The following is a 71,750-nucleotide window of genomic DNA, read 5'->3' as shown; positions in this document are numbered from 1 at the left end:
CAACCACTGTGAATGCCTCTGATGGGTCTTCTTTATCCTGTGCTCAACCAACGTTGAACACAGTGTTTGGCACATGATAGGAGTGTGAATGAATATTTGTTGAAGAATAAATGGGTGGGAAAATAAGCCCTTTTAAGAAACTCATTAAGAAAACACAATATACACAAATTCTAACAGATAAATTGAAGAACGACCATCACGTTAACAAGAATTCTACATTTCCTATTCTTTCCTCCCTCCCCACCTACCACCATTTTCCTTTACATACTGGTTTCTCTGGTAAATTGAAAATCTGGTTCATTTTCAAATGAGAAACATTGTCCTGTTACATAAAAGGAGAAAAGGGAATCATGAAGACATTACATGACTACACATGAGTCATAAACTGAGAGGATGCCCAGCGGAGGAGCAGACAGAAAAGGGAATTATTCACTGCCACCAGATTCTCCTTCACAAGCATCAAAAAAGCTATACCTCGGGCTTCCCTGGTGGCGCAGTGGTTGAGAGTCCGCCTGCCGATGCAGGGGACACGGGTTCGTGCCCCGGTCCGGGAAGATCCCACATGCCGCGGAGCGGCTGGGCCCGTGAGCCATGGCCGCTGAGCCTGCGCGTCCGGAGCCTGTGCTCCGCAACGGGAGAGGCCACGGTGGTGAGAGGCCCGCGTACCACAAAAAAACCCCCAAAACTATACCTCATTTAAAAGGGCAGAAAGATGAGTGATAACACTTTTTCAACTTGGAATATATCCCACAGAAATATTTAACCCAGACCCACAGAAGCTGAAATATTCCAAACCAACCACAATTCAGAAGTTGGGATCTCCCTGATGCGATCACTATACGAGAAACAGCATGCTTATTGTCTCATAAGAGACATGTCACCTAACAATTCATAAGAGGGGGTCTGAGGGAAATAACTCACCCATTGTGAAGTCAATGTTCAAATCAATATGCCTTGGGGAGAAAAACATTGCTCATTGATGAAGATTGATTTTTCTTTTCCTTAAGAAATTCTCGAGGGGTAAACAACATTTTTTTTCATAGTGAATGTAAATAAACATGCCACTGTCAAGGTCTACATTTTCCCATCATCATTAGTATGATACTCAAAAATTATTAGTGTAATTATGAGTGCCTTTCGACCTACTGAAAAATAGATGTCGGTTCCATTTTTTTTAAATCTCCTTTTAATATCCAAGCAACAGGACCACCACACAGACAACTTGATGTATGTCTTCTGCTTTACTTAACAGCATTCTTATCAGTGAGATGATTTTGATGTTTCAAAATAATCAAAAATTAGCATAAAAACTAAGAAAACTGGATCCTAGATTTGTTTACCTACAAATTGAATAATGACTACTTTTTTTAAAACTTCTCACTGTGTCTCTCTTACATTTCCTACTCCCGATCCCCCAAATGATTACAACAACATTGCGTCTAGCCATTTACCAGCTGCCTTCCGAAAGAGAAGTTTTAATGGGCAAAGGAAAAGAAGGCTGAATTTAATTGTTTTATATTTAACGTGTTGTTTCAGGCCGGTGAATCTTTCAGATTTCTTTACAAGGCTACGGTAGATTATATTGCCTAATTCATAGATTGTCTTCTTAGGTGAAATGTGTGCCAGAAAGAAAGCTTGCCTTCTACTCTTTTGAAACTCAAAGGTTGCCTAAGAAAGGACAGATGGATGATTTGGGGGGAAAAAGAATTGTCACTCAATTAATATTTGTGGAAAAGGGTGTCACGGATCACTGGCGGAATTTCTACCCATTGGCAACTCCCCCGAGCAGCCCAAGATTAACTGAGTACCCAGGCTACCAAGTTCTATGAGGAGAGGAGAGTAATTGTGCAGACGATTTCAGAGGCCAGGCCAGGGAGGCAATAGAAGTGTAGCTCAATGAACCATCTTCTGTATGCAGGAATAACCACTGACACCCTGGGAGGCAAACAGGCCATTTTTATTGTTTTTCTCCTGTGATGGAGATACATTCATTTCAAGCCACACTCCCACACCCTATTCCTCCCATGTCTAAAAGAACACATTTTTCAAGTGGCTTGAACAGATTAAATTAGGAACCAAGTTCATTGATTGACACACAATCATGACTTACAACTTAACTTTAGGAAAAATTCACACTACACTTAATACACTGATTTTTCTCATCTAATAGATTGACTACAAGCTTATGGTAGCACACTGAATGCTGTACAGAAGAACAACAAAGTAAAGCAAAAACAAAAAATAAAACAATTTCCATTAAAAGAAAATGTAAGACCTAAACTCACCCTTCCTAAAACTTGGCTTCTGTAAGAAATAAAAAGACCTGGATCCACCAGAAGTACCAAAATCAAATCCGTGTTAGTCTTTTAAAGTCCTGCTTCTTTAAAATTCAAGAATTATCTGCATGCTTTGGTAGGGATGTGTAGTTGCTTATTACAACATGTTTCTGCTTTGATTGCAAATTGAGGAGGAGCTAACATTGAGAAACAAGGAACAGAAATATCTATAGACACTGAGAATAAACTACAGACTTAGATGAGCAAGGCTGGGGAGAGAAAATACGATCCTCTAGGAAGAATAACAACAATAACAATCAGAACACAGCTGGGATTTGATTCAAACTGACCTGGAACTGAATGGACCCCCAAGCTGTTCTGTACACAACACAACACACACACACACACATATTGAGATTTCTAAAAGTGAAATTTCAGAAAGTTATCCAAAGGAGTTAAACTAAGAAAAGGTTTCACTGGCAGACACAGGAATAACTTTCCCCCTTGTATGGTGACCTGTGAGTGGAGTGAACAGTGGGCTAAACAGATCTTTCTATCAAAAGGTCCCACCTAACCCTGCCGCTCCAGCAGGGTTCTGAAGGTGTCAGCAGGCTTTGGTTGACTGGACCATTAATGGAGCTTCGGTTAATTATTGACTGATTAGAGATTTGCCTTATCTTCCCATCAGGAGCTGGTTCAAGACTTAACGGTAAGCAATTTAGAGCCAGGGTGAACCTACCCACATGCCTTTTTCTTCTTTTCCTTTGGGTCACTTTAGCTTGTCCTTCCCCTTAATTCACGTTCGGGTCAGAATGGCCAGTCCTTCCCGTGCTTGGGAGTCCTCAAAAGGACCGCAGATGAGAGGGGCCAGGTTCACGGTGAGGCATGTCCAGAGACAGAGGCCTAGAACAGCACTGCCTTTTGCGAAACTTTGCTTATTGGCCTGGGGTCTCCCATTAAGTTCCTGGGAGAAAATCGATGTCTTTGTGTTTCTAAAAATGCTGGTGATGCCTGTGGGTAAGAATCAGCCCCCCGCCCCCAAAAAGCAGGCAGCCTCTGCTGAAGGCCTCTTGGCAAAGCTGGGGAATCAGCACAGGCAGCTTGGGCCCAGCTGCCCCAGATAAGAGGTGGCCCGTGTTAATGTACAGGCTTCCTCTGCACCTCAGCAGGGCCTTCCTTTTCTAAACAGTCTCCCTTTAATGTTGGCGAATGTTGTTTTTCCATTGACTCAACATCTCGCCTCTGGTGGTGAGCCAGTGGGGAAAGTTGGAGCGGGGGAGGGAGGAGGAAAGTGGGAGAGAGTGATGCCAAGGCAGAGGAGAGAGGGGCAGTGAGCCACGCTTCCAAACAAGCTGGACACCTGCTTTGGAAAGACAGTGACCAAGCCTAAAATTCTTTCTTCCTCACGATTTAGATCAGCTCTTTGTTCCCTGCATGTCTGTGATCTGCCCTGGCCCCTTCCCCACAATGTTGCCTCCTTCCCTTCGCCAGGAACTAATCCAGCATGGTAACTACCATGAGGGATTCCTACCTTTTCCCTGCCAATTTAACTGTCTTATCTGAAGGAAAGAAAGAATAAGAGAGTTATTGGAGTGTATTAAAGAGGAAAAAGAAATTCTAGGCAAAAAAAATGAAACCATTGATGGGAGGAAAGCAAGAGAGAAAATGAAATTAGAGAGGAAAGCAGGGAAGAGGAGAAAGGGGTAAGTGAGGAAAAAAAAGGATGGAAATGAAAGGCAAAAAGGAGAGAATAAAAGGATAAAGCAAAAAAGAAAGAAAGAGAAGAAAAGAAGGAGTGCAGAAAAATGAAATCGGAAATGAGAGGTTTTCCCCAGAAGCTTGGTTTTTTAAGCCACAAGACAGACCCCAGGTTGAGGATGGAGAGCAGTCAGTCCCCTTTGGGGCTTCTCTGGGCAAGACAAGGTCAAGGGGCATCTTCAAAACTAAATCTTGATTAGAGCCAGCTAAATGTTTTGACTTGAAGGAGACATGCAGGATTAAAAAGCAAAATAGAGCAGCATGGGTAAGAAAGAAACAGGAAAAGAAAGAAAATTGAAAAAAGAAACAAAACTCACAGGAGACACAAAAGGAATGATAGAAAACACTTCTGAATCAGCTAGTCATCTACTAACAAGCTGCAAAGATTTCCAATGACAAGTTGTCACATTAGTTTAGTGAAACTGAAGCAGTACTTATCCCCTTTCCTGTGCTTAATCTCTCCCTGCGTGCCACAGAAACATGCTACCACGTTTAATAGGATTAGTTTCATTCACTTTCTCCCTCCACCCCTTTTATTTTTTACAATTCTATTTTCAGCAATACAGGGATCCTTGAATTCGACTTCCTGCGGTGCACAGCAAAACCTGGCATGCATGGGTTTTACCCTTTAAAGACTTTATTTGAATCTGAAAAATGTAATTTGACTATTTTGTACCCCCTCCCCCAAATGCATTACTTTGTCCTCCTGGAAATCTCCATAACGTGGAGGGTGGGGGAGGGAGTGTTGATGGTAAAAGGGTCAAGAGAGAACCTGGGCTATGAAGAAGCTGACAAAGCCCCATCCCTGCGGAGGCCGTGTGCCCTGGGAGGAACCGTTCCGGCTCTGAAGGCAGGCAAACCTGGGTTCCGATTCTGACGGCTACTTACCGGCTTTGTGGCCTTAAGCAGGTGGTGAAACCTTCCCTGTCCCCGTTTACTCATGCATACAGTACAGCAGGGATAACTCTCATCAGGGCTGTTGGGAGAACTACACCTAATGTACTTATTTCTTCACTGCTCAGGTTCACTTTTTCTCATATTTTATTATGTTCCTGCAATCAATATGTCCTACAATCGATTGTGCATTTAAGGTCATTATGTTTCCCTTTTCTCCCAAAGGGCACATTTAAATGGATGGTGTGTCTTAGAGTCTATGGCATTTTAGAAGAAAATGGAAGTGCTGGACATAAAGCATCTGGCGCAGTTCTGAGGTAGGAAGTGCTCCGAAGATGCTAGAATTGTCTATCACTGCTCATCACTGTGCCTATGCCCCTCCCTCCCATATTCTCGCAGAAAGACCACTTTGAAACATGGAGAGAAGGAGGTGTTGACACTTTTGTCCCTCACCCAGATTCCTCTAGACTCCTGCTCCGAATCGAGGTTTCAGAAACCTGGCTAAATCGAACACATCATAACTGTCCCTCCGTGTTGGATAAGAACCAAAATCGTCCAGTCCACTCGCTCTCTCAACAGGGTCACCAACTGCCACGCTCAGCAGTGTCTTGCAAACAGTAATTATCTGCTGAATGATTCTATCTTCTTTGAGCCCACTTTGGGTTCCGCAGCCCCTCCTGCCCTCTCTCCCCAGGCACCAGCCCCGAAGATTAGCATTGAGACCACCGAAGATTAGATGAACTCCGCCTGCCCCGGGAGGGAAAAGCATGGGGCTTCGGGGACCTGGGGGAGTGAGGGAGCCACCCTGGGGCCTAGGATGGGGATGAGGGGAGGTGGAGCTGGGAGGAAGGAGGAAGCTGGCTGCCCGGAGCCCGTGCGGGGGCGCTGGGGGGACCCACCCCCCGTCGGAGCCGGGGCGCGGGAAGCCGCGGGTGGGGGACGCACGGCGACACCCCTCCGGATCGGGAACGCGCACCAACAGCGCCGCGCACGGGGGGAGCCCGGGCTGCCCGCCCCCGAGAGGCAGCTGCCGGGAGGGGGGGCTGCCCGAGGCCTTCCGCCAACCGGGACCAGCGGGTGACCCAGAGCATTCCAGAGCCTCGCCAGACTGGCAGGAGGCGCCCTTCCCGCGAGCCGGAGCAAGGGTCCGATTTAGCCTCCAGCCTCGCCTTCGCTCCCGCCTCCCACTCCGTCCCTCAAACCACACTTCACACCCCTTCCGGCACCCCACCCCTCAGCCTCCTCGCCCACCCCCGACCTCCTGCACCCCCCATCCCCTCCAGTTATCCGCTTTGGCCCTCGCACTCCCAGCCCCACCTCTCCCCTGAACTCCACTCCCTCAGCCCCACTGCCAGCTACCCACCCCGCCCCTTACCTTGTGCAGGACACCTAGTCCACCCACCTCCACCTATAATCTCCCCTCACCCCTACCCGGCACCCTCCCACACGCTCCCTTCCCACCCCCCTTCTCCCACCCCCCCACCCCCCCCTGCTCCTCCAGATCTTCCTCTCAGCCTCTGTCCCTGCCCTCCTCCCCTACAAGAATAGGCAAAAGTACTCCTTCCACCACGACCACCACCAGGAGGGGGCTTGGGGGTAAGGAACCAGAAGCTGATACCTGTCTCCCTACAGCCTGGCTCCGGATGTGTGTTTCTCTATGGTTGTTGAGGGCCTTTGTTTTGTCCCCTAGAGTCACAGACATATCCCTCTCTCACCCCCAGTAGTCACAGAGCAGGAATCTTCCACACTGGCCCAAAGATATACACAAACGCTGGAAGGACGGGCATCTAGGGATCAAGCTTGGGCTTTCCCTCATGCAGAGAGTAAAGGGTGCCCACTCCCAGCCCCTGGGCTCATTCAGCCTAGGGGCTGGGCCCTCGGATGCCCCAAGCTGGAAATCTCTTCCTTAACCCAGGAATAGGCAGTGATTACTAATCTCAAGCCTTCTGAGGATACCAGCAAAACACCTTCCTTGGGATGTTTCATTAGCCACTCACGGCCATCTCCAGTTCTAAAACTGTCAGCCTTCTTGATCTGTTCTCTGCTGGCTATGCCTATTCCATTCCTCTGGCTTTCTTCCCCTCACCCTGCTGCAGAGTCACAGCCAGCGATGGCCCCTTCCCGCCTATCTTTCTTTCCCTTCTATCTTTCTTTCCCTTCTCACAGCTGTCTTTGGCTGGGCTCTCCCTTAATGACCTTGGGGTGTGTTCCTACTCATTGGATTGAACATAATTTTAAGAAGGGTTGTATTTTACATGACATAGATTCGGGGGAGTTGTTCATTCACACATGTAAAAACATATGGTAGATGATATACATTTTAGTTTTACCTAGGAATGTTGCCCTTTTTTGCCTTCTTGTTGTTCCCTCCTTGAATAGAACTTTTCGTCCTGTGGCTTTGTTGGTGAGACAGGCAGCTTCTGTAGGAAAGGTTTGCCATCTATAAAGCAGAGAGGGAGGGAGGAAGGAAGAAAGAAAGAAAGAAGGAAAGGAAGGAGGAAAGGAAGGAGGAAAGGAAGGAAGGAAGGAAAAGAGAGGGAGGGAGGGAGGAAGGAAGAAAGAAAGAAGGAAAGGAAGAAAGAAAGGAAGGAGGAAAGGAAGGAAGGAAGGAAAAGAGAGGGAGGGAGGAAGGAAGGAAGGAAGGAAGAAAGAACAAAAGAGAGAGAGAGAAAGAAAAAGAAAGAAAGATTGATTTCACATCGGTAAATGCCTCCTGTCTGCCAGTGGGACTGATGGACAGTTCTAAGTCCAAGAGCACAGGGCCTAACTTCCAAACATACACCAATGCTATTTTTTATGGCTTAAAAGGTGAGAGGTGAGCATATAAAGTGTCCAAAGTAGCCAGTATGCATAAGCTAAAATGTGCATATACACATCAAATGACAGTCCACTTAGCTTCGCCAAAATATTGGATGGGAGAGGGCTCTGTGCAGGAGGAGCACAGGTCAGCGCAAGTGTGAAGAACACACATTTGTAGACCAAATAGTTTCCATTTTTATTGAACACCAGTCATGTGCTGAACGATATTACTTACGTAAAACTCTCTACAATTAGGAGTTGGATACTACTACCATTTAACAGATAAAAAGAACTGAGGCTCAGATAAAGTGACACACCCACGGTCACAGAGGCAGCGACTGGCTGAGCAGTAACTGGAAACACAGCATGACCCCCAGATTCCCACGTCCTCCTGCTGATTGCCTAGCTGGTGTGGGCCCAGAAATCCTTATTTTTGAAAATCTTCCTTGTTGATTCCTGTTGACTAGCCCCGTCTTGGGGACCCCTGCTCCACCTCAAACCAGCCCGCTATATCCCTGTCACCAGCCTTGCCTCTGAGCAGCCTTCTCCGCGTTGGATAAAGCACTTAAAACATATTTAAATAGCAATTTTGAAAAACTATGCAGCATATGGATTTTCCTTTTGATCTCAAAATGATGACAAACAGACACTTAGATACTTCATAAAAGAAATATTACCAGAAAAATTATAGAAATCTGGCTTTCAACTTTGTCTTGCTCTAATTTAAACAAAATGCAACTTTCCAGAGTCACTCTCTCTCCCCCCAAATAAATCCAAACTGGGAGCTTCCTTCTCTTTTTCCTTGCGTGCGCCTGGCCTACACCTATTTATTTCTAACTCACTGGCGTCCTGAATAAAAGCCTTGTAAGATGGGCAGTAGGGATTACTTAAATCCTACCATCAAAGCCCCTGAAAAGAGCATCTCCTCCGAATTCACACCCTTGACTTAAAAGACCGAAGAAAGGGAAGCTGGGAGTAACGGCCAAATATCCTTAGACCGAAGAAATAAAGGGGGTGAGCAGAAGGGGAGGTCTCCAGCCCTCCAAAGGTCCCCGCCCCTCTCTGGGTCCCCGGCGGTGGCCCCAACCTCGCAGGTTAAGCGCGTCCACCGTCTCGCCGCCGCCTCGGCCCCGCAGCAACAGGCTGGCGGCGGGGGCAGGGGCGGCCGCGGCGCCGCGCGGGCCCGGAGGCGTCGGACTTTCCCCGCTCCGCGGCGCGCTGGGAGCAGGTAGCTGCTCTCTGCGTCCGGCGTGTGCCCAGCTCGGGTCAGCGGGGCCGTGCGGAGGCCCCCGGGAAAGGCCCGGGCCGCGGGTTTGGCGCGGGGCGACCCACACTCCAAGGGGCACGCGGGAGGGAGGGGCGCGCCCTCCGCCCTCAGCGCGGCGCCACGGCCGCCTCTTCTCGAGCGCGACGTCTCCGGGCCAGAGAGGCCGCGACACCTAGCGCGGGGCCGAGGCTAGGAAGGAAGGGCCGGGCGGGAGGAGGAGACCGGGAGGAAGCTGCAGGCGAGGAAGCCCCATTGCCGCCTTGGGGCCGGAGAGGAGACTCCCAGCGTTCCCTCCCGACCCGAAACTTTTCCAACACACGCAGGCGTGTGCCGCGCGAGTTTCGGCGGCCCCGAGTCGCCAGAGGGAAGGAGGCTCGTCAAACAAACCTGTCCCCGGGCACGCACGCGGAGGTACACAGGCACACGGGGAGGGCCTGGGCCTCCGGGGAAGCGCTGAGGGCGTGCAGGCAGCGGGCGCCACCCGGCCCGAAAGGGGCTCCCCACGCGTGGGAACCAGTGCTTAAAATCCTGCCGAAGCTCGGAAATGTAGCGGTGCCCAGAGGCTCTGCGAAACTTTGCCCACTGCGCCCCCGCGTGCAGAGGCGTCCCCTCACACTCACACCCTCTCCCCACCCCATGCCCCCCGGCTGCAGCTCGAGACTGCCCTTGTATTTCAGGGACAGGGAAAGAGATGCTGATCCGCGCCAAAGAGGGAGGGGTGTAAATGGCGCGAATCCCACTCCCTAGCACCCCCAGATTCGGAGGGAGAGCGCCCCGTTCTCCCCGAAAGCGTCCCCTTCCCTCCCCTGTGCCCTTGGCTTCTTCACTACTGTGGACTGAAGAGGATAAAGCACAAGCAGATCGATGTGTATTTTTTTCTGAAATCACGACCTCTCCAAATCCTAGCCCTCCAAGAGCAGGGTAGGGTTGGAGAAAGTCAACTTATTTCGGGGCGGGGGGCGGGCAACGGCACCCCTCGGAAGGCGCGCGCTCGGCCTGGCGGGCGCCTCGCCGGGCTCAGCGCGGCCAGGCGGAGTGGCTGGATTATGTAAGTAACAGCCCTCCATGTGCTCACCACCATCTGTTAATATCTTGATATTGGAAAGTTCGGTGCCTGAGGCAGAGCCAGGGTTGGCGACGCAGAGCTCCCAGCCTACTACTCCTTTCTACTCCGGGGCAGGGAACGTACCTCTCTTTGATTGTTTTCGCCTTCTTCCATAAAATCAAGGAGTAGTGTGCCCCTTCAGTCACTGACAACCAACCCCCTCTAACCGCGGGAGTGTGTTTGTGGGAGAAGAGGGATTTTCTTCGAGGCCACTTTATTGTAAGGAATCCTTTCAATGAATTTTTATGACAATTCTAGGCTCCTTTAGGCGTCGTGATGGGCCCTGATTTGGGGGTGGGGGTTTTATTAATTAAAAAATTACTTTTTTCTGCCAACCCCCCTTACCCCAAATTCTTGTAAGGGTTATATTTCAGCTTCTTTGGAGTGATTCGCTTCTGTTTACTTTGAAAGCTGTTGGTTAAACAAACATCACTCGGGAGGCTTCTAAGCAGTGGGGTTCCCAGGAGAGAAACCGTGCAGCTGCTACTTGCTACTGATCTCGTGGCATTTCACTTTCCCCCCCATTCAGAACAAATCCAGGTTGGGCTTGGCGTCACACTGGGCATAGGGATTGAGAGAGAGAGAGAGGGAGAATACGGCAGGCAGTCAGTCTGACTCTAGACAGCCTGAAGAAGGCCGGCCTGCACCCTAGAGCTGTTTTTTATTTCTTTCTCTTCCTCTTTTCAGGGTGGTGGTGGTGGTGAGTGGTGGATGGTGTTGTGTGTGTGTCCACGGCTGGATCTCCAGCATCCTTCTCCTGAAATAAACATCCACGTTTGTCTCTCAACTGGTCTAGTTGAAATTCCCAGAATTGGTTTGTTTAAGATCTGCTGACGGTTGTTTGTAAGGTTTTAAATTACTTATATGCAGTCTTCTCTCCTACCCCCACCTACTGGCTTTAAGAAAGAACCGGAGGGGTAAAATACACCGAGAAAATGTCAAGGCGAAGTGTGTTTAACCCAGAACCAGAGGCATAAGTGATAAGTGCAAGAGTTTGACTAAGAACGCACAGATCACCCTTCAGATAAATAAGTAAATGTAGCTTGCAGGGATAGGGTTTGTTGGAAGACCAGTCAGAACTTGTGTTAACTTTTAAGTTATTGGGGTTGTGTTGGCATTGGGGCGGAGAAAGGGACTGACCCTAGGCTTGGCCGCTGGTTTCAGAGATGGAGCTAATATCTAGGCGACTTCTTGTCTCCGGGGCTGACTGATCGCTTCTCGCCTATCAGAAAACAAACCGGGAGTAGCCCGAGATAGAGGGCTCGGGCCTCACGCCTTGCTCCAGGGCGGTGCGAGACCCGGGAGAGCGCCGCAGCTCTGGCAAGAGGGGTTGCCAGGAGCCTGGCCTGTACGTCGCCTAGACATTAGGGGACAGGACCGGGCTCCGCGTACGCAGCTCGTGGAGCTGGGCTGTGGACCGAGCTCGCGCGTCCAGCGTCGCGCGCGCTATTTCAAAAAGCCGCTCTTGTGCCCAAATGCGGGCTGCGAACCTCCGCGGCAGAGCTGGCAAGCCGCGAGCCTCCGTCGCCGAGGCTGGGGGTGGGGGAGCTTTCCTGTTTGCCAAGCGGGTTACCCCGACTAAGACTGGGGCCTGCCTTCCCCCGGGAGTGATAAAGGACTTACTGGGGCTCGCAGGGAACTTTTCCCGCCGCCACTTCCCGGGCGTAGTGTGTGCTAAACTGCACCCGAGCGCTAGGTGCAAGTGACATAAACTTGTGGGCTAAAGTTCAAGCCGTTTCCTTCCAGGGTCTGAACCTTTTCTCCCTCCCAGCTTCCTTTCTTCCCCCTTCTCCCCCTCCTCCTTCCCTGCCCTCCTCCCTTTTAAATGTCAAACTGAGCAGATGGTTTTAAGGTGTGGAGGGCATGTATCCTTTACTCCTGCCAGTTTATTTGTGGGCTGGCGCTCACATGTACATACTGGGATACTTAAGGAAAATAATAGGGCGAAAAAGAAGAAAGGAAGTAGCCTTGATTCATTCACAGAACCCACATTTCCCCGCTCAGTACACCCGCTTCCCTCGAAAGGACCCAACCAACAGAAGCATTATTCCGTCCTGTATGTAATGGGCACGTTGATAGATTCTGTCCCCAGCCTAAATTGTCCCTTCTCAGTTAGAACACTTAATACAGTAGCCGATCATTGGAAGTGTGAGTAGTGTGTTTGTGAGGGTCTGTGTTGTTTCCGTAATGGGGTGGGGGGGGAGTGTCAGGAGGCGGCAAAAGGGGAGAAATGAAGGCTGGAGATGCTCAAGCAAGTCTTTTTTTCTTATTCCCAACACCTAACCGGGCCGGCCTGATTTTTTTTTCTTCTTCTTTGCAATGTTTGAGTCCCGTGCCAAAAGTTTCCTACAGGGTATGGACTCGAACATAGTACCATCACTATTCTTATTCAAAGATTTGACTTCACAGTTTGATGAATTTGAGGCTGAGATTGTAAGTGTCCTAGGAAAAGTGTGTGCGTGCGTGTGTTGCAGAAGATGGTGGTAATGATCGGCCAGTACACTTGTAACACACTTCACAAACACTCTGTTGTCACGACGCAACACGATTCAACCTTTGATCTGATTAAATTCGAGGGACACACGAAAAATACTTGTCCCCATCCTACAAAAAATGAGTGTCTTATCGACTAGGTATGAATGTTTCTGCTTCGCAGCCCTTGCAATTCCTAGCTTTTATAGGATCTTTAAGTCATAAGCGCATTTGCTTTATTAAAAGCCGTTTACTGTGCCCGGTGAAAGAGACATTCTAGCTGCGGCTGGGCTCTTGCGCTTTAGCATTAGCAACTTTCAAATCCCAAGAAGCCCTTTAAGAGCCACGTTATCTAAAGAAGTCTTGCTGGTTATTTTTCGTCCAAGAAATGTCAAACCAAAGTGAATTTTCTATGGCTTGACTTAGAAGCCCGAAATTTAAGCGTTTGAAATTTCTTGCCGAGTATACTTTAAAGTTTGTTACCCAGGGCTCAAAACTGTGTAAATCCTATTTGAAACCTCTCTCTTTAATCATTCTGGGGTGAGTGAGTTACTGAGCGTAATCGCGTGGTACTGTTTGTAACATTTTTTTTCCCCGTAAAGGTTGCTGTACCTACCATCCAAATAAAGTTGTTAGAGGTAACCAAGGACAAATATTCTTCCTAACAATTTTGACGGGAGATTGACTGGGATTCAGCCAATACTAGTCTTCTTATATCAGATGCAGCGGAGCCGGTGTGAAACCTCTGACACCTACTATTTTAATCCCAAACCTACCTGTATTTTATTGTCCGCCTCTCCTTTAAAAGGAAGCAAGGGTGACATGTATTCCTGATACTAGCTATGATCATTTAAAAAGTGGAATGTTTTGAGGATTCTCACTCCCTCCTCTTAGACCACCCCACCCCTAAAACCTCCACTTTTTCTCCAGTATACTTTTCTGTGCCTTCCTCCACCCCTGTCCGAGGAGCGCTCACTCGCTCTGTCGCTCAGCGAACTCGATCAGCTGTATCTGGGAAATGAAGGGGAAAAAAAAAAAAAAAAAAAAGAGACCTGCGTCCTGGAAGAGCGAGTGTGAGCTGAGCGGCGCTCGCGCGGTCGCCGGCTTTGCACAGCGCCCGCAGATGGCTCGCTCCGGCCCGGGCGCGGCGATCCGGTCGCCCCCAAGCAGTGGCTGCGCGCGGGTGAGGGGGGGGTGGGGGCGGGGATGGAGGCGGGGGAGGGGAGCGCGGGGCCCCTCTCCCCTCCTCTCCTCCCAGCCCCTCACCCCCACCCCTTTTATATTTTTTTTCCTCCCAAGTTCTCTTGCCTCGCTATCCCCCCTTGAATCCGAAGGCGCCTCGCGATTGGGTGCTGGGGCCGGGTACGTCAGTCAGACTGTGACGTGCAGTCTTCCTGTTTCCTTCAGCTGTGTCTTAAAGTAAATCTTGTTGTGGAGCGGAGCCCTCAGCTGAGGGAGCGCTCTGAAATAATACACCATTGCAGCCGGGGAAAGCAGAGCGGCGCAAAAGAGCTCTCGCCGGGTCCGCCTGCTCCCTCTCCGCTTCGCTCCTCTTCTCTCCTCTCCTCTCTCCCCTCTTCTACTCTCTTCTCTTCTCTTCTCTCTTCTCCTAGTCTCCTCTCTCCTCCTCTCGCGTCTTCTCTTCCTCTCTCTCCTCTCTTCTTGTCTTCCCTCCTCTCCTCTCCCTGCCCACCCTCTCCTCTCTCTCCCCTCATTCTCCCCGTCGGCCCGCTCGCGCGCTCCCGCACGGACTCACCGTCCCTTGTCCAATTATCATATTCATCACCCGCAAGATCTCACCGTGCGTGTGCGCGCGCGTGTTTTCCTCTCTCCGCCTGCAAAAAAGGCTCGGTCCCACTGCTCTCTGCACCGAGTAAGTATCTTCTCCCCCTCGCGAGTCCCCTCCCCTTTTCCAGAATCACTTGTACCGGCTTGTTCTTGAATGAGAAGAAAAGAAAAGAGACTCCCATTACTCATACTCGTGTAAACATCTTTCCACCCTCCCCAGGAGAAAATGGTGTTCTTTAAATGAATCATAATAAAATAGTGTCTAAACAGTTTCTAAGCAGAAGCCTCAGTGGAACTCAGCGCTCCGCCTCTCCCAGTTCCTACGAGTAAGTGATCCGCTTGGCTTTTCTTTCTTTCTCTTTCCTGCTGGTGGCTGGGGGGTGGTGTTGGCGAGAGGGGGGAGGCTGATAGTGCTGGACTTGTCGCTGATCTTGTCACCTTTTGTGTACTGTTTCTGGAGGGGGAGGAGGCTTTTCCTTCCTTTCCTTCTTTCTCTTGCCCTCTCTTCCCAGGAGAGAGGACCGCGAGGGGGACCGGGTCGCTTTTTGTTCGTCTGGATCCCCGCTCTCCTCCCAGCCTCATCCTTCCCATCTCCCCCGGTGAAAACTCCTGGGCTAGTCCCCACGTCCTTGCTCTTTGTCTTGTTTATTATAGCTGCCTTTCTTCCAGGAGCTTCCAATTTGCTTGGCATTTGCATACCTTTCACTTCTCCTTTTTAACCCCAGCAGAGGGCCAGGGAGTAGGGAGGAAGGGAGAGGGAGGTGTGTGTGGGGGGGGGGGGGGGCGCTCTGTTACTTTCCTCTCAAAACGCTGTCGAAGCCGAAATGTTGAAATCAGGGTTGGAGCAATGGAGAGATGGTCCTGGGAAACGAGCGCGGCGCCCCTCCCCTGTGCTCCCAGGACCCAGGGCTAGGTCAAGTTGAGTAGGGTAAGGTGGCACCAGGAGCCTCAGGGGTCCTGTGGTGGGAGGACTGGGGCTCAAGCGCGGCGGGAGGATGGAAGGATCGAGGTCCGGGTGGGGGTAGAGGATGTTCTCGGGCAGCGGATGTGCTCGCAGTCACCGCTGGCAGTCGACGTGGTTGGGCTGCTTCGATCTGATCTTGGTTCGTCTGGGTGGTACCTGCAATTTTGCCCCACTCCGGAGGACTGGAGAGGGAGGAGTGAAGAGGTGAGAGTGATTGTTACTGGGAAGAATAGTGAGGGGGCGAGAAGAGCTGCTATCTTGCCTGAACCTGCAAGGAGGGGGACGACGGGGGCAAGCTGGGGGGAGACATTACCCAAAGCCCAGGTTAGCAAATTGTTGGTTCTTCTGCTGTGCCAGCCACTTACTCCTCCTGCTAAAACTGAACGTAGGTGGAGGGTATGGATTGGAGGGGCGAGGTGAGGGGGGCGGGGGGCGGGAGGGAGGCAAAGGGGGAGTAGCTTTGGAGAGAGACTCACAGGTCTCCCGCCACTTCTCAGCTTTTTTTCGGAAGTTGAGAGTCCTCCAGGCTGGCCGACAGAAGACCTGGGAGGAGGGGTTGAGCGACAGTCTTAAATAGCCCAAGGAGGCAGGCTGGAGTGTGAAACTTCTGTTCTTGGCAATCCAGAACCCACTCCGCCTGGGGGAAGGCTGGGAACTCACCTGCTTGTTTTTATTTTTCCCAGAAGGTCTGTGTTGTCTCCTTGAGCTTATAATAACAGTGCAAGCACAGGGTGGCCTGCTCTCAAAGTCAAGGCTACAAGTCTCTTCTCTTGTTCTCCCCCCCACCCCTTCTCTCCCATCTATAACCTCCTTTACAAAAAAAAAAAAATTATAATAATGTCCTTTCCTGGATTAGGTAGACAAAGGTCTGTTAGCCGAGAGCTGCGCCATGGGCAGGGCCTGACAGGTGTGTTATGTCAAGGAAGACAGGTGCAAATTTCCTCTGTGTCTGTGTGTGTCTGTACAGTTCCAGACCTCAGGGTGTGCTCCAGGGTTGCGGAGGTTTATGGGTTTATGGTTGCCTTGGTTAATAGGATTGTCCGGGCTCATGGGAACTGCGCTGTTGTTATGTTTTGAGCCCTGCCATGTGAGTTCTTTGGTTGGGGGTGGAGGACAAGTTGGTATGTGTTTGTTTATTTTTCTTAAGGATGTTGGCAGGCTGCTGCTGAGGCTGTGTCTCGGGCTCCTGTCTGCCAGGCAGCTGAAAGTACCCCCACTTCAGGCAGCAGGTGGAGGGAGATTGACTTTCCCTTCGCTTCCCTCTGGTTTACGCCTATTTCCCAGGTCTTTGGGGGCATTGGGGGGGGGGGGAAGTAGTGAGAGCGTCTTGTGTGTGTGTGTGTGTGTGCTTTGGACATCCATGGATGGTGTGTGTACCTGCCAAGAATACCAAAGTCAGTTTGAAAGTGTTACTGTTTTTAAAGCTTATGTTCTTTAGCGCGCTTTCTCCCTGCCCAGAAGGAATAGGTATGTGCATAAACTCTTGCAGGTCGTATGTTAAATACTCTCATAAAGTAGAATGAGCCTGTCATTGTACCAGACATGTGCCAGATGTCCTAGTTATTACTTTGATGGAGAAGGAAAATCTCAAGTATGTGAGAGGTAACTGTGCTTTTCTATTTGATGCAAGATGTAGGCAGTCAGTCCTCTGAAGTTTCTTGCAAGAACTTCTGAGCATTATCAAAATGAAATGGGCTGTGGGTGGTGAAGAAGAAAAAGGGGAGTAATTTGGTTAACCTGTCCATGTGCTACAACATGGACCTGTTTCTGCAATAGTAAAATAGATGAAAGTAAGGACTGTGGCTTCATGTGTGAGGGAAGCGATTGAGAATTCAGGGTAAGCACAGTATATGGATTCTCAAAATCGGACCTTTTAATTTTTTTTCTTTAAACAGGCTACTTCTTGAGTTGCATAGAAATAGATCAGATGGTGAATGGTTTTTGTTGGTTGGTTTGGTGGCTTGGGTGATCATCCTTGTTTCATGAAAATTAGATAGTATGTGTCATTTTATTCTTTTGACTTAAACATCCAAGTTCCTCCTAATACTTTCTTTGGATGCTTTTGAAGTTCTTTCATCACTAAAATGTCATCTGTGGATATGTCATTTGCTTTATTTTTAATAAGGGTTATCTGTGCTTGGCACTTATTGATATTTTTATATGTCCATTGTGCAGAATTCTATTTAGGTTAATCACCAAGACCTTGTGGGGAAAAAGTCATGCATACCTAACCTAACATGCATCTTTGTTCTCACTTTATTCATTCCCTCGCATCTTTCCTCTATAAGTAGCACTTACAATCTTAAAACATAACCTAGCTGCCAGGCGTACTCTTTATTTGTTCAAAATGAAATAGGCCTTTTTTCATGAATTTCTTAGAGGCATTGTTTTGCATTTGCAACTGTAAATATAAGGAATATTTAGGTTCAAGGTTAACAAAAGATTATAAAATGTTACTGATTTTATAATATGAAGATGGATTGTGCCTGATATATTATTACTGGGTTCTAATTAAGTATCTGTATAAACTGGAAAGGACATATACATAAGGAATTTCTAAAACCTTATTGCCTGGTGTATTCGAAAGCTTCAAAGGACATTTAGAGTATTTCAATTCTCTTCAGAAAAAAAATAAATGTAAGTGTTTCTTCTTGAAGTTATTTCTCACTCTCTTTTATTTACTAATTTGGTGACTTATTACTTTTTAATATTTTAGGCATGTCTCAGAAAATACTCTGTGTTCATCTTGCAGGTGAAAAATGTATGAAATTTTTGATAGAATGGAGGAATTTAAGATAAAATGGTTCTGATTTGAGATCTCTGTTATCATAGGAAAATTTAAACCTGATATAAGATTTTGACAATACAATGTTAGTTAATTTAAGTATTAACTAATGTCAAGTGGGTTCCTCACAATAAACATCAAAGACTTTCTTAGCCTGATAGTGAGCAGAAACATCTCCAAAGGAAAAGTTGCTAATTAGCAGAAATGAACTCTTAAATACAGTGAAGGGGACAGCTTGGTAAAGGGCAGGGGTGGGGGAGTACCTAAATCAATTCATCTGATTGCCCCCCTTGAATTACTGATTTCCAGATGGATTTACAAGGTTCTTTGTTAGTGTTCTTCCACTTGCAGTTTCATAAGCGGCTTGACCCAAGTAGATCAGAGGCCCACTCAAAGGTTGTTTTCTAAAAGAAGTAAAGTGTAGGCTTGAACAATTTCTTCAAATCATTTTATCAACAAAGACAGATAGTCTAAATCATCCAAGCAGGAAACCATGCCAACCTTACCCTTCCCCTTCTCATGAAAGATTTGACTGAACTATCTGAGTAATAATCATAGTGATCACTTCTTTGTCTAGAATCTGGACTCCAGATCGAGGCATAAAAGTTGCATCCCCTTCCCCAAATAACTTCTTTATTAAAGCAGAACACTTCAGCACTTTCTACTTCACACTGCAGTGTTCCTTTGAAATGCTTCCCTGAAAATTCTTTTCTACTAACGTTGTCATCAGCTTCCTTAGGATTCTCCATGTTAAATTATCTGACGTTCTCCAGATAATTCAGATTTTAATGAAGAATCTTTTGGAGTAGTTAAAATCTGACTTGATCATAGTTGAACGTTCTTACCTTTTTCTGGGAGGAATCTGCTAATGTTAAGATACCCTTCATATAGGAATTATTAAAGTGTTTATGTAGTTAGATGCCAAGTGGTACGACACAATATTTAATAATAAAAATATTCTATGTAGATTTTCATATTAATTACAGAGGAGTTTACAGGAATAGAATATGTGTATCCAATCGATAATACATTTGGGTTCAAATGCTACGTCAGTATTTTTCTGCATACTTGCTGATACTGATGTTCACCAGTGCTGATCAAAAGGTTCATATCGCTGGGTTAAACTCAAAATTAATATAAAAATTAAAACATAATAAGAATCAGTAATAATTGTAGTTGAAACATATGGCTTAGTACATATATTGAGAAATAAAGGAATTTTTAAAAATCTTAATGGACAGGATGATATGAGTGATAAATTAATTGCATAGCATTCTCTAAATTCTGAATTGGGAAATCATGGAAGCACCTTTGAAAGTGTTTTCAAGTGATTTAATTTACATTATAGTCGTTTAACAATGCATTTTCTTATGTGGTAAAATATTCATATATATATATATATATATATATATATGTTTGTGAAACATGATGCTAATAAAGTACTACAGTCCACCAGTTATAATTATTTAATCTTGCCTATAGCCTTCATGGGTTATAATCCCAATGTGTATGACTACTATACCTTTATTTCTGAGTTTAGGTCAAAGCTATACATAGAGATCTATTTATTCACGCCTACTAATATAATGCCTTGTCTTGCTGGATTATATAATTTTTCCTAGTTTTCTCATTTGTTTTGTCCTGATTGTTATGTCTCAGCTGTACATTTTACAATAAGGCCCCCAAATATTTAAATTTTCTTAGCCCCAAACAGAAACAAATCATTATTTAATCCAAGAATGCTGACCAGTTGAGAGAAAATTGCAAAAATCAGTTTCGTTCAGTGAATTTGAAGGAAGTTACAGGATATTTTCTTCTTAAAAGACCCAACAAGCACGTTTAATTAACATGTATTCTCCACTGAAGATGAGAATGTGATTTCTTTCCACCTTAGGAAGAGCACAGCCTTCCCCTTGGCTCAGGCATGAGGTAGGGATGCAGCTGTTGATACCTAGGCTAGATGAGAGGAAGTGCAGTTGACGCAGAGGTAAATGGCAGCTGGGAAGGGAAGGATGGCTGGAGATGACCTTGTGCTCATCTCTTACACCAGCGTGTTGTTTCTGAGCCTCTGTTGCGGAGATGCTCTTCCTGTAGCAAGGATGGGTAGGGGGAAAACCCAGATTGGATGTTAAGAGGAACAGGGGAAGAAAATACTGCAGAAAGTTTGTTCAACATTTTGATTGGTGATCTATGTGCTTTTCAGGTGATATTAAAGAGAAAATGATTTGCACCCAAAAAGACAAGAGGTAAAATTTTTAAAGAATGGCAATAAACTCTATTTTTGAAAAGCTGATCTACACACACAAAGTCCTCCTCGCAAAGACATCCCACCTCAATATGCAAGTCTTTCTGAGCTTTAAAATAATTCATCTTTTCTCTTGTTTGTCTCCGTCTCCCCTTTTTTCTTTCTCTCACCTGACAGCTGCACCTGATTTATCAGATCTAACATGTTAGTGAAATATTTGCCATTGCATTTTTGTATTCCTGAAACCAATTTCATTTATTAATGTGTGAGGGGTCACAATCATCTTGAATTCAGTTTTGAACCCTATACATTGAAGTTATCAAGATCTGTTTCCATTCCAAGTTCAGGAAATTTTATCCTGAGGCACACAAAAAAGTATTTTACCCTCAAGCATCCAAAAAAACATACAAAAAAGCATCATGTTGCTTTCTTGACACTCTGATACAGCCTTTATTTAAATGTATTATCTTCATATAAAAACTGAGAACAAGGGCTACATGATGAAATCTTTGTCGCTTAAAAAAATACACATTGCCATCTAAGCATTGAGCATTTTCTTGATTTTTACAGGTTATTTCATGCTGAAATTATGCCTATTTGCATGGATAGTCATTCTTTAAAACTAGCCACAGATGCAGTCCTAGGGAGCACGTAGATGTTTTTACAGGTGAACCGAAAGAGATGGGAGCTGTTCCAAACACTCTGCACGCTGCCTTTGGCAATAGACCCTGTTATTGTGAAGATGTGCTCTGTTAAGCAAACGTGAAGTTTAATATTAGATAAACCCTGTGTGAAAAAAATTTTTCATTTTCTTCATAAAACGTTCATTGTAAGCAAAAAGATGCGACATCTTAACATTTATACAAAATTTGGGGTTAGCATCGCTGGTTAACGTCACAAAAAATGTCATGCAAGTGCCTTTTTATATTGTGTTCCCAAGAAACAATGGAAGTTCATATACAGAGACGGTATTTCCCTTTCTCACATATTTAATTGATGTTATTTTCTTTCTTCTTTATATATCTTCCTTCAGTCTTTTTCTTCCGCCTGTGTTTTTCTCATCCTTTAATTTGGCACAAGAAATAAGATTCACAAATGGTGTATGTTAAAGAGCTTCTTTAGGCGTTTGAAGTATTATTTTGGCAGATTATAGAAAAAAAAACTAGCACTGAAGATGTATTTATCCTTGCCTAACTCAATTTATTGTTCCACAGATTGATTTCTAAAATGTGACAATGTCCTTCTTCTGCACTGAGTCCAACTTTATAATAATTGAAGTCATCAAAAACGACATCATGAAAATTTTTAAATATTCTCATACTTACATTAAAATCCAGCAACAGATACCGTCTTCAAATGTGATTTTAGTAATAAAAAGCACATATCTGTGCTAAATAAGCAGACTTGTAGAATGAGTATTTGTGCACTTATTTCCATGCTAAATTGGCCATTTATGTTGGAAAGATGCTGGTGGGAGTGTTCTCCTCCCCATTTCACATATGACAAAAATGTTTTAAAATTCAGTAATAAAGGGTGTGTGTGAAATATTTGCATTTTTAGAGTCATTTTTTCCCCTTAATCGCGTTAAAGCCACAATAATTTTATCGCAGAAATGGAATTTTTCATCCAAATTTCACGCATCCTCAAAATGTAACCTTATTTCTTAAGTATAGACCACTTTTATCTTCTTTTGTAATATGAATCTCAGTGCCCAAAATTTAATCAATTGGTTGTCAGAGGCTGTGTTCTTATAATCTACTGTTTCTTCTGAAGATAAACAGTATCATTTTAGGCATTTGTGAAAGAGAATCATATTACTGGTGCTTAAGCAGTTTTTGCTTTTTTTTTTTTTTTTAATCTTAATCCATCTTAAACCAGTGGAGCAGAAATATTTAAAAATGTTTCATTTCAAGCAGAGTGCATAATAAATTGCAATAATTGTAATGTGCCATAAATCCCAGAGCCTATGCATTTTGCATTTGATTCAGGATTGAGGTCAGGAAATTTGGAGAAATTTAAAGAAAATGATTCATCAGTCCTTTTGTTCTGTTGGCCAGGGTCCCAGGATTCTTGAGCTGTGCCCAGCTGACGAGCTTTTCAAGATGGCACAATAACTGTCCAGTGATGCCTGACCATGACAGCACAGCCCTCTTAAGCCGGCAAACCAAGAGGAGAAGAGTTGACATTGGAGTGAAAAGGACGGTAGGGACAGCATCTGCATTTTTTGCTAAGGCAAGAGCGACGTTTTTTAGTGCCATGAATCCCCAAGGTTCCGAGCAGGATGTTGAGTATTCAGTGGTGCAGCATGCAGATGGGGAAAAGTCAAATGTACTCCGCAAGCTGCTGAAGAGGGCGAACTCATATGAAGATGCCATGATGCCTTTTCCAGGAGCAACCATAATTTCCCAGCTGTTGAAAAATAACATGAACAAAAATGGTGGCACGGAGCCCAGTTTCCAAGCCAGCGGTCTCTCTAGTACAGGCTCCGAAGTACATCAGGAGGATATATGCAGCAACTCTTCAAGAGACAGCCCCCCAGAGTGTCTTTCCCCTTTTGGCAGGCCTACTATGAGCCAGTTTGATATGGATCGCTTATGTGACGAGCACCTGAGAGCAAAGCGCGCCCGGGTTGAGAATATAATCCGGGGTATGAGCCATTCCCCCAGTGTGGCATTACGGGGCAATGAAAATGAAAGAGATATGGCCCCGCAGTCTGTGAGTCCCCGAGAAAGTTACCGAGAAAACAAACGCAAGCAGAAGCTGCCCCAGCAGCAGCAACAGAGTTTCCAGCAGCTGGTTTCAGCCCGCAAAGAACAGAAGCGAGAGGAGCGCCGACAGCTGAAACAGCAGCTGGAGGACATGCAGAAACAGCTGCGCCAGCTGCAGGAAAAGTTCTACCAGATCTATGACAGCACTGATTCTGAAAATGATGAAGATGGTAACCTGTCTGAAGACAGCATGCGCTCGGAGATCCTGGATGCCAGGGCCCAGGACTCCGTGGGGAGGTCAGACAATGAGATGTGCGAGCTGGACCCGGGGCAGTTCATCGACCGAGCCCGGGCCCTGATCCGGGAGCAGGAAATGGCCGAAAACAAGCCGAAGCGAGAAGGCAACAACAAAGAAAGAGACCACGGGCCAAACTCCTTACAACCCGAAGGCAAACATTTGGCCGAGACCTTGAAACAAGAACTGAACACTGCCATGTCGCAAGTTGTGGACACTGTGGTCAAAGTCTTCTCCGCCAAACCCTCTCGCCAGGTTCCTCAGGTCTTTCCGCCGCTCCAGATCCCCCAGGCCAGATTTGCAGTCAACGGGGAGAACCACAATTTCCACACCGCCAACCAGCGCCTGCAGTGCTTTGGCGATGTCATCATTCCGAACCCCCTGGACACCTTTGGCAATGTGCAGATGCCCAGTTCCACAGACCAGACAGAAGCACTGCCCCTGGTGGTCCGCAAAAACTCATCTGACCAGTCTGCCTCCGGCCCCCCTGCCGGCGGTCACCACCAGCCCCTGCACCAGTCGCCTCTGTCGGCCACCGCAGGCTTTACCACGTCCACCTTCCGCCACCCCTTTCCCCTCCCCTTGATGGCCTACCCGTTTCAGAGTCCATTAGGTGCTCCCTCCGGCTCCTTCTCGGGAAAAGACAGAGCCTCTCCTGAATCCTTAGACTTAACTAGGGAGACCACGAGTCTGAGGACCAAGATGTCATCCCACCACCTGAGCCACCATCCTTGTTCACCAGCACATCCACCCAGCACCGCAGAAGGGCTCTCCTTGTCTCTCATCAAATCCGAGTGTGGCGATCTTCAAGACATGTCCGAAATCTCACCTTATTCGGGAAGTGCAATATCCTTTCATTTGCCCCCCAAGGAAAACAAGCCCAAACCAAAAAGGCTTCCCAGAAGGTCAGGTTTACACATTGTTTAGAATGATGTAGATGACTATCTTCTTAAGAATGCAGCCTTTCCTCTTCTTCCCAGTAATAGGCTTTTATCAGCAGGCGTGAGGCACTTCTGGTTGCACAAAAGCTTCACAGGAAACCAGCATTTTTGTAACTTTCACAAGTTGTTAATTGCCCTAAAGTGGTAGTATTTAATTTGTGCTTTTGCAGCAGGGTTTTTTCTGCTGTTTCTTCCGGTATTATCTTCTAATCCTTTTTTTTTTTTTTTTCCCAAGAGTAGATTTAGAGGTGGAAAAAAAAAAATCTCATTGTAATATTGAATTCTATCAGGTTTTATTTTAATCTAAGTTTCATAGCAGAATAAAGAGAGAAAAATCAGTTTTCAGATCCCTAAGACTCCATAAGAAGAATTCTCCCCTTAGTTAATCTATAAGGCTCCTGGTCTGTTTAAAGAAGGCCTGATTAAATCTTATGAGGAACAGTCTACTGATGGGAGGCTGCAGTGGGAGAAAGATGGTTGTGGATAGGGAGTTAGAGTCTCTCCTTATTCTTCAAGTGAGGTGTGTTCTTTTGTTTGTTTGTTTGTTTTAAAGGAAATATACAGGTACTGATTTATTCAGACGGTATCCATCTCTCTCCCGTTCACCCAAGGTCTGTTCTTTGGGTCTGGTGCAGCTGCCTCTATGCATGATTAACCTCTGTTCAGCCATACACAGAAATCTTTTGTCCTAACATACACAAAGCAAATTATTTTGGAAAGCGAGAGAGCACAATTAAATATAAAACTCAGCCGTATTCGACTTTAAAAATGCCTCTTTTATGTCTCTTTTATATTTTGAACCTGACTTTTATGTAGAGATGCCAGTTATATTTTTTTATTAGACCTGTCCTGAACTCTAGCTATTTTTAACTCACGATTTTTTTCTCTGTAAATTGGTCCTTTCAGTAAATTTTTTAAAATCTTGTGGTTGTTGATGTTTTGGGGGAGTAGAATAGTAGCATTGGGGGGCAACTAGAGACATTTCTTTTCTATAAATTGCCAGATGGATATGAAATTTAGCAATTAAGTTGGCTGTTGCTAAATTAAGGGTTTTGAGCAATCGTCTTGATGACCAGAGATTGACATTTTCATATCTAACCCTACTCCAGAGGCTGCCGTGTAAGTGCAAAGTCCCAGCTATGGTGGAAATGTGTTTTCCTTGATATGAAGTTCATCTCCTTCCAGCCAGCTCAGGATAACAGTGAAGATTTCTGATAAGGTGAATGGGAGCCACAAGTATGAGACACACTTGGGTAGTTAAGCACATTGTCTCTTTCCATAGAGAGGAAGAAGAGAATGACGTCTTGAGAGAAAGATTTGAGGACTTAAGATGTACATAGAAATCGAGTCTTGGTTTGGTTGCTGATTTAACTTCTAACTTTCAGAGATCTAAAGTTTAATCCACCAGTCATGAATCAAAGCTGCGCCAGGCACCATGCCTTACACATCATAAGCAGGCAATAAACATTGGTCCAATTGGACTATAGCTGTTGGTGATGAGAAAGGCAAAGTACATAGACACAGACCTTGAACGTTTTTTTTTTTTTTGCCCTCTGCAGGAGAGCACCTTCTGGGGTTCATACCAGGCTCATGTCCAGGGCTAGACCCCATTGCTCCTCAGAGGTCCCTTACTTCATTTTGAAGCCAGTGGTAGTGATGGTGGGTTGTTTCTCTCTCTCTCACTTGTGCGCGTGTGTGCGCACACACACAGGAAAGGGACGTGCCCATTTGGATGAATATGTGAAGCCAGGTTTCAAAGTCTTATAAGGCCATACTAAACTCTTTAACTCAAGATTCCAGTTTCTGGTTTTGTTTTGTTTTTTTTTTAGACTTGTCACCGTATCCAGATAATTATGCCTGTGCTTTTTTTTTTTTAATAAGTTGGGTCTTCTAAGAAAAAACCTTTAGATCGCTCTAAGTGTTGACTATGCTCACTGTCTCACCCTCTCTAAATCCCCTGAGGAATTTTGAGGATTTGAATAGAAAGAACTTCCTTTTCTTTCTATACATATCAAAGACTTTAAAGAGAATTTAGTTGCTGCTTCTTCAGAGGAATAACTTCACCTCTGTCTTACCATAGAAGATTCTGCTCAACAGCAACGGTTTGGAAACACCTGTATTCATAGGAAAAGTTAGTTGCTTACACCTGGAGTTGTTTATTTTGTGTAGCTAAATAATTTTGGCCTCTTGCTGCAATGAATGATTACATTTCCCATATGCCGGCCTTCCAGCCTCTGTTTCTTTCTCTTTTCCCTTCTATGATCTCGCCCTTTTAGCCGTTTATCTCTTTGCTGTATTATTTCTCAGGAAGAAGATAGGCAATCATCCTTTTCTAGAGTTCACACAGGTCTGAAGCCAGTGAGGATCTGAGTGTTTGCTGAGAGGTTGGGTCTGCTTTTCTCCTGTCTCCATCCTTGTATGGCGATGAGTTCTCCCCTTGACTTACCTGATGGTGTCTGGGCAAAATTCTCAAGCTTTTAGTTTAAAGAAATCTCTGGGAACCAGAGATTCTGGTTATCTTACTGAAGTAAGATAACAGCAAGTCATCTTACTTCAGTTTAGGTAGACAAGGCCATATGTGAACCTGTTATGCAGTTACTCTTAGAAAAGATCAATAGAAATGAGGAGAAATGGGATGAAATGGTACCTTCATGATTGTCATTATTGTTTTTATTTTTAGTCCATGGCTTTCCAAACTGTAATGAATAATTGAGTTCTTAAGGAACAATTCTTTCCCACCGCAAAAGACATCATCTGTTTCCCTGAACAAAGTAGCCAAGATAAGAACTATTAAGAACACCAGCTTATCGGATAAATCCATTCTGAGTTCAGCACATTAGGCATATATGTTGTACGTAATAGAGCACACTACCTTGTTACCCCTTCTAATAGAAAGGAACTAGTGAATGTGTGTGCATGGTAAACTGAATGTCAGTGAACCTGCACCAGAAGGCAGGTGCATCTTGGATATAAAAACTGTGTTCAGTATCTTTGCAAATGAATCTGTTTAATCAAATATTGAATTTTATTCAAATTCCAAAAGAAACAGCCAGCCAGTTGTTTTTCCTCCTGATGTTCCTTGTCATTCATGCTCTTTGCATCCCAAGAAAAATAGCCTTGTTCGGGCCTCAAACATTTGCATGCACCCAATTAGAGCACAAGAGCGGTGTTCTAAGCACTTCAGACATGCAAGGGAAGAAACTGAACCTCTTCTCCGTGACAGTCAGCTTTCCCTGTTCGACTTTTAGGGAGAAGGTTAAAAAACATGTGAAGTTCAAAAAGGAAAATGATTTAATAATTTGAAACTAAAATCCATCTAGAAAACCTGAGTTAAAAATGAATTTCTAAAATGGGAATTAATCCATAGAAGTTGATGTTTTACATCTTTGGAAGTGGTGCGGGGCCATAGGAATTCTGTTAGGTGTATTAGCTGTAGCGAAACATGTATATTAAAGATTGGAAGACTCTGGATTCCCCTTCCCCCTCCCCCCAATTATGGACTAAGTAAATTAAAAATATATATATCCATAAACTACACATCCCACCGATTATGTTAAACTCCTTTGTGGAGCAACAACTTGCTCTATCCCTTTAATTACATGTGAGGGTTTAGATCTTTTCTCCCCCTTTAAGGATTCTAAGGGGGGAAAACTAGAAACATAGCAAATCAGAGCCTAAGGAGCAAGCTAAAATTCTCCGGGTTTCAAAGCGCTTTAGAAATTGTAAGCAAGTGGTCCCGATCCATTTGGTTGGAACTGCAGCATGTAAAACCTCTAGTCACAATTCAGGGTTCAGTTGGAAAAAAAGAGTTTTCTTCCTGCAGCCTTCACAACCTATTATTCTCCCATTTGCCTTTTTGCTGCCTCTGCTGCTTCTCCCGCGGCTGCTGTTTAGGTGAAGTTATATTGTGCTTGGTAAACAGACAACACTTAAATTCTCAGGTTGTTTGCACACCATTTTAGGTTCAGCTGCAGTACCCTACTTCTCTTATCTTTTATATTCCCGAGCAGATGTCTTTCATTAATTTATGGATTTATCATCGTTTTTTTTTCTTTTTCTTTTCTTTTCCTTTCTTTTTCTTTTCTTTTTTTTTTTTTTTTTTACACCTGGCAGCTGTCTCAAGTTTCAGCAGTTATTGTCTATTTTGCATTATACATAGAATTGAATGTCATCTGTCTTCACAAAGCTATGGCTAAGAGAATTGAGGCAAAGCCACATGAGCTGCCGGGACAGATCTTGTTTGCGTTCCATCCCCCCTCACCCCACCCCCCCCTTTACCTCCTTAATATTTATTTGTGCTCATTTTCTTTCCTGGCCTTGAATGGAGCTTAGCTCGTGTTCAGTACAGCTGTATGTTTACTGAATCTATTCCATCATGAGTCATTGTGCGTGTGTAAGTATCCTGGAAACAGCTAGTGCTTTCTTGGAAGAACAGTTGCTTTTCAGCACAAGCACTTAAAAGGGAAATTAACCAATTGGTCAGTTCAGATTTATTTTGAAGAGAAAAAAAAAGGATTATCTAACTGTTGGCTTTTAAATCTTTCATTAGCTATTTTTAATAGTTTATTAGAAACATATATTTTATGGGAATTTTATCTTAATTACACGATGAGCAAGAAATAAAGATGTATTCTGTGTTTCATTTCCACTGATTGATTCCAAGTATTTCCAACAGGAAGCATTTTAAAGCAAAAAAACGTACTTGAGAAATTCAAATTAGGATGATTTTTTTTCATGAAATAAAAAGCCTCTAAATCCCAACCAAAATACGATGGATACTTTGCTCTGTCTTTTTAGATAAAAAAAGACGAAAACATCTTAGCATAATTTAAAGACACTGAAAGCTCCAGGAAGTTTTGGTGGCTCAATAACTATCTGAGAACCACAGCAAAACAATTCGTTTTGTATGAGACCAAATTTGAAAAGGTTTGGAACTTTTCCCTGCTAATAATTAATTGTACTAGGTTGTTTGGACGTAGCCTTCTGAAAGAACAGATTAGAACCCAGATCTGAGGATGTTTGTCAAAGTTTGGACTTGCCTAAAACTCTTATCACGAGGCAATAGGAGACAGCTTGCAACTATTATTTCACTTATCCATTTGGACAGATGGTCCTGAAGTGTGCCGGGCTCCTTTAGTCCCCTCTCTCAGTCTAATGGAGGAGGGCCTTTCAGCCCTCTCCTTGGCACAAGAAGTATGTCAGTCATAAATTATCGTCTTTGTAATCATTAAGGATCTCAAACAAAAACACAAGTTCAGTTAAACTGCTTTGGCTTACAGATAAAACATCAAAATTTCTTTCTTCAGTGTTTATTTACAGTGAAAACAAAAGGCTCAACATTTAACCTTTCAATTTACAAACTAAGGTGATCTTTTTCAAATTGCGTGATATTAACGGGAATGCTAATTGATCAAATTCTCAGCAGAATATTTGGTCAAACCCCCTGTTATAAGTAGTCAAGAACTTATCAGTATTAATTCGATTATGCTTCTCTAGGAACTTTCTGGTTTCCCTGTGTTCCTAAGCTTGGTCATGCCGTACTTGATGATGGTAATTTAGAAACTTTCACCTTTCCTAAATATTTGTGTTTATTTGACCTTGCTTCATACGGTGTGAAATTTTTGTTGGGTTTGTCAGCCAAGTGTGTGTGTTTGCTTACGTGTGCGTGTGTGTGTGTGCGCACACCCACATGTACATATTTTCTTTTCTTTTTTTTTTTCCCTTATTTTTTCCCAGACTCTCTTTTAAGAGAAAATCCTTAGAGAAGCTTCTAGGAAGGACCCTTAATTGACCTTGTGGGGGACCACATTGATTTTCTCCACGTGCATCTTCATTTCTGATAAATTATAAAGCCATTAATTTGCTGAGGAAATGGCAGGGCCAGGCTGCGGCACAGATGTGACCAGAGCCATCCCAGCTCCGAGTCTGCTGAGGAGTGCCAAGAATCTGGGGGAGAATCAGGAAGCCTGGATGGTTATGCTTAGCCTCACATTCTCTTGGGAACTGTTTTAGTTGCTGCTGTTTACAGATCTAAAAGGTAATGATGTTTCCAGATAAATAGACCTTCTTATTTTGGGTAAGTGGCCATTTATTGATCTGCTAACCCACATTTATTGATTTGTTAGCTCCAACCACTGTGCCACTCTCAAAGGAGTTAACTATAAATCCAGGAGAGGCAAATCGTATTTGGTTTTGGATCGTTGCTCTAACAAAAGCGACACCCCCTCCCCGTTCTCTCGGTGCCCAAACTACCCCTCCCCAGTTTTAGCTGTTATTGAAAAGGAAACAATTAAAAGGATATAATAATAAGACAGGAAGAAAGTGAGTCAAGATGCTCCGTTATATGAGCGCTGAAAGGTGAAGTGTGAAGCTTGCCTGACAGTGTTCAGAATAATGCATTTTATATTTTCGTGTACATTAGTATAATAATTGGATGTCATCTGCGGAGAGCGGAGAGAACAAACAGAACTGTAATTGTGAAGAAGGAAACAACTCTCACGATAAAGAGTTGTGCAGTACCTGTTGGGTGCATTTGTCTCCTTAGCAACAAGTGAACGTATAGATAGCGTAAGGACTTCAAACAGGGGGAACGTTTTGCCATCCTCACCACGAAGTCTCCAGGATTCCGCAACTAAATTGTGCATCTTCGCCATTATATTCGGCAAATTCTGACCGGCAGTGGTCATTGTGAGCAGGCAGCAGCAAGTTAGTGGTGGATTCCATGGCCAACGCCATTTATCTTCCAGAATTCCTATGGCTGCTGGGTGGTGGGCCTCCAGATTCCTGGGGGGGGGGGCAGGGGAAGGGAGGGATGGTAGGTGCTTGTGTTTCAAGAAATTGTTTCCTTAACCAATTGCATCCTACATGCAGGAAGGATTGTCACCCAATCACTTGAAAAAAGCAAAGCTCATGTTCTTTTACACCCGTTATCCCAGCTCCAACATGCTGAAAACCTACTTCTCTGATGTAAAGGTAAGGACATATTTCATTATTAATGTTTTCAATTTCTGTGCATGAGGTAGTGATTTGAACTCTTGGAAGTTAATGGAGATGAGTGTGGAGTTGGTTGGTGAATACACCTACGTTGTAATTGATTTAATGCATTTGTCCTTTGGTCTAAGGCTTCGCCAAGCAAAGAGGAGGCTCCTTGTGTGTTAAGACAAAAGGATTGGGCGCACAGGTTTTCATTCTAGTCTGGGAAACTTAACCTCCGTCTTTATGTGTCTTAACTCCTGGGGAGAAATTTCAGTTGGTCCTGGAGGGATGTGCTTTAGAGAATTTTATTTTCCTCCCCTCAGCCACAGTAAACTGTTTCTGTTTTTGTTTCTGTTAGTTTCCCCATATTTGTGCTTAGGAAAGCAAACACTAGCACCTCTTTTTCCCCCTGTCGAAAGGAGCGTACATTGAAATTCTCTCTGCAGTAGCTGCTTAAAAACAAAAGTGATGATTGTCTCTTATTTACAACTTAATTTGTTGTTGATGTAGAGTACACTGAGCATAAGGAGAATGAATAAAGTGACAGATTCAGGACACATTATTCAAATGAGGATATGAAAGCTGTCGGCCTACAGCTGCAGCCTCCCTCATTCTACAGAATATGGGGACCTCCTGGTTCTGTGTGTGTGTGTGTGTGTGTGTGTGTGTGTATGCGTCTGTGTCTATGTGTGGGTTTTAAGTAATTGTTTGCAACAACTTGATGTTGTGTTAATCATCTGTAACTTTTTAAAACATAGATTGGGTTTTGATGATGATAATGACACACATGGTATCATTATCCAACGAACTCGATAAACATTACATTAGCCGAGATTAGTTTATTAAGGCTGGGTGCTCTTCCCCCCACCCTCTCCTGCCCACCCCCGTGTGTACAAGTTCTTATTTCTGCCACGGAGAACCCACGAGCTGCCAAAATGTGCCCCTTCCTCCGCGACTCCCCTCTCGCTGCAGTGGGTTTTGTGCCCGATGTCTGAGTCGTTTCATTGGCCCCTTTCGCAGGCCGACCCATTTCAGTCTTGCCTTCACTGGTGTTTTACTTGGCCTTGTAAGAAAAGTTCTGTTTTCCCTCCTGTTTGCTTTTAAATCGTGTAGCAACTTCAGCCTTTTATCTCTCTCCTTCCCTGGCTGAGCTCCTTAAGGAAGGCATGTTTCCTCCTCCTTCAGTGCCAGCAAACTGGGCAGGATGGGAAGGCAGAGAGAGGCAGTTACTGAAACAGCTGGATAAGAATCATTAAGCCCAAGAAAGGTCGAGTGCCACAGTAGACCAGGACAGGGTTGGGACCTTGTGGGGGACCATCTGAAACTGACAAACTGAAGGGCATTTGTCGATTGGTTGAGGACCAACCAGCTTCTAGAGCCTAGTTCTTCTTCCAGGGCATCCTCCCAACCCTTTAGTTCTAGGAGGGGGACATTGAGGAGAGGGAGAAAATTGTTATTTTGTGTGTGTGTGTGTGTGTGTGTGTGTGTGTGTGTGTGTGTGTGTTTAGATGTCCATGTTACCTCCTTCACTCCTCTTGGTGCTGTGATCTGCAGTGTTGTGATATAATGATAACAACACCTTATATTATCTATAATACAATATCCTTTCATTCAGAAGGCCAAAGAGCTTTACAAACTGCATACATAGGGATCACTCATCTACCACTGACATGCAGACACCTAGAGGGTGGAAAGTAGAAGCCATTCTGAGCCAGCAACACTATCCAACGGTAGATGTAAATATTAGAAGCATTCATGCTTTTGCACACGTGTGGCGGGGGGAAGGGCAAGGGTGGGGGAGATTGTGGATTTGTAGCTTTAGAAATACCGGGCACTGTAAACCAACAAGAAATTGTTCCCATTCCTTTAGAACACATCTAGTAATTCAGCTTTGCAAATAATCACTCACTTTATGTAAATAACAATTAAATACCTGGGTGACCATTTCATTTAAAAAAGCATTAATATTCAGATTATAGATTCCATCCATATTCTATCCATACTGGGAAAGAAGGCTGTTAGTTAGAATGTACGTGCGTCTGGTTAACTCCCAATTATCCACTCTAATGGAGGGGAAACAGTAGGGCATATAAGGCAAAGCAGAAAGTCACCGAAGGTCATTCCTCTTTTATTTTTGGAATGAATTATACATTGTTAACTTTCCTAATTGTGTTTTTTCTTTGGCTAGTAATAAATGAATTTATATTCCCTGAGCTTACACGAATGATAGTGGAAAGTCATGCATAGAAAGGGAAGGATAGTCCAGACAAGGTGTTCCAGAAACTTTCTAGGAAGCAATGGCAGAGCGTTCTTGGATTTCTTTAATATTAAGGAAAATCCAGAATTTGAATATTGACAGTGCATATACTCATGCATATGTATGTGTTTTATATATATATATATATATATATGTAGTGTGTTTGTATGTATATATATATATATATATACACACACATATCTCTATCTAGATATATAAATGTGAATACTTATTTGCAAGGCTGAAATAACTATATAGATATACGATCCAAAATTTTATTTCAGTCCAGATTCAAGAAACCACAGAATTGAGAAATCCCTAGAAATTGGAGAAGAGACCTTAGGGTTTTATCAGAAATGAAACCCTGCATCATATATCTTGAAAAGGACATATTCTTGTGACTCTGGACCAAGTAATACTTGTCGCAATGATACAAGCGTGTACTTGTTTGTGGCCACATACATGAAGAGAAAATTCCTAATTCTAGCAAAATGTCGCTTTCTGAATCACAGAGTCACTTCATTTCAAATAGTGATCAGAAGTTCGTTTTGCAAGTAAAAAAACCAAGAGACTCACACGAGTGGAAAATATTTTGTTTCATGAATAAGGTGTAGCCTAGGTGTCCATCCAAGACACAGTTGGGAGGTAGCGCTAGACCGAGTTAATCTCCAACCAGCTCCTGGTAGGTGAGCCCCACCAGAGCGATCCTCCCTCCCTTGTATTTTTCCTTAGGAAGGGAGACAGTGCTTCACTCTCCACTCTGGGAAGGAAGTGAAGGTTTTTAAATTACCTTGGAAAAAAAAAAGAGGTAGGAGGAAATCCTATACAATTCAGAGACGTTGGCTTGGTGAGAAAAATTCTTCTATGGTGATGATATACATGAAGGATGAAACCAGGCCCGTCTTAGTTGAACTCCCAGAGTAAGAATCTAAACAAAGTTCCGTGTTCTCACAGAGAGTCCAGCTTAATTCCCTCATCCCAACATTCAGCCGGACAAAAAGCTCGGCTCATGGGCCTTCAGCTCCTTTGAGAAGGGCAAGGGGGCATGTGGGAGACGGAGGCCGAGGATCCATGGGCCTCCACCGTCTTCCCGGGCACTCCTGGGTGCTGATTTTAATGTACAAACTAATAACTCTTAGACCACTAAGTACAACAGATTCAGTGCCATTTTAGCTTTGAAGAACAGACGCTCACGGCTTTTCAAGCCGGCGGTGTTAAATGATGTATCTCATTCCCTCCACCCCTTGAGTCAACTGCTGTCCGGCCAGATTAAGGTGTCAGATTGATTTGTTTTATACATCTTTTGACCATGCTCATTGAATATTTAGGAAGTTTCTCCAGCCCATATTGAGGCTGAGATGTCCCGTGGGAAGCATTAATCAAAGTCACAGAGACTCGTACACTGTGGAAACACAGCCTCTTTATTGTAGCGATCAGTTTTTGCAGTAACACATTAACACGACAGAGCTTGCCTTGATAGAACAATTGATCCTTTTCTGGGAAGCCACTACAGAATGGGGGACATTAACTCTTTCAAGTTGCACACTTTTTCTCCCCCAAGGTGACTCTCTGGAAAAGAGGGGGCCGGCCTCTGCTGGTGTGGCCAGCAGCCCAAACGGAACGAATTTCAGTAAATTTCAGTTACCTCCCCGTGGAGCAAACCCTGCTCTTCAAGCTGTTGTGCTGGTCATTTTCCTTGTCTCATGTTTGGGGAGTCTGTTGTTTTTGCCCATTCTTCCTCTCTGGTATTTCCATTCTCTAACAATAAGCTTTAAATCTCCCTTTATGTCCCATTCCTAAATAATGGCGAGTGCACTTACTTTTTTGTCCTTCCCCATTAGGTCATTCATGACCATTCTAGAAAAAAAATACCCTTCTATTTTTTTCCTCTACAGTACTCTTGTCCATATGAGACAATGTCTTGTAACAATACAGAAGCCTAATCTCCATGTCAAAGCAATTTTCATTCCCCAGTGCACAGCCTGCTATCATTTTGTAATGTTTTGTTTCTTATTCTAAAAGAATTAAAAAGGAACAGTAAGCCGTCACGGGGGCCTGTAGTCCTTATCTCAGTGTCTGGAAATTTGGACAGTGTATTTTACTGCTGAGATAAAATGGAAAGAACTCCAAGTTCAGCAAATCGTAATGGGTTTAAGTTCTATTGAAATCGGCAACCAGAAGATCAGATAACGGGGGTCCTTCAGTTGTCTTTTTAATCGGGTTCCCCGCAAGGCTGAATAGAGACAGAGCAGACACACAGAGTGAAAATATAATTCTTGGATAGGTTAAGTACATGTTTGAACTCTAGCAAGCAGAAGCGATTTGCTGATGACTTAATCATTTTCTGGTCAATTATCTGTAAGGGCCCTTGCAACTCCATGGCAATTATGATGCAAGTTGGCCTTTTGGGAGAAACACCAGTCTCCCTGCTTCTGTTTCCTTGTTACTTCCATTCTCTGCCATAAATTTTCATTCATTTATTATCTTTGCTGGTATAGAAACAACTTTCTGTGTAGTAATTACAGCCCCGATACACACTTTAGCTGTCATCTTGCTGGAGTCTGGATGTTCTCATGGCCAGTGTTTGATAAGTGGTCTTTGTTGATTTTTGATGAATGTCCATCTTTTTCTGGGGGCCCAGCGAAGGGAATGCCTGTGATGACAAAAGGCAGGGGGTTGTCTGTCAGCCTGCCTGATATAAAGCTATGGATTTATTGGTTTTGACTTGGCAAGTTGAGATGCATCTGTCCTTTACGTGCACAGAGGACTGTCAATAAGAATGGTATCACTTGCAGTGAATCCAGGAAGACATCTTCATTTAAAAGGTCATTGGGAAACCTTGGTAAACAAAGTTGTAAAGCCTGATCATGTTGTTGTAACTTGGCATTTAAAAAACTGTAATAAAGATTCTGTCTATGCTGTCTGTGGACTGTGTCTTAAGCACACCTCCCAAACTGCATAGACTCCAGTGGGAAGGGGGCATGGGTCCTCTCGAGTGCTGGCTGTAGGAAGTGTATGAACAGGTACGGAGGTTTGACCAGACAGCACCAGCCGTGGGTACCGGGTGCAGACATTAAGTGGAATCATAGCCGACGGCCACGGGGATCACCCACTACCCAAAACTAAGCGAGTGCCAGATTCCTCCCCTTTTGTGTGAAAGCCATTTGCCAGCATTGAATGAGATTGTCACGTGGTGACACAAATTCTCTTTAAAAAATAAATCACGCTCGTGGTGAAGTCACGTGACTCACCATCTCTGGTACTTGAATATGACGACTTCCCAGGATTCTGTGGCTTGAACGCATGTCCATAAGAAGTATACAAATGCAGTTTGTTCTACCGAAAGATGAAGAACAACGTTTCAAATAAGACATTCAGCTTAAGGAAAATCAGATTTAGAACATGAGGTTTCCATTTGAGATGTGGAGGGTCGTGACGCAGTTTCCATCGTTAGTTGGTTTTATAACATCCCGTAAGTATATCATTGCTCTTGCCACCATTTTGGTGGAATTAAACACATACCTTTCCAAGTAAGGAAGGGAGGGGAACTTTAAAAATTCTTCAAATGCTTAAAGAATGAATGAAGAAAAATGGCAATGTTCTTATCCTTTTCAACATTTAAATTTAACAGTTCAACAGATGCATTACCTCTCAGCTCATCAAGTGGTTTAGCAATTTCCGTGAGTTTTACTACATTCAGATGGAGAAGTACGCGCGTCAAGCCATCAACGATGGGGTCACCAGTACCGAAGAGCTGTCTATAACCAGAGACTGTGAGCTGTACAGGGCTCTGAACATGCACTACAATAAAGCAAATGACTTTGAGGTAGGAACTCATCTTTGTTTTTCGGTCATCTCCCTTTTTTTAAAAAAAATTTATTTTCTTTAGAAATGCCCCAAACCTGTCTTTTTTTTTTTTTTTTTTTGCTTTGGTATCTCACACAAGCATCCCCCAGTAGGGTAAGAGGTCGAGTGGCAATGAAGAGCCCCCCGTGGGTCCCGTCAGAGTCCTGGGAGCTGACCCACTTCCGTTTCCTTTCCCATCCCCCGCCTCTGCTGCTTGCTTGGAAGACCCATGTGGCCACACAAGAGGGAACTGGCGAATCCAAAGAAACGGCAGCAAGGAACACACACAGAGTGATTCCCTTTCCAGAGAAGAGGTCCCTCCCCCAATAGGCCTTTTTCACATTTAATTCTGGCGTGTGGATTGAGTTGACATATGCTGTGTTCAGTGGTAGCTTCAAAAGTTGTTTTCTTAAAATGTCTAGAAAGATTGATGGGGAAGTGATTCCACGGTTTCAAACTTTCATGAGCATTCATTTCCTTTCTGGAAGAAACGGTGTGAGAATTTCCCAAGTACCTATGATGAGAGACCCATGGACGTCTCTGTTCGCTTGTTTGCTTCTGGTTTTGTTCTTCTGGGAGGACACCCTTGTGTGTTCATTTTGCACACGTGCAGCTTCACGGGCTTGCTGCCCTTCCTTCATACGGTCTTATACATACTTGCATGTGTCTGCAACCTGCATATTCCAGGCACATATGAAGCAGTGCAGATGGTTCCCAGAAAGCCGTATCTATGCAACTATAAGAGATGTGTGGCTATGAGTAAGGCATTTCTTTACTGGCTGATGTGGTGCCTCAGCGTTTTTCATTGAACGGGATGACTTTCCATGAGACAACAACAGCGAATCTCCCAGTACCCACAAAAGCATTTCGCTGAGCCCTGCTGACTGGGGCAATGATGGCTGGAAGTGGGAATGTGGGAAGGGTTCTGCAGGCTGAACCTCTGATGATGAGAATGGACAGGCTGTGGCTTGACAAAGGTGGTACTTCTCTTGTAGTACCTTGAGGAGGAGAATTTTTCCCCCACATCTGCTCGTGCGCGGACCTTATGTTAATATTCTTGCTTTCCTTACGCAGATAGGTACCCCCAAATGCCCGCAAAGTTCTCAGTGTCAAAGGAGAAAGGGGCGGGCTTCCCTGGTGGCGCAGTGGTTGAGAGTCCGCCTGCCCATGCAGGGGACACGGGTTCGTGCCCCGGTCCGGGAGGATCCCACGTGCCGCGGAGCGGCTGGGCCCGTGAGCCATGGCCGCTGAGCCTGCGCATCCGGAGCCTGTGCTCCGCAACAGGAGAGGCCACAACAGTGAGAGGCCCACGTACCGCAAAAAAAAAAAAAAGGAGAAAGGGGCACCTCGGTCTGGCCTTGTCAATACCGACCTGAACCCCACTGTCCCCCGCTGCTTGCCCATTCCTCTGGGGACCCTTCTCCTTAGCAGATCAGTTTTTGTGGCTTATGAAGAACTGAATGGGGAAGTTTAGCAGCGGGAAAGTCATGGTTTTTCCTTGAAAGTTGGAGTGTTTATACTGCAAGCCACCAATTTCTCTTTGCTATCCAATACCAATGTATTTTTCTTGCCAAATGGATTATAAGCAAAGTTTTTCTTTGGCCAAACACATTAAAAGTGAGGCTCCTTCTTGTACTTACTGCTTCAGTATTTTAAAGTCTCTGTTGGAACAGAGCACTGGTTTACTGTTTCGACAGAACACTCTAGCAGAGTTCTTCTAAAGCTGAAGATTGTGACAATGGCTAAACTTTTTTTTTTTTTTTTTTTTTGGCCACACTTTGTGGCATGTAGGATCTTAGTTCCCTGACCAGGGATCGAACCCGTTTCTCCTGCATGATGACGATGGCTAAACATTTTAAAGAAATCTTATTAAAAGCTTCACTTCTCCCCACCCCCTTTCTGATAAGTCTTTTGCTGTCAACTTTGAGCTAAGAGAATTCAGCGGTGTGCTAGTGAACTAATTGCAGTTTATTATGATAAATATTCGTTTGGCGGCGTGCGTCAAGCTTCATAAAAGAATTGCCCGAGATCCACGGGATGGTTTGTGCATTTTTGCTGAGTGACATACTCAAGAGAACAAATCCTGACAGTGCCCATTAGGATTTTTTAGGGTCGTGTAAACCTTACCTGGTTGGTTTTAATCCCCTACTCAGCGCAAGGGCCAAAATGACACAAACGGGATGGCTGGAATCAAGAGATACCCAACAAGCTGCTCCGTTTAGCATCATCTAAATCCTCCTTTAATATGATTACCATCTGATATTCCTCTCTTTGTGAATCATATCCACTTCCAGCCAGGCCACCTCTCCTTTATCTGCAGTGTCTATTTTAAGACTGCTTCAGTGCAAAGAGTATGGGGCCCAGGGAGCAATTTTGTCACTTCTCATGTGACTTCAGACAAGTTATTGGACTATTCTGGGCCTTATTCCTCCTTCAGTAAAAACTAGGCTCTTTCCGGAAATGTGCTAAGAACAAAGCAGGAGCTGGATTCTGCCCTGCCCCCTCCACTTACCCACACATATGCACATACACACCCCTACCACCACATATGATCCTAATATCATGAAGTAGTTTTTAATTTAGCCTCTCAGTTTGGGGCACTTACTAATAAAATCTTCAGATAAGATGATCCTTCTTTTCTGTGCCTTTGTGCATGGAGGTCAGTGCTTAAGTGAGATGCTTAAAAAGCCGCTGGTCCAATTGCGGTGAGCAGGGGCTACTCTTCGTTGCAGTACGCGGGCTTCTCATAGCGGTGGTTTCTGTTGTTGCGGAGCAGGGGCTGTAGGCGCGGGGACTTCAGTAGTTGTGGCTCGCGGGCTCAGTAGTTGTGGCTAAAAAAAGCCTGCGCGTAGCAATGAAGACCCAACGCAGCCAAAAATAAATAAATAAATTTGTAAAAAAAAAAAAAAAAAAGCCACTGGTCTTATCATTGTTGCTCTTCCAGTGTGGACCGTGGCTGTGAGCCAGAAGTAGACCCAGCACCTCTATCTGGTACCTTAGCTGCTATTGCATGCACTGCTTGACTTTTGCATCTAAGTTTCTCCCCTGAAGAGCAAGTCAAGTGCATCTGCAGTCTAAAATGAGCAAGTGAAGAAGATGGCAAAGTAGAGAACTGTACACCTGGTTTATTCTTAAATTTTTAACCAGATATGGGGCCTAGTAGAGAGATGGAAGTTATGCCTACATGATGCCCAAAGATCCAATCAATTTAAAGGAATATATTAAACCAACCATTAGCTGGCCAAATAATAAAACGTCTTCTTGATTGCATTTTAAAATTCCTCAATCAGTTAATCAGTGGTTTGTAGCAATGATAAAATAGCTCACATTTATTGACTGTTTAGTATGTTCTGGGCACTCTTCTAAGTGGTCTACCCATATTAATTAATTTAATGTGAGTCCTAATGATATGGATATTAATAGCAGAAATACTTCAGCTTGCCTAAAGCTTTATACTGTTTCTAAAGCAGTTCTAAGTGGGTGGGAACAGGGGAGCCAGGCAGAGAGAGCGGGGGTGAGGCTAACGCTTTTCTGTCCCTTGCTACCTTCTCCTTCCTTCTTTCCCTCCTCCTCCTCCCCTTGCCTTTTCTCAGCTTTCTGCTCCATCTCTGCCTCTGTCATAAGCTTGCTGGCGGCACCTCTGTCACTGCTAAGCGCCACCCCCCTCCAGCCCCTGCTGCTGATGGCTCTCAAGGCTGGAGTGGCTGCTGACCCCTGGCCTGCGGGAAAATAAAGCAGATGGGGAAGGTTTATCACTAGTGCAGAGGGAGTGGCTCGCATCTCCCTGCTCTTCTAGACCCTGCGCATTTCCTGTCTCGTATGAGTCAGAACCTTCTAAGTGACAGGAGAGCCTGTTCTGCCTTTTGTATCAGTTTACACAATTGCCAAGATTCTTGGCACGGCATTCAGACTTGGGGTGGTGAGAGCTTGAGAAGTCCCAGGGGATGTGGAAGAAGACACTGAAGGGGGAGGGTAGGGGGGGGATGAACCACGCTTTCAGCTTGTGCTCAAGGGAAGAAAGTTGGCTACAGGACAGGGGTCGGGCATCTCCCTCCCAACACGAGTCCGTGAAGGTGTTCAGACAGGCACGTTCAGTGACAGGCCGCATTTTTTTTTTTTTTTTTTTTTTTGCGGTACGTGGGCCTCTCACTGCTGTGGCCTCTCCCGTTGCGGAGCACAGGCTCCGGACGCGCAGGCTCAGCGGCCATGGCTCACGGGCCCAGCCACTCCACGGCATTTGGGACCTTCCCGGACCGGGGCACGAACCCGTGTCCCCTGCATCGGCAGGCAGACTCTCAACCACTGCGCCACCAGGGAAGTCCAGGCCTCATTTTTAACTCCCGCTTTTCACGTTAAATGAGATGGGTAACAATACGTTCGTCGTTCCAGGTGTTATGGTATATATTGCCATGCTTCATTCTCACTTCATTTTGAAGAGCTTCCAAAATTGATTTTTATAGGGAGGGAAATGAGGTTTGGGATTCCTTCCCAGTTTTTAAATCACACTGATACTTCTGACTTCAGGGGCATAGGAGTTGAATTTTATTACTTCTGTTTCCCTCACAACTGTGGCAGGGAAAGAAGGCAATGAGCGCTGTCAGTTTCCAAGGCAGGTTGACACGTTTTTGCAGAGAACTCAACTAAGGCAACCGATCTGTGTAAGTCACAAAGGTTAAACGCACTGCTCAGGGAGCCGGAAGACAGCCACCCTAGGTTGACTGAGGTAGGCTGGCCGCTGGGAAAGGCAGGATGACCCAGAGCTTGGGGTCTGGGATGGCCTGCATGGAGGTTGGGAAGAGAATGTCGCAGACCCCTTCTTCTGGGCTGACCCTTCTGACCGCAGGGGCATGTGCTTTGGACTGTATTGCTTTTCTGTTTCCCTCACAACTGGGGCAGGAAAGAAGGCAAGGCTTGCGATCAATTTCCAAGACTTCCCTGAGCACTCCTTCTCCTTTTCTCCATTCCCATGAGCTAGCTCTTCCCCCGCGGTGGTCAGCCAGGTGTCCCCCGTGGGCCATTAGTGGCTAGCCAATTAACTGCGCACAGGGTCCAAACTCGCAGGAGGAGTAACTAACTTCCCTTGCCCTCAATAAAGACCCAGGGCTTTGGATGGAAGGCTTAGAAACAAATAGAAAAGAGAACTTGATTCATTGATTAGTGGGCTTGTAACTGTCATTTCCTAAGATACTAATAACTCACGGGGCAGACGCTCCATGGTGGAGCCAGTGGTTTGACTTATTTCTAGGTGTCACATGACAGGCAAGAAGGGTACTTCTGCAGGCCTCTCTCTGTGTCTTCTCACTCTCCTCTTAGAAAGAGAAAATGAAAAGGCAGCACTCCTCACATCCCCCCACGCACACACCCACCCAAACGCACGACACTTAAACACATAGAGAGCATCCACTCCCTCCACCAGGCTCACCCCCATTCCCAGCCCACTCCCGCTTTCCACACGACGCACGTTTAAGAAGATTTAATATATTTGGAAGTCCTTCATTCGCCCTGTCCCCTCTTTAAAGAAAAATGAGGACAGGTGGATTTAGGAAGCGCTTCCCTCTGCTCCAAATAGATACTTAAATATGAGTGATCATTTGGAAAACTGGCACAGGAGGGAAACCCTTTTACTGCTCTTGCAGTCTTTTGGCCTCAAAGCCGAGGTGTCATTTAAACGATCACACAACGCACTCTTGGTGGGTGGCAGGAGGAAAAGAAACCTTTGCCGTTTCCTTCCCTGCCAGTCCCCCCATTGACAAGCCAAATTGATCTTTTAAGAGACTAAATGAATGTTCTCTAAATATATGTACACACATGGCTATCTGGAAACATATTCCTCGTACAGAATGATTGCCTGAAATTTGAAGGAGGGAGCAGTAAAGACGCCAGGCTGGGTGGGGAAGGGTGGGGGGAGGTGGCAGGGGTAGGGGAGGGCACAGGGAGAACTGCGTGCCCGAAGCTTCATTTTTGCACCGCTGTCCATCTGGGATTCAAGGTGTTGATCAGTATAATGAAGCAGGCCCATTGATTTATCATCTATTTGGTAATGTCGTTGCATTTTTAGCGCCCTGTGTCTTTTTTGTCATTGGGTTACATTCAAGCACAGTAAGATCAACGTTCAAACCTCCTTACTCAACAGCTTTATTAGTTATAGCATTCCATGACCTTTCTCAACATTCTTAAAGAAAAAGATACAGTGTAATGTCGCTTTACTTTGCTTATTGTCCTTTGTTGGGGGGAACAAAGCATTTTCTACAGTGGCTATAGCACATAATTATACAACTTTCAATGGCAGTGTCTTGGTATCAAAGTTCAGAGGAGCCTTTAGAAAAAAAAAAAAAAAGATGTTTTGTGGCAGCCTAGGGAGGGTCTCATCTTTCCTTCAGAAAATAGTTCAAGGCTCTTCTGTCAAGCTTCCCTACTTAGAGCTTTTTCTCCTCCTGCTTCATAAAGTTTAAAGCAGATTCAGTGGAGTTCTATGATCTATTTCCTTTGAAAGATTGTTCCTCGGCACAGAGAGGCCCTTTGACTTCAAGAGTTCACAGATTCATGTCTTTAGGTATCATATGTCTGACCTTATCAGTTACTCCATTTAATGTCAGAGAAAAAGTCTCAACTCTTTGTGTTTGTCTGTTTTGCCTCTGTGAAATGATTTGGTGAAAAGACCATCCTTTTTAACACACCACTGAGAGGCCGTTTCTGCTGCAACCTACCCTGTGGCTTTTCTCTCTTTAAAAAAAAAAAAATTGTCCTTGTGTTTTGTGTATGGATGAGTTCACAGTGAGAATAGAATTATACAAGGGCAGGCGCACACACAAAAAAATCTTTTGCTTTCCTCCCACACCTCCCCCCGCCCAGTGATCTATTGGCTCTCTTGGTGGCTGTACCCCAACAGGCAAAGCCATTTAGCAAACACAGAGGTGGCAGCCGCGTCCACTGCTGGGACAGCATTGGGTTTTTCCCTTGCTTCGACCTACCCCTAAGGCCTTCATAATTAATTGTCCTTCAGAGATGAGGAAAGTTCAGAGACAGTGTGTGGCATGATGGCCATTGTCTGACGTTCAGTTCTCCTCGCCTCGCCTCTTTCTCTGTGCCCCACAAAGGGTTATCAATAGGAGAAAGGGAGCCCGTTCTCTGCTGAGAGCCGCCGGTGGTGGTTGGAGCTTTCAGTGGGTCGGTATCATTGTGTTCGGCCCATCCTGGATTAAATGTCTGCAGGTCTAACCACCTCTTGAAAAGCAGCCTGTTTATTTCGCCTAGATTAAACAAACTCATTTAGCGAACCCCAGGCTTGTTCAAAAGTTGGTGATCCCTTTTCACGTGGCAGATAACATTTTAAATCACATTTCCTCACCCCATCCCACCCCGGCCCCGCCCCCAGGATTTTATTGCACTTTTAACTGTTGGGTTCTTTTTCAGCCATAGGGCAGAAAATGAAATGATCATTCAGTCACTTCTCTTAACCACTTCAGTGTACACTTGCCAGAATGAATGTTTTTGCAAACATTCTTCTGACGAAGCGTAGGACTTTGGTTCTTGAAAGTAGATTATCCTCGTTTTAAAATATTGTTTCACCTTCAACGATTGCCTCAAGCCAGTCTTCAGTGCTATTTGGTAACAGGACGTAAAACAAATACAACCTGTTCCCCACCCCCCCTCCCTACCCCTGCCCTTTTGGCTGAGACACCAAATAAAGATGCACTATGGAGACAGCTATTTGCAAAGTAAAGGGAAAAGAGAGCGATTAACGATGATTATACTACTGTTCCTGTTAAATAGAGTGAAGCCAAGAAAACAAATAGAATCGTTCTTCCTAGGAGCAGTTGAACCAGCACGTTAGAGAGGTTTAAGATCGCTTCCCTGTAGTGTTCACAGAGACCTCAAGGCAGAAGGAAACCGTATTTAGAGAGCATTTCTGTGTCCCTGAGAGCAGTGTCTTCTGGAGAAAGGGGCCTACAGGATGGGCAGAATCTATTCTGTCCCTGTTGTTCTTTGAAGACACTCTCACAACAGACCCTTTGCTATTGAAAGAGAACCTGGATCTGGAAGTTGACACAACTACTAGAGTCATACCAAAAAGGGGATCATAAAAAATTAAAGTTATTCTTATGAATCTTTCATTAGAAGTAATGAAAAGGAACAGTAGTGTAGTCTAAGTCCTTTGTGTTGCCAGCCCTTCTTCCGGCCTCTGGGCTATTGTTCTTTCAGCTCCTCAAACAGACTTTTCACTTTCAAACTGACAAAAGTCACTTAAAAGCCAGACAGCTGTACTAACACACCCACCTTACGAAGCTGGAGCCAGGGCAGGTGCCGAGGCCAGCTGAGAGACCTTGTTTAAAATGGGCAGGGGCAGCTCCCTCCTGCCTTCCTGTTGTTTTCGTGCTCTGCTTTGAGGTGGACCATTTATTGCTACTGTGCGATCCTCCCTCCAGGCGCCCCCAAATATTTCTTGCATTTTCTTTGCAGCAGGAAACCTTGACACTCATGCTAATGTTTGTCCCTCGGGTTGGGTTGAATGGCTAGGGTCAGGTTCGTGGAAGGTGGAGCACAGAACTTAGCAGAATCACAGGGAGTTTTACTCAAAACTCTTTCCTTCCGTTTCTCCCCCTTCCTTCTCTTTTTCCAGCCTTTTCCAACCAGTCTGAATCTCTCGTAAGCTTTTCAGATTTCTGTGGCCTCTTCAGGAGTAGCTGGGATTGGATAAAACACAGCCACCAGTGGTGGGGACAAGCCTCACCTTAGGATGTGAGATACAGCTAGAGAGAGGTAGGCAGGTAGTCCTGCCCGCATCCCAGGCCTCAGGGCGCAGCCGCCATGGGCCCTGGCGAGTCCTCCCCGTGTGTGTATTACAGCCCCCCTGCTCCCCTGTCACCTTGTGTACAGTCTGGTCTGTGACACTGATGGTGATTATGTCATTATTTTGCTCTGGGGGCCCTGGCACATCTGCAGAGCCCAAGCACATCTTCTTTGTTGCGCTGGCAATCGTCCTGCACCACAAATGCTTCATTAGCCCTGCTGGCGGCCTCCTTGCCAGACGCGAGTGCCCAAATCCAGGCTTCTTTCTGCTCCGTTCTTTTGTGCAGCTGATGATCGCGTATTCATCTTCCTGGTTCTTCCCCATTTTCCTCGACTTCTGAACTCCAGATGTCCCAGTGTTCTTGCCCAGAGCCCTTGAAAGTGCACAACGCGAAACAAGGCAACTCTTTACCCCTTAACCCATCCTCACCCCTTCCCACCTTCCTACTTTTCTCCTCCCCAGACGAAGAGTGATTCTGAATATCTCCCCAACATGAGGACTAACGTTTTCAGACTTGCAGTTTGAAAAGATACCACGGGATTGCTCCCAACTTACAGTGGTACTTACGGTTAGAATGAGGACTTATTAGGCATTTGCTTGGAGATGGGTGCCTTCCTCCTGCAGCCCCTTCCCTCTCCTCGGCTCTTTTATTTCCTCCTGCACATTGCCACGTTTTACCAATCTTCAGCAAGCAGTCTAAAATGTGAGTACAGAAAATATTCTTCATGCCTCGCTGAGCATGTTATAGTCATCTGAAGGTTCTTTTTCTCTGCATGGCATCTTCGTCTGCACTCTACCCTCTCCCAAAATCCCCTGCCCCCTCCTCCTGCTGTCATAACCTTTTTTTTTTTTAATTTATTTATTTTTGGCTGCCTTTGGCTCCCCAACAATGACCTATTATTAGATATTGAAAGTGACGAACACGTGGCTGTTTTGGAACCGAGCTAAAACATTTCTCTCGAGTTTTATTCTATATGTTTAGAATACATACAGCACAGCTTTTCTTAAGGTGTGCTGATTTCTACATTAACTGCAGGAAATTTTAGAGCTTAATATCTTGGGCTGTGATGGGTACTACATAATCGGTATGTTTAATTTACCCTTAAATGTGAGTTAATTGATCTGTGTTAGGAGCTTCTCCAATAGAGAGTTTAACCAGTTCTGTCCCCCCACCACTGCAACATAAGATGTTTCCAACGTCTCTCTGTTTGAGTAAAATGTAGATTTTAATTTGAAGGTCTACTGAAAGGAGTAAGTTCATATTTTTATAGGAAGCATGGTCAGATCACTGTCCTGAATTCTAATTCGGAATCCGAGGACAAAGACCCTGGCAAGGATTAAAGAAAACCCCCTCCGAGGAGTGAGTTGCTGTTTTGTACTAGGTTTCTGAGCTTACCAGTCATTGACCCCTGTTCTGAATATTAGGAACAAGCTAGGTAACAGAGTGAGGACAGAGGTGGCCAGATCAGTAGGCCAGCAGCCCTGGGCAGGGAGCATGTCGGGAGAGGCGGGTACCTGTCACTGATTGCATCATTTTCGAAAGACTCAGGATGTCCCCAGAACATTCCTAACCTGCCATTTTTAGATCATTATGGTTTTATCACCCTTGGGTTTATTGAAACCTTTTTAAAAATGTAACTCCATTCTCAGAACACACCACTTCTCAAGGTAGTAATTCTCTAAATTTCTTACCTGCTGTGAAAATAGTATCTTCTTTGTATGGCTGTTAAAGTGATTTCCCTGGAACTCCAAAGGGATATCCCTTGTTAGAATATCCTGGGATTTGTGAACAGGACTGTGGCCATATTCTCCATTTCCTCTCTGATTTTAGAGACTTTGATCATTACTCCCTCTTAATCTTCATTTCTCCAGATTAAGGAGCTCTAATCCTTTTTAAAAGTCTAATCTCATACAGTAAGTGGGTTGCGTCTGATCATTTTAGCAGCCCTTCTGTAATGCTCTTCCGGCAGGACCATGTTTTCCTGAGGGACAGTTACAATTACAGGACAACAGGGCAGAATTCCAGTGGGCGGCCACATCACGGTTTTATACCTCACATACACCTCCAGTGCGGCTTTTTTGATCGCCCCCAAAGTTCATCCTCAGAGGCTGGATTTCTTGACTAGCATCTCAGTAGCACTTACTGGTTCAAATGATCCTATGAGACCAATTTATGAGACCCTTGGCAAGTATTCTTGCAAATCTGATCGTTCTACGGAACATATCCAGCCAAATAAAAATTGCACAGATCCACCCCGCTGTGCAGATGTTTTCAGTGTTTTTGTAGGTAACGTATTGGAGTGTTTGACATCATGAAGACACAGCCTTAACCTTGGGCTTGAGTCTATAAAAATGACAACTAAGGCAAGAAAACTCTGATCTCTGTATTATTCTCAAGCAGGAAACAAAATGTTCACTTACAAGTAGGTATAATTTTATATAAAAACATCACCTTGAGATCTTAAAAGGGACTTCCTTTGGGGGAGTCTTTCCAATGTCAGTGGTCCTGGACTAATAATAGCGTAGAACTTAAGAGCATGGTTTCTGGAACCAGTCCCTGGGATCAAATCCCAGCGCTGACGCTTTCTAGCAGTGAAACCTTGGCAAGTGTCTTACCCTCTCTGTGCCTGCCTCAGTGTCCTCATCTGTAAAATGGGGGAAATGATAGTGCCTACCTCACAGAGTTGTTGTGAGAATTAAATGAATGTCCATGAATATGTTAGCACAAAGTCAGCGCTATATAAGCATTTGCTTTCATTCATTTGTCAAGCCAAAGAGAAGTTCCCTTGTCGCCACTGTCAGTAACCCAACTCTTGCATCATTTCCTGCTGACCCTAAACAGGAAAACAAACAAACAGAAGAGCAAACAGGGAGTTCCCGTTAGAATTGGGACAAAGAGTCAGTGCAAAACTGGTTTTGAAAAGAGAAAGTGATTCCTCCTGCCCCAAGGTTGGCTATAAAGATGACAGCAGCCTGGAACAGCTCCGGGCTTCTGGAGTCATGGGTTCCAGATGAGAAGGGCAGCCACGAGATGACAGGGTAGCGTGGAAGGAGCCCCAGATGGGAGGGTCTGCCCCTGGCAGCACCTGCCTCTGTGGGCTCCACTTCGTTCACCTGTAAAGTGATAAGATTCAAAACAGAGCTTTGTTCTAGCTCTGAAATTCTGCGATTCTAGAACAGAAGACATTATGCCTTCTCTACATAAGTCTCGTGCAGGATGCAAAGCCTTAAGCAGTGACTGTGGAGGCCCTGGGAATACAGATGGCAACCAGGTGGGGCCACTTCCACCCTCGGGGTGCTGCTGTGTCTTAATTATCTTAGTAAAAATCTCCAGGGTGCCCAGTTTAGTGTTCTCCCAAGGCCCTCTTTGCAGATCTTTTAACAGTGCCCTTGGAGATGTGGCAACTCCCTTGCTGGGATTATAGAGGCGAATTTTTCAAATTCATAGACAATTTATTGGCATTATATTTGCTGCTCACTTTGTTGTGGTGGCTAGGGCAGCCAAACAGTGAGGTCATTCATCCGAGAAGCCCTCATGCCTGTGGGTTTTCTAGGAGACGATATGGACCTGAACAAACTAACAGAGAGCCTGTATACCTGTCCCCACACACGTTCCACCGAGGCCACAACTCAGCCCAGACAATCGGCCTGTGTAATACGTATTAACTTCTGTAGAATATACAACATCTCCCCTCTTTCAAGACAGAATTGTTTTAGATGTTATAACTACCATCACTACTAGGTTTGGTTGGTAGTTTTTGTAAAAGCAACATCATCCTTCCCTTTAAGCATGTCTCAAATGATAGTAATCAGGAATGTCTTTTCCACTGGGATTTTGTATGTACAGCTTTCTGTTTGGGAGGTATCCAATCCTCACACAGGTCACTTGGATATGTTTTTTTCTATCTTTCTTAACGGTAATTGTACCCAACCTCTGGTTTTTTTTTTTTAAGGCTACCTTAACGGTGGAAAATAAAATCTGGTACTAAAAATGACTTTTAGTAAAAGGTAATACCATTCACTGAGCACAGATATGGGGGTTTGAGTAGGGGTGAAGGAAGAGGCATGATCAGAAGCAGAAGTCGGCTGTGCTCTCAAGGCCACTGTACTTCCTTTAATACAGAGAGTATTTTTCAAAGATTTATCATCTTTTTTTTTTTTTTTTTGGCTGTGCTGCACAGCTTGCGGGATCTTAGTTCCCCAACCGGGGATTGAACCCGTGCCCTCAGCAGCGAAAGCGTGGAGTCCTAACCACTGGACTGCCAGGGAATTCCCAGAGATTCATCATCTTAAATGACCTGAAGGTGTACAAAATAATTTGTATGTAGACTCCTGACCCTGCCTTTCAGCAGGGCCAGTCCCAGGTCTCGACAGCATCCTAAGTCTTCCCACCGCAAACATTACCTCCAGACCCATGAGGTGTCGGTAGGGTTCTAGAGGACTTCCAAAGGCTCCCGGGGCCCTTCTGGAATCTGTTTCTCTGACTTTCCGAGCTATTTACCTTTCTTGAGAAAGGAATGTCAAAGCCCTTCACAAAACTCTTAGGTTGCTTTTGAAATACGGCTCATGCTTAGTTTTGCAAAGGGTAAGCCTGGAGGAGAAACCCATAGAGTTCCCTAGAACACAAAGCAGAATTTTTCTGACTTTTTTGCCTTTCATCCCAGTCCCTTCCCAAAACAACCCAGGTATTATTGGGGCTGCATCAGCTGTTGTCAGCAGAGTGGCGGTGTCTCCCGTGACCCGGCGTTCTCCGAAGCTCTGTTCATCTAGCATCCGTATCTCCCAGTGCCTTCTTTGGTGCTTACTCTGAGCAATGCTATTTCATTGTCCTGCCTCAACCCCACTTCCTAGCAATCTCTCCCTAGGCTTCTCTCTCACATTGCTCCATCCACGTGAATAAAGGGCACACGCTAGTTCTGATGTTAGCCTGGGCAAAGCGGAATTATGAAGGTAAACCTCTGCAGAAAACAATCACGGAATGCATTCTCCAACGAAACAGGAGTAACTGCGATTATCCGTGCCCCAGCTTCCTTCGTGCAATATTGGAGGGTTGATGCCATGTTGTTTTTGAATAATCTCCCATCCAAGAAGGGCAGCAAGCTTGGCCCTATTTATCCTACTGCCTCACCCAGTAATGGTAGCAAAAGTTAAACTTCAAGCACTATGAGCCTGTCTTGAACTCAGACGCGGTTGGCACATAATTCATGGGGTTGACTTGAAGGGAAGTTAGTTAAGGCTGCAGAGTGACTGGTATACTGCTTATTTTCCCCTCGAAGCTGATTCATTACCTGTGTCACGAAGGAGGGATAGATTCCTCCGTGTAGTTCGTTTGAATATTTGCTGGCAGGAAAGCTCCTAACGAAAAGCTCGCTGTCAAAGCAGGGCAAGACTGAGGTCCACCTGGTTCTTCGCATCTCTCTGTGTGGTCCATTAATTATTCCTGTAGACACGGCCAGCCTTACACGCATCTGAGGAGTGGCGTGACAATGTAGGTTGAATTCGGGTGTGTTGATCCCAGCTACCCTTGCAAGAACTACTAGTGTGCTGACACAGGATTAGAGAAGAATGAAAGAGCATTAGGCCTTCAGAAAAGTGGTTAGCTCTTAAGTGTGGCTGAGAGCAGGGCTTGGCACACTCTGGCCTACAGGCCAGCTCTGGCACTGAATCTGTTTTTTATGACCCTTGTTAAGAAAGGTTTTTATATTTGTAAAGCAATGTGAAAAAGATGAATATGCAGCAGAGACCAAATGTAGTCCACAAAGCCTATGTATTTACTGTCCAGCCCTTTGTAGAAAAAGTTTGCCGACCCCTGGCAGAGGCTTTTTCTCTCTTTGGTAGAACGTGAACTCTCTGAGATCCTTTCTAGTTCTGAAGTTCCAAAACTACGCTTCTTTGATGCAGTAGTCTCGGTCCCATCTTATCCGAACAGCCTACCAGATGTGTCCTTCCAGCAGAGAGCTCACCCTGGTTTTTAAGATGGGAGAGTATCTTTATAGTCTCTTGGGGGTGGAGGGATGGGAGAAAATATGAGATTTTAGCGTTTGATGCCTTTTCTATGATTTTGTTTTTGTTTTATTTTGACTGATGCTCATTTAAACTTGGAGTCATGTGTTGAGACGTGTTTGGGAGAGAAGGAAAATTTAACTCATGACAACGAATAACATGACAACTATTGTATTTCCTAATACATACAACACCAAGACCTCCAAGCATGAGCAAGCAAACTAGCCACTTTAGGCATATTTGGTGAACCAGATTTCAGCGGCACAAAATAATTCTGACAGCCGCATAGAGTTTATTATAAAGACATTCGTCATTCCATTCCCAGCAAGCTAGTACTTCCTTTTCTGGGGCTGTGGGAGACATGGTTATTTATCTTGGTATCTATAGGCAAAGTTGCCAGTGGGATGTTTACACAGTTTAAAATGTATACACAAATTATTAACAGGTAGCATCCATGTGAAGGCAGTCTTTTTTATTACCTAAAGTCACAGTTTTTCCAAATGCTCAATCCCGGCACATTTTATCAATGTGTATGTTATCAACATCTGAAACGTACAGAAATTTTATTGTGAATTCTGTATTTTGTGAATACCCACTCTTAAAAGGTAAAAGATTCAAATTCAGATGAGGAAACAAAGAAACTCCTCAGGGCAGCCTTGGCCCTTCCTTCGCGCTGTTGAGAGAAGTCCACGTGAGGGGTGATGGCCAAGCCCATACGGCCACACCGCAGACCAGAGTCCACTGCCTGGCATCCTTTGCCATGGCGCTCCACTGTCCAGTCAAGGTAGATCCTTAACCTCCCTCCTTGCAGTTCCCATGTGACCCTTCGTTCTTTTTATTACATTCCCTCCAACGGACTGTTTGCACCATGTCCTAGCCGGGCGCCACTTTGCTGGCATTTATAAGAGCTGGTGTGGCATCAGGGGATGGCGGGCAATTTCACTTGGAAGTGTATCCCCACAAGCTCAGTGCAGGTCCCTGCTGTAGCCACAAGACAAGAGACAGGCTTTCCTTTTGCCACTTTTCCTAATTATCCCTGCAGTTCTTGCAGGCTGGCCGAGAGAAACCTTGAGGCTGTTGCGTGGATCTCGCCCACTCAGGGTCCTTCCCCGGCCCTTCCCCAGGTTGGCCTCCCCGCCCCCAGCTCCTCCCTTGCATATTAATATGACACTGCATGGTGCTCACAGAAAGGAGCAGCTTCCACCAGCTGAAACCTCTGATCCCAAACCCACTAGAGAGTTTGGCTTTTGGAGTTTGGCAAGAAAGCCTGTTGCCCATCAGGTCAGCATGAATAAAGATTTCTTTCTTCCTTTCTTTTTTTAAAATCAAGCATCAACCGACACTGCCCCCAGAGCTCTTTTTCTCAAGACAATTTAACCCCTTCTCCCAAGTACATTTATTTTCTATTCTGAATGTGCGCATTATTTTGTTTTTTCTCTTTTCCTGTGAGACAACCAAGAAATCTACCCTATGTAAAATTTGAAAGCCAGATCAATTCTAAACCGTCTTATCACTTTTAAAGTATGTTTATCCAGCTTTGTAGGAAGAATGAGCAGACTGTTTGAAGGCCACATACTTTTCAAACCTTGGTTGCAACACGTTTGCCCCGTTTTGAAACTGTCTTTATCAGGCCGAGAAAACGAAAATCTATTTGACAAAGTGGCACTCTGGCCAGTTTATCTTGCAATATGGCTTTAGTTCACTGAGTCTATTGATTTCCTTAAATTAATGTTTACAGAATGCTACTGAATTTTGCTCAACAGAACATTGTTCTTTTGAAGGTTTACAAAAAATTGATACAGACTGTTACTGCCATGTGTTCCTTTGCTTAGACGGAGGAAACATGGCGGGGGGGGTGGTTCTTTTTTCGTTGTTTTGTTTTAAGGATAGCCTTGAACTCTAGCCACTTCCTATAAGCATTTAGCCTTCACATATTTAAGTAGCAAAACATGTAAGTAGGAGGTGAGCCCACTCATAGGCCTCAAATTGTGTGGGCATCACACTGACCTAATCCTGTAAGGTCCCTGAAAGCTGAAGCCACCTGGAGCATCAGAGTCAGAGAGACTTTAGTCTGAAGCCCGGCTTCAGAGCAAGCAAACTTGCTTGCTCTGAAGCAAGCAAGAATCTGGCTGCAGATTCTTCCTCGGCCTCATTCGGTGTAGCGTCTGCAAGCAGTTTTGTAGCCAGCGCTCCCTGAATAATTCCAGTCCTTTGAAACAGAGGTGCGAGCATCCTATTAAATTTTAAACGCCATGTAACCATTTGGTAGGAACTCTTAAATATAACACCTTGCTCTTTGACTGTGGTGCTCAGTGCCTAATACACAAAACCTAGTCTCTAGAGTTGATTTTAAAATTGGCCTTTCCAGGGAAGCTTATGTGGCCGTTCAGCCCCTGACAGGATTCTAGTCACAATCATGAAATGACTGAAATAAAACTTGGGAAACACAAAGCAACTTTTCTCAGTGTGTTGACTCGGCCAATAAAATCAGCCACGTGAACCTCCTCAAAGCATCTCTCAAGACACTGCTTTGCATACACTTAATAATCACAGTGAACTGGCTCCTAGGAAGTGGATGGACTCCTCCTTAAGGTTCTAACCACCACCTTACGTTTGGATACTATTTGGATACATTTGGATACAAAGCCCATTCGTGCCTGTTTTCCCATCCAATCCTTCCCCATAATGAGAGGGCATTGGAACACAATCTCACCATCCCCTGCACCCTTTCTGCCCTTCTGAAGGGCCAGCTAGTCCCCGGCTGTACACGCAGGATAAATGCGTGTGTGACTGCTAAGGGAGACCCCCTAGTCGCAGCATCTTGTCACCATCTTTCATAGCTCCGCGATTCCCCTCTTCCACCTCTGGCAGGAGAATTCAGTGAGAGTGAGACAGTGGAGAGGAACAGCAATAACGTATCTGTCCTTCCCTTTTTGTCTGATAATCTCAATGAGTTACTAAAGCATCTGAGTTTATCCATTTAAGTCCACTCTGTCTGCAGTCTAAGTCCCCAGTTTGTGCCACTGCCGTCAGGAGATATGTCTCTCCTTGATCAATATTTACTTAACAAACATCAGGGATGGGAGAGTTTGTTTAGAGGAATCACGTGCACACTAGGGTGAATGAATGCTCGGGAAAGTACTTCAACTTTGTCTCCTTTCCTAGGATCTTGATGTTTGTGTGTGTGCACATGCACGCAGCAGCGTACAGATGCCCTTTTTCTTTTTAACTTCTCCAAAGACACTTAGAAGTTGTCTAGAAAAATGCCTCACTGTATATGGTTATGGTTAGTACATTATTTACCCCTTAAGAGAACTCGCGACGTCAATTCAGTTGCAAAAATCCTGGCCCAAAGTTTGCTTTTCCTTTTGTGCTCCAGTACAGGTTAAACATTTTGGAAAGGCTCTTAGGATGAATTAGATGCACAAGCATCTTCCTTTGACCCCTTTCAGATGAGTGGAAGGGAAGAAAATGCAGATGGAAACAATAAAAGCGATTTGATAGGGCAACTCTAACTATATACTACTGATGGCATGACATCTTTTTTTAGAAAGCCCAAGGAGAAAAGTAGCTCTCGAGATTTTCAAAGCCTCTTACCCAGTTTTCGGAATCAGACGTGTTTAACTCTAATAATAAATACAAACACCACAGTGTTGAAGTTTAGAGATCGCTGTTCTTTCAACTTCACTCAAACAATTGCTTGAAGGCTCAAGTCAGTGCCTTCAATGCAGTTGACTTGGAGGCATCTGGGTCTAGTTTGAGGGGTTTTGTTTCTGTGTGGGTAGAGGCCGGGGCGGGGGACTGTGGGAGTTATTTATTTATTTGATTTTGTGAATCGGAGTTGTAAAAGCCATCTGAAATATTCATGCAGAATTGTCTGAGAAGCCCGTTTCTGTTTTATTTACTGCACAGTAGACCAGCCACAGCGGATTAGTTCTACAATACCCGTAACAAAAGCCCAACAGCTGATGCATGTGATGTTAGGAGGTGACAAAACAGTTAAAGTATGCTGCTGGCTACAGGCAAGCAGTCAGCAGATGCAGACAAAAGGGTTTGTGACAAGAATAACTCTCTCTCCAAGGCGAGCAGTGAAGAGTATCCAAAATACCAGTACCCTTTTCTCCTTGACATGGTCTTCTTACAGTCAGCATTTTATTGCCCTTTTATAGTATTTTTTTTTTTAATGGAGGAGGATGAAGAAAGAAAACCCACACGCAAACTAATTCACCAAAATACTAGCCAGGATTTTACTTTCCCATCAGTTAGCCACTTCTGCCCATATATATGTCTCCTTTTCCATTTCCCCACTGAAGTCTGAAAAAGAAAAATAGTTTGAAAGGTGAACCTAAAAGATGATCTCTCTTGATAAGATCGTAATCTACTGATTGATTCGCTTGATAAGCCATTTGAGCCATTGGTTATTGGGGAGGGGCCAGGGAGAGAGGTCAATGCCTGGTTTGTTTTCTGTCCATTTCAGCAAAGATCATTCCACTGATGAAATTCGGCCAGCGGACCAGTTTTTAAAGGGGATGGAGGATGGAAAGGTATCCCCGGGGAGCTGTGAAAGGGGCAGGGTTTAGGTCCCCTGCAAGAGGCTGATGGATGAGCCTACGGATGTTTCCGAGGTGTGAAAAATCAGCTTCTCTATCTCCAGAAAATAGGAGAGGCTGTCTTCTTTTTAACCTTTGTAATTCCCCTTCTATTCTCTGTGACATTCATTCATCTGCCAAGAGCGTTTGGCAAGGTTTGGGCCAGTGAGCACACTTCCAGTGACCGCTAACCTTGGTATGTCCTGACACTTATGATGAGTGTCTGCAGGACACAGAAAGCAGGCAGCCTGCTATGTCAGGCTTTTATTATGTACTGCAGAGGCTAGGGACAGTCAGTTTAATAAAACAAATCATCCTTGAAGGTAAAGCAACTGGGAAGAGGAGGAGGAAGACGGGGGGCAAACGTGTCTTTGCCACTCATTCTGATTAAAAAAAAAAAAAGAACAGCAAAACAACCACTCACCCAACACACGGTGCGTGCGCGCGCGCGCCTTGCGCGCACATATGGGCAACTCGGGCACGGGCTGGCAGACTGGAAAACATCCTCCCATTTCTCCCGTTTCATCTAAGCCCACGGGGCCCTCATGTGCTCTGAGGAGACTCAAGTGCAAACAATTGTGGTGAAATGGGAGGATGCTGATAGCCAACCCCCTTGAAATATATGAGTGCATTCAAGTACCTCCCCGCAGTGATATTCTCCTCCAAATATCAGAGCAAGGAGAGGCAAGACCATTTGGGGTGAGGTTCCTATATTGGGATGCCTTTTATCAAAGCAAAGTTTCCACTCTCCTCTCCTGAAGAACACTCAGCACTCCCACAATAGCCTCAGAGTCCCAGCCAGAGACTTTGGAAGCCTTTTGTTTTTCCCCTGTGGCATGTCCAAAGGCACGGCCTTCCCTCCCCCTCCCAGCGGCCTGCATTGTCTTGCATTCCAGGGACTTGATTGACTGTTGCCACCTGATGCTGAGGAGATAACTCTAGGGTTCATTCTGCAGATTGTTGGGTTCTATTAAAAGAAACCTAGATAAGGGATTACTTGTCACTAAGGGATTTTCTGCAGATGTTTATTAGTGATTGGAAATCCATTAGGTGTGAAGAGGTACTGAAAAAATATGGGCAACACCATTCTCATAACCCTGAATTCGAAGATACCCCCCCAAAAAACATCAGAAAGGACTCCCCGGCCCCTTACTCTGTTAAATGGAGTTGGGGAAACTTTTCTGGCAGAGAGGTAAGGGTCTCTTTTTCATGGGTGATAGTTCTACCTGTGGATGGGATTCCTTGGCACTCAGCTCAGTTGCTACACATCAGTTTACCTCTCTGGAGCCACCAAAGAAAGATTAATTGCTCTAGTACTAGAGGATCTCCTTATAACTTTCTTTTACCTAGCCCAATCCATTGCATGAGTATATTGCCTCAAAGTAAGCAAGAAATTAGCAAACATTTGCAAAGAATTCATCCCTTCCCAAACATAAACCAATAACCGTAGTCCCCTCTTGGGAATCTTTTGTGTCATTTGCACTTATTTTGAAGTTACTAGCTCTTCCGTGGTTTTTCTAAACCACAGATCCACAGCTTGTCAAGGTTTTGATGCCTCTTCTAAGTAGGACATGGCATTAAAAAGGAACCGGCATGGTTTAATGGAAAGACACCTGGATAAGTTGTTTCACGTGAGTCTCTTCATCTCGTAATTTCTTCATCTCACAGAATCTGTTTCTTCATCTATAAAATGAGTTCTGAGATCTATTTCAAGTCTTTAAATTCTGTTTTCTATCCTTACTTTAAAATTCCTTTTTTGTTTCAGTATTTAGGGAGAAGGTAAGTGTGACTCTAGCGCAGTGTAGAACAAAGCAGAAGGCAGGGTCTCATTATGAACGGTTTATCAAAGATGATGCGAAAGAACTCTGTGAAGCATTGTGAGGGATACGCAGAGTAGAAGCCAGGACTTCCTCTCTAAGGACATCTTATGATACATTCATTACATCTAGAAATAAGTAGGTGAAAAGGTAAATAACATCAAGACACAAATACAAAAGATGTTAAAGGACAGCCCAAGATTACTGCCAAAAGAAATGAATGTTTAAAACAGGATAAGACGCACTAAAATCCAGTAACCAGCATGGCGAATGATAAGGAATAACAGGGTGGAGGCTGCACGCGCCTCCAAAGAAATTACTTTGAGTTGCTCTCAGGCAAACCCTAGAACTACGCTTCTTCCCTCCTCCAGGGCTGATGCCGTTCTGGACGCACCTCCCTCCTCTGACTGTCTTAAACATCAGCCCTGCTCCCTTGGTCCCTGGCTCCCCAGATCTCTTGGGGGGGTCCTTGGAGTGGGTGGGACTTCATCTGGAGCCGCTGCCATACCCTCTGTCCCTGCAGCTCTCCGCCAGGCCAGGCCGCATCCCCGAGTGTTCAAGGAACATAGATCTTCATCGTGGATCTGTTGCTAATGGGCAGGAAAACCACTCTGATGATGTTTCTGTAGCATTTGGCTAACAGCTCCCAAACCTAGTAGTTAGAGTGGGTAGTTGCACTGCATAACTGTTCTCCAGCCAGAATCCCTCTCTCAGTAATGCCCATTTGATAAAATGTGAAGGATCATCTTTGGGGAAGAGGGAGGAGTACTCAAAAGGGCTGCTTAATGACTTTTTTTTTTTTTTTTTTTGCGGTATGCGGGCCTCTCACTGTTGTGGCCTCTCCCGTTGCGGAGCACAGGCTCCGGACGCGCAGACTCAGCGGCCATGGCTCACGGGCCCAGCCGCTCCGCGGCATGTGGGATCCTCCCGGACCGGGGCACGAACCCGTGTCCCCTGCATTGGCAGGCGGACTCTCAACCACTGCGCCACCAGGGAAGGCCCTTTTTTTAAATTTCTTTTTATTTATTTATTTTTTGACTTTTTATTTAGCATAAGGTGACTAGGAGGGGTGATTGCTCTTCCAGGCCCTTCCCATCCCACAAATACTCATGTATGTGCAGGAGGTTGGGGACAAAATCATCAAAGTTCAGTTGAAAATACAGATGAATTCTCAGCAGGGAATGGCCTTTGGGGTATATGGGTTTGCACATCCATGGGGGACAAGGTGATGTTTCCATGATTTTCCAGGCAGTGGTGGGGACTGTGTCCTAAGAAACTAGCCAATATCTTTGGGAGGGGCTTCTCAAACTTCTCACTTGTTCTAGATTCTGATCAGCCCCAGATGGGGGTCCTTTTTTTCTGGGGTGTTATTAGGTTTCCTTCAAAGGACAAGTGACTTGCCATGGGATGCACTGAACTTCTTTGTCCAACTCCAAATATGTAAGACAGGGATGTCTGGTATCTTTTTCGTTTTCTTTAACAGTTACTATCATTATAAAAAGGTCCACTGCACAAATTGAGAAAAGACATGGAGAAAGGGATCAAATGTGTTCAAAATGACAATCCCTCCCTTTTACTTTGGCGAGGGGCAAGTGTGAACGAAGATGAAGATATATACCTCTTGTATATGTGTAGACAGATCTGTCTACACATATAACTGCAGTGCATTTTACTTCCTCGTATGTCTGTACTTACTGTAAAAATAAAACATTATTAATGTATAAGTACCCCACTAAAAGAAATCTACAGAGTGTCAGTGTGTATTTGGAAAATTATGAGTACATGGAATGATTCTGTGAATCCATTTCCTTGTTGTGGGGAAAGATAGGCCATGCTTTACCGTGTAACTTACAAAGAATACTGAATAAGTACATCAATAGCTATTCCTTTCCCTAGACAAGAGGTTAGACTATTAAATAAACAACTATTAATAAATAATTAATAAACAAACACAAAAAACACCCACATATATACTCACTGCTCTGGGAGAAAAGGATTAACAGATAGGGATTCTGAAAAGAATATTTGAAGAATGTTTATCTTAGAGTACAATGACTTTGAACGATTCCCTTAATCTCTCTGAGCCTCCATTTTCTCACTGTAAAATGGGGTTAATAATCACAGAGATGGGGGAATTGAATGACATAATTCACATTCAGTACATAACACAGTGCCTGACACATAATAAGCAGTCCAAAAATGTGGGGTTTTATTATTGCTATCAGCTGCATAAATCACTCTCTCATGGAGCAATTCTAATCTCAAGGTAAAGTATTTTCCAATGTAGGATCTTAAGATTCAGTTCAAATTTTGTATTTTGGGATTCAGTGTTAGTATCATTATCTTACTCTTTTTTTGTACATAGAGGACAGGCATACCTCAGAGATATTGCAGGTTCCGTTCCAGACTACCGCAAAAAAGCAAATGTCGCAATAAAGCGAGTCACGTAAATATTTTGATTTTCCAGTGCATATAAAAGTTATGTTTATGCTATATTGTAGTCTATCAAGTGTGCAATAGCATTATGTCTTAAAAAGTACATACCTTAATTAAAAATACTTAATTGCTAAAAATGCTAACCGTTATCTGAGCCTTGAGTTGCATCTTTTCGCAATAGTAACATCAAAGAGCACTGATCACAGATAACCATGACAAATATAATATTAATGAAAAAGTTTGAAATATTTCGAGAATTACCAAAACGTGACACAGAGACATGAAGTGAGCAGATACTATTAGAAAAATGGCGCCGATAGACTTGCTCCACACAGGGCTGCCACAAACCTGCAATTTGTAAAAAACGCACTATGTGTGAAGCACAATAAAGTGAAGCAAAGCGCAATAAAGCAAGGTATGCCTGTACTTTATAGTGCAGATTATTTTAATATACAGTTTAACATCTGGGTCAACAATCCTCTGATACAAGCAGGAAACTAAGATTTTTGCTATCTTCATCTATAGTGTGGGTTTAGTTTAGTTTATATCAAAGGCCAATTATTATTCTACTGTTGAGAACACATTTTGTTTTCATAATGGAAATATGATTCAAATTCTGAACGATTAGGTGGCGACTTGCTTCTGGAATACACCTATTTAATGAAGTGAGGAATCCCAACAGTATGTCGCCTTTTTTCTACTCAGATATTCACAGTGGAATCCCAGTTTTTCAGTAGTTCTGCATGTATCCTTTGCACAAGTCTTTTTCTAAAACTCTATAAAGCTGTCAACCCCACATTACAATGCTACTATATATAACGACTTTACATAAGAGAATAGAGGCCGGCCATTTTTAGAAAATGCAGGTGCCATGTAAGCCCCTTTCTGAAAGAAAGAACTTAGCTCAATTTCCTTTGAAGAACTGGAGACTTGAAACTGAAAACTTTATTAATGCCATTGTCTCCTTGTATCAGCAGGTTCCAGAGAGATTCCTGGAAGTTGCGCAGATCACATTACGGGAGTTTTTCAATGCCATTATCGCAGGCAAAGATGTTGATCCTTCCTGGAAGAAGGCTATATACAAGGTCATCTGCAAGCTGGATAGTGAAGTCCCTGAGATTTTCAAATCCCCAAACTGCCTACAAGAGCTGCTTCATGAGTAGAAATTTCAACAACTCTATTCGAATGTATGAATAGTAGCAGTCCCCTTTGGATGTCCAAGTTATCCGTGTCTAGATTTTGATTTCATATATATGTGTATGGGAGGCATGGATGTGTTACAAAATCAGCTGGTAATCCCTCCTCATCATCTTTCTCTCATTTTCTTCTGTTTTCCATTGCAAGGGGATGGTTCTTTTCCTTCCGCCTTTAGTTTACTTTTGCCCAAGGCCCTTAACATTTGGAGACTTAAAATAGGGTTAATTTTCAGGGAAAAAGAATGTTGACGTGTGTAAAGTCTATATGAGCAAGGAAGGGCATTTTTAAAAGATGCTTCTGCTGGATTGATGGTTTATTGCGCATGGCGGTTGGCAGAGGGAGACCCGTGACACAGCACTATACTCTGTAGTCAGTGATGTGTCTCTTGTTTTTACTGCTGAGAAGGTCAGAAAACTCAATGGAACCACTTGATAAACTTAAATATTTTGTTTGGTTTGAACTCAGTAAGTCGCTTTTTATTACACATTTAAAAATAATGCCAGTGGCAGATGAACAACTCACTTTTCACAAGTACCCCAAAAGGTCAAATTTTAAAAAGAACATAATCACTAACCGTCAAGTCTTTCCTAAGAGAAATGGCAAACGCCACAAGCTAGTACCATTTTCTTTGGAGGCAAAGCAGTTTTGTACAAAAGTGACTCTTTCAAAATGAGACTGGAAATTCATGTGATTTCTAGTCACCTCTCGAAATTTTGCAGTAGGTTCTTCTTGGAAATAAGTAAGTATCTATCGTTCTTCATACAGAAAAACCCCTATAACGTGTTATCATTTTCTATTTATCTTGCTTCAGATACTAAAAGGCACATAAGTTTCAAATTTATTCTTTGCTCAACTTTGTTTATGTGGTTTAAAAGCATTATCATTTCTGTTTAATATTTAACACTTCTTTTTTCAAAAAACACTATTTTCTGAATTCCTTTCTATGGTAAGGAATAAAGGACATCCCAACTTGACCATAAAATTCCTGCCTACACTAGAAGTTTGTTAACAGCTGCTAGCTGACTCGATCTTCCCCTCCTGAGAGGAGTACATATGAGAATGACCTATTTTCCTATACATTTCCACTCTACCCTGATGGATATTCAAAGTGGTGACGGTCTAATTTTTAAGTGTTTCTTCATTTTAGGTACAGCGTTTTAAAGAAATTGATACAGTCTCTTCTAATTCAGAAGCTAGTAATTGACCAAAACGTGAAGAGTGTATAGAATAGGAGAGTTTGGGAGTTAACCCAAAAGACACAATTTCAGCACACATAAGAAAGCTAGCTGCTATTTCATGCTTTCTTCAATGGTTCTCCTCTTTTTTCTTTTTCTTTTTTTTTTCCAGTTTTTCAAAGGTGTACAAAGTCCCGTACTTGCTTTTAAAAAGCCGTGTGGCGTTCACACTTGTTTTCTTAGATGGGTTTTGTGTGCAGATGCAGTAAGAATTCCTTTTTTATTCTAATAGTGTTTTCCAGAACCCTCCCTCCCCTTTGGTAACTTGATCTACATCTCCTAAAGTGACAAAGTAAAAAAAAAAAAACAAAAAAAACTGGTATTTAGATCGTGTACAACATAAATATCGTTTTTTCCTTGATTTTTATAAAAATTACATTTGACTTTGGAGACTGCAGGTTGACCCATGTAACTAGGTGACCCAATCGCTGTAATTTAACATCATTTATAAATTCTGCTGATGGACAGGAATGTATGAAGGCAATTATTGTCAGCACAAAGCCTTAAAACCTGCTGACTTTAAGTTAAACGGCGCGGTCCTGTGATGCCTGCGTCATTCAGGAGACGTGGCCTCTTGCGGTGTGGACAGAGTGCAGTGGCCCGGGCTGGAACACCCTGGGCCTCACTCTGCACCCACAGCCAAACACATCGCCCAGCTCGCAGGCTCCTACACAGAGCCATGAGAGCCAATTTGTTCTTGTTCTGGCTTGTTTGGAAAAAAAAAAAGTGTTTGGATAATCATCACCTTGGAATAAAATGAACCCCCCCCCAAAAAAAAAAATCCAATCAGCACAAAGTAGGGAAGCAATCTCAACTTGTGGTCACACTCTTTCGCCTTGCTTCACGCCCAAGAGTATGACATTCATTGTTCACATCAGCACAGAACTGGGTCTTTGCTGTTCCCGTGTAATTCACATCACCATTGTGTTGCCATTTGCAAGGTAAAAGGCAAAACCATAATGTCTTCACCTATAAAGATAGATTGCTAGTATCTTCCTGACCTGGGGCAAATTCAGTATTGATTCCTGACGTATTTGAATTTTTAGTATTATTCTCCCCTGCCTTTCTAATTGAAATAGACAAATTAAGCAAAAACGTGTGTTCACAACCAAATGTTGATGCACTTATCTACAATAATATCCTCTCAATGTTCACTGAGGCATAGAAATTGTTTCAGAGTAGAAATTGCAGCGTGAGGAGAAACTCACCTCATTGTCCTGGAAACAGAACTCAATCGTTTTGCTTTTAGGTGATTCTTTTCTCTTTCACCATCATAAAATCTTGTGCCTCCCAGTGCATTGGAAAATGACAAAAGCCTATCTCTCAAAACTCCTATTTAACAAGTGTTCTTTAAAACACCATCTTTCCAATCTTAGCTCAACTCTCACCAAGTAAAAATTGGCGACTTGGGAGAAAGTTCACTTTCTCTGATGGGAGGGTGAAGGACTAGGGACAGTTTACATAGGGAAACAAAGTCTAAAGTCCATGTTGAAATACCACATTTCCACTTATTTTCTGCTAACCCTAAATTATTTTTGCATCTACACTTGAGGTTATAGTCTGTGCCTAGACCTAAATGCACCAGCGGGGGGATTTTTAAAAATCCTTCAAAATTCCAGTTTTTTCCCACAAGTACAATTGTTCTTGTGCCTTCTGTGGCTTTCGATTTCATCTTTTTGACTTTATTTCCAATTACTACAGCTGCAATAAACACTAGATTTTTTTTCTGGCTGTTTGACATAACGTTGATAGCTATGCATATTTTGTGTCTTTTTAAAACAAAGCAGGAGAATACGTTTTTGAAGAAGAGAATTTTTAGAACAGTTTGATACCGCAAATTATTTTTTCCTCAATTGTTTGAGCAGCATTCGAGTTTTGAAAATTCTTGTAGAAGCCAATTTTTTGTAACTGTGGTGCAAATCTTGTGTTTTCTTAGCCTAATGAAAAGTAGTATAGAAGCAATATTTCATACCATGTGCTATATATGTGTGTGCAGATGTGTGAACATAAAAACACATACACACATATACACACATGTAAAAATATACATATATATATGCGTGTGAAGTGGAAAGCTTACCTTTTCCTATCTAGATTTAAGGACCTATTTTAGGCATTTGTTATGTTTTGTGAAAAGAATGTTCTATTTGCAACAACAAAACATTTAATTCTTACTGTATCTCTGGCTGTTTAATGAGGACATTTCACTTTAAATGGTAAAACAACGTGGAAGATGGTAGAATGTAGTCATTATTTAAGGAAATGTTCACCCACATATTCCTGAAGTTTGCTTTGTGCCTCCAAGTATTATTTCATTAAAGTGTTTTATGTTTGCAGAATCTTTGTTGCTGTGCTAGGGATGTGGGTGAATATCATTTTAAAAAATTTTAAAAACAACAAAAAAAAGCAAAACAAAAACACTAAAGCAAGAGGGGAACTTTTATAAAGCAATGTAAATATTTAACCTCATGGCTGTTGTTACGTAAGACATGAGATTTTAATAAATAACTACATTCTCACAACATCTGTTGAATTTATTAGGAACACTTCAGTGACTGTATAGACAGTTGAAAGCATTCTTGAAAATCCTGCTCTCTACTTTTAAAAGATAACAGTCTCTTTCATCAGATGTCAAGGGCAAGGGTAATGCAGTTTCTGTAAATTTATGAAATTTCTTTTCTATGTACATGAAGACATTTAGTACGTAATCTCCCTCCCCCCCCACACACACACATACATGCATACACATACAGGTTAATATTAAGTCATAAAGCGAAAGATCTGGGGGCTTTAAAAATAAGATGTCCCCCAGAAGCAATCATAAATTCATCAAAGAAAAAGTGGTTTACAGACTCCCCTGAAAGAAGCAGTGTACATGTGAGGACAGAGCAGAATCTCTTTGCCATGTATATTATAGAATCTTCATTGGTGTGAATAGTACAAATGTTTCGTTCTGGTACAAACTCTGTGTTTGCAAATTACAAGAAGCATTGTTTTCAAAAAGCTCCCCTTAAAAGAACGTAACTGGTTTCTGTGAGTAAAGCAGTTACTGTATTGCACTTACATGTGATGTTGAAGGAAATGCAGTTTTGTTTTCTGTAGATCTGTTGGTTGTAAACCATCCATAAGACTAAAGCTAAAATGCTCATATTCAGAGCTGGGATCAAAACTGGTATTTAACCTTTGCATCTTCTTATAATCATCCTTCTAAGAATATAACGGAATCTGGAAGCATCTGGACTTTGAGTCTTTTCAACTGAGCCCTGTCTCAAACCTGACACCCCCGAAAATGCACAGACATGAACAGAAAAGGCAAACAGACTGGCCCGCTTTTGTGAAAATGGCTTCATTCTTTATTTTTAAAATATTCAGATATTCTCCATAGGTGGGAAAAGCAGTTTAAAATTGTATATTACCACTTCAAAATTAGAATTAGAAAAGCAAATGTATTTGGGGTTGGTCTCAGCAATACCCAGAAAAATCAAAGGTCCTGGCTTCCCCCAATATTGTCCCAGCCATTTCTCATATGTATATAGTATGAACCGTGACAAAACACTGCCTTTATATTATTTAGCAATATGTTGTAAATAGCATTATTAAGCTCTTTTTTTTTGTAATAAAGACCCTTTGATTTGAATATAGTACAATAACTGAACTGATAAAGTCAATTTTTGATTTTTTTTTTTAGCTAGAGGCAATTTCAATTGTGGATTTTTGTTGTTGTCTATTGTTCTGAAGACTTTGCATAATTTATTGGTTTAATTTATCCTAATTTATTTGATGAAGGTGTACAATTTTGTATTACCAAGGATGTACTGTAATATTAATTGATATGATAAAAAAACAATGAGACTCCCTGTCCATATTAAAAAGTAAATAAAAAGGTGCAGTAGACAATTGATTTTAAAGTAAAAGTAAAAAGTTTAGTTTGGCAGCTACTAAATTTTAAAACAGGAAAAAAAAAATAGTTGTGGGGGGAAGGGTGGGAAGGGGGTTTTTCTTTGTGTGTTTAAGCTTTTGTATACTCTCCAAACTTTTACCTTTTGCTTTGTACCACTTAAAGGATACAGTAGTCCAATTGCCTTGTGTGCCTTCCATCTTCTCTTAAACTGAATGTATGTGCAGTATATATGCAAGCTTGTGCAAAATAAAATATACATTACAAGCTCAGTGCCGTTTGATTTTTTTTTAAACATGTGACATTTAATTTTTGGACCTGTGTCCAGCTGTAGGACAGCAGGCTCGTTGTGACTGTAATATCAGTGATGGAGTTTTCCTTTCTCTCCCCACACTTGGCGCTTTATTTTATTTATTTATTTACTTTTGGCCACGCAGCTTGCAGGATCTTAGTTCTCCAACCAGGGATTGAACCCGTGCCCTTGGCAGTGAAAGCACAGAGTCCTAACCACTGAACCGCCAGGGAATTCCCTGGAGTTTTCTTTTTATTGCAGTTCTTAATTACGTTGATACAAACCTAGGATCGATGCATGCAACTCCTAGAAATGATCTTTTTTATTTCAGACGTTTGTAGTAAATGGCTAGATTTCTGTCTGAAAACTCTTCTCACAGATTTAACTTTAGCCCTCAAAATTTAAAAACAACAAACATTTTGGTTCCAAACAATGTTGTGAGCTAAATTCAGTTCAACGATTGCTAATGTCTCACGATTTGAAGAACAAGGAAAGATGTTCCCCAAAATCACAGAATGGTAAATATATTATTTGAAATATGGAGAGTGAGAGCATGTATTGCTTCTACTTGGTTGAACTCAGAACTAAGTCCTAATGTAAATTCAAAACCTTTCTAAAGTGTTCCTTTAACATGACTGGCAGCGTGTTTCATACTAAGAACATTGGTTGTATAGCTTTTGAAATTTTTCTTTATCTCTTTTGCTTTGGGTTTAAAATCATGTCTCCTTTATCTTCCAATCAGGAGCATGAAGAATCAGCAGAAATCATTGACCCTATTAAATGTCATTCACAGCTGCACCTCCCTTTCCGTCTGCCATATTATTGTTCAGTGAGTCTTCATCTCTCAGATGGCTTCATTTGCTTTTCCCCTCAATGATGAAAACTTGGTATTTTGACCCTGTTGTCATGAGGGTGCTTAGAACCAATGCAATCTCGAAACTATTAAGCGCTAACAGTACTTTTCCACTTTCAGCTCTTTTCTATCAATGGCACAAACTTAAATTCCAGTCTTCCTAACTAAATTGTGCAAAAGAGCATGCCTGTGTCCCTCTAGGCCAAAATATTTATTCCCTGATGGGAGAAAAAAGGGAATTCCCCCCAACTCCCTTCTACCTGCTCTTGAAAGGGAGAAGGCATTTGTGGTAATGTAATGACTCCCATCTTCTGATACTTATTTAACACCAATCTGCTTTAAATCAGATTGGATAATCCAGGGAGAGACTAAATCACTAAGAAGTTACAGCAGGTGGTAATGTTTTCTGAGAGGAGGTTTATTTAAAATGTTAGCTTCAAATCATTGCTTTTGTGACTAATTATCTGACGGTACTAGTCCAGAATAATATATACTGTCCTTCTTAACATTGATCTGAACTCTGATCACAAAACTTTTGCCACATATGTCTGTCTTGATGCCTGGCAGTACCCTTGCTATACTTGAAGGGATAAGTTTCACGAACTAATAGTAAAGAAAAGGTTAATTTTATTCATCGGTACCTCCATTTATCATCATAAATGATTTACACGTTTTTCTTAAAGACTAACAGCTAAAGATCATCACATTTTTACAATTAATTTACTCACACATGCTAAGGTGAGGGATAGATGTCCCTGAATACAAGTCATAGGAAAACATCAAATATTTACTGTGTGTTACCAACTTCTGGGGTCTATGAACACTCTCGAAGGCATAAAATACAAGGGAGGTATTTATAAAGGAAAAGAGCTCATACAATTTTAGAAAACAGCTGATATGATATCTAAGCAAAATGGTGAAAGATTACTAAAGAGATAAATTGTGCCACACATGTCCCCCACGCCCCACAAGCAATATAACCCTTTGGAGGGAGGGTCAATACTGTGGAGGAAAAAACCTAAGGGGTAACCTTTCTAACTAAAGGAAAATAAAGAGAGCACTGCCTTGGGTGTCAGAAGACCTTCCTCCAATCAATTCATTTCTAAAAACCTTTATGTGGCCTCCCTGGGACCCCAGGGCATGACACGTAACCCTTGAGTGTCCAGGAGACTCAAAAGAATTATAAAAGGCTAAAGGATTCTTAGAATCAGTGCAGCCACCATATTGACTTTCTCCGAAGGATTTCTACATGCCAAAAGAAAAAAAAAAAGTGTGTCAAGATGTTTTCGCTTCTCATAAGAAAGGGAATTTAAGTTGCAGGGCGAGACAAGGGCAAAATTCTGAAGTTGGCCAAGTGTGACTTTGGATCTGTTTCTCTCTGTTCGTGATCTATCCTCCCTTCAGTAAGTGCCTCTGCCCCCTGCCAAGCATTTAATGCTCTCGTGTGGCCCCAGCCCTTCCTCTGTGCATGGGGACTGAGGCATCTACTAAAGGTAACATGAAGAAATCACTGACTTGGTGTGTTCCTCTTCCAGTGGTATAGGCACTAAAAAATACATGGTGCATTTTACGTTTTCATATTAGGGCCAAGGACGCCTGAGTGATTAGGGGCTGGAGGCCTTCCCCACCGAACACAAGGCCAGGCCCTTTGAGCCGTATCACTCATGGTTACACCTTGCCTGAATGCAGTGTCATCTGTCTGGGCACCCTTCCTCTCTCTCTGCAGGATTTGTTTCCTGCCCGTTTTCATAGAGTCCTTCCGAATGTCTCCAAAATCATTCAGAAGGAGGGACCCTTCTCCACCACTCGACATTGGTTTATTTTTCTGGTTAGACAGGAAAATAACTAGTGCTGAAGAAATTTTAAAGAGAATATAACTCAGTGACTTTTGTTCCCGAGATCTCTAGGGTAATGTGTATTATCTCAGGGGCCACCAAATTGGGACCTCTTTTAACCAAAGGAGCTTTATTTTTATATTGGGGTGCAATAAAATGTTCATTTTTAAAAAAGGGTGTTCCCTGTTTAAAATAACAATGATCTCACCAGGTATAATAGAACAAATCTCTAAGTATGAATGTGAGTATTAAATTCAATAAGTAAGTTCTGTCAAACTTTCATTTAAAGAAAGGAGTTCCACGAACTTATGGTTACCAGAGGGGAAAGGTGGGGAGGAGGGATAGATTGGGAATTTGGGATTGACATGTACACACTGCTGTATTTAAAATAGATAACCAACAAGGACCTACTGTATAGCACAGGGAACACTGCTCAGTATTCTGTAGTAACCTAAATGGGAAAAGAATTTGAAAAAGAATAGATACATGTATGTGTATAACTGAATCACTTCGCTGTACACATGAAACTAACACAACATTGTTAATCAACTATACTCCAATATAAAATAAAGATCTTAAAAATATATGCTTACTGATAAAGTCAATCAATGAAAAAACAAACAAAAACACAAAATAATAAACGTGGGATCAACCCAATTTTCCACTTACAGATGAATTGATTGAAAAATGTGGTATATACATACAATGGAATATTATTCAGCCTTAAAAAGGAAGAAAATTCTGACAGAAGTTGTAACATGGAAGCATCTTGAGGACATCATGCTAAGTGCAATAGGCCAGTCACAAAAAGACAAATGCTGTGTGATTCCACTTATATGAGGTTCTAAAAGCAGTCAAATTCAAAGAGTCAGAAAATAGGATGGTGGTTGCCAGGGGATAAGAGAAGGGAATGGGGAGCTATTGTTTAAGGGGTATGGGGTTTCAAATGGGGAAGATGAAAAAGTTCCAGAGATGGATAATGGTGATGGTTGCAGAACCATGTGAATGTACTTATTGCCACTGAATTGTACACTTAAGAATGGCTAAAAACATAACTTTTATTTTATGTATATTTTACAATATAACAATAAACATTTTTTTAAAAAGGTAAAACAAAATAAGGAAAGGAGTGCTCTGCTAAACAACAACACAATACTCATTGGGTAGAGTAAGAGATCTTTAAGGATGAATGTGAAAATTAAAATAGTACCTTCTATGAGTTCTAGCAAACCTTCAAAAAAAAGAGATCATTTTTATACTATAGAAACAGCACAGAGCCTGCCTGACACATGGGTTTTTTTGCCGAATCACCATTAGTTCCCTTTCTTCTCCCCCAGCCGGTGGCTTTTGTCATCTTGCCGTATTTTTTCCAATTGTGATCTAAGAACTACACCCAGACCCATGGCAGCTTCCCAGGACATTCAAATTT

General features: G+C 43.5%; 1 protein-coding gene across 2 annotated transcripts; it reads left to right on the top strand.

Annotated features, from left to right (window-relative positions):
* Window positions 1–14,028: 14,028 nt before the first annotated feature.
* PROX1 (prospero homeobox 1) lies at window positions 14,029–67,655 on the top strand. 2 transcript variants are annotated; one of them, XM_082660199.1, is made up of 5 exons: window positions 14,029–14,444; window positions 22,411–24,208; window positions 31,168–31,269; window positions 37,161–37,355; window positions 61,989–67,655. In XM_082660199.1, exons 2-5 carry the CDS (start codon window positions 22,478–22,480, stop codon window positions 62,172–62,174), a joined length of 2,214 nt encoding a protein of 737 aa, XP_082516325.1. In that variant the 5' UTR covers window positions 14,029–14,444; window positions 22,411–22,477; the 3' UTR covers window positions 62,175–67,655. The 2 variants fall into 2 exon arrangements, with proteins under 2 accessions (XP_082516325.1, XP_082516324.1); XM_082660198.1 differs by lacking the exons at window positions 14,029–14,444; window positions 31,168–31,269; window positions 37,161–37,355; window positions 61,989–67,655 and adding an exon at window positions 14,644–14,685 and having other exon boundaries at window positions 22,411–24,488.
* The last annotated feature ends 4,095 nt before the right edge of the window (window positions 67,656–71,750 follow it).

The sequence above is a fragment of the Grampus griseus genome (genome assembly GCF_964374135.1).
Source record: "Grampus griseus genome assembly, chromosome: 1".
Classification (NCBI taxonomy): domain Eukaryota; kingdom Metazoa; phylum Chordata; class Mammalia; order Artiodactyla; family Delphinidae; genus Grampus; species Grampus griseus.
The sequence above is the reverse complement of the archived record's forward strand: the minus strand, read 5'-3'. Positions and strand labels throughout refer to the sequence as shown.

Excerpts from the sequence above, each read along its gene's own strand:
- PROX1 (XM_082660199.1), top strand. The coding sequence starts at position 22,478 with ATGCCTGACCATGACAGCACAGCCCTCTTAAGCCGGCAAACCAAGAGG. Across the intron at positions 31,270-37,160 it reads CCTACTTCTCTGATGTAAAG|TTCAACAGATGCATTACCTC; the intron begins GTAAGGACATAT and ends TAAATTTAACAG. Across the intron at positions 37,356-61,988 it reads ATAAAGCAAATGACTTTGAG|GTTCCAGAGAGATTCCTGGA; the intron begins GTAGGAACTCAT and ends TTGTATCAGCAG.